The 72,089-nt window shown below is 42.3% G+C and overlaps 1 pseudogene; it reads left to right on the forward strand.

Moving 5' to 3' along the window:
* The first annotated feature begins 5,072 nt into the window (after positions 1-5,072).
* On the forward strand, positions 5,073-46,909 carry LOC141171644 (uncharacterized; annotated as a pseudogene).
* Positions 46,910-72,089: the final 25,180 nt, after the last annotated feature.

Genomic DNA, 72,089 nt, shown 5'->3' on the forward strand with positions numbered 1-72,089 from the left:
GGGGCTTCGCCCTGTTTTTGTGTCCAGCCAGGTACAACTAGGCAGCTGGGGGCTGGAATCCGCAGCGCAGGGAGGCCCAAGCTTTCTGGGCCACCCCCGCTGCAAATTGCAGTCCGCAGCCACCCCGGAAAATGGCGCGTTCATAGAAGCGCCATCTTCTGGCGCTGTACCCAACTCATCCAGGGCCCTGATGCGGTGGCTCACTGGGTAATAAAGGGGTTAGGGCCAGCTTGGCATTATCAGCTGGCCCTAAGCCCGAAATTCATGGGGTCACGCCAATATTAGACATGACCACCATGAATTTCTAGTAAAGTATTTAAAAAAAACACAACACCCAGAAAAAAGTCCTTTAATTGAAATAAACACACAATTCTTTATTGTTCTAAATTAAACCATACTTACCATCACGCCCATTCCAGCTGAAGCCAACGATCTCCTGAAATAAAAGAAAAATAATAAAGCAACATCATCCTTACCTTTCCATGGTTCCCATGACAGCTTCAGCTCTGCTACATCGAGATGACAGGCTGGACCGCAGCAGAACGCTGCCATCCAGCCTGTCATCCCGCAGACACTGAGAAGCGCAGGCTTGCTTGCGCTCCACAGTGTCTCTCTGTGAGGGCATCCAGATGAGCCGAGTTAATGTCCAATGAACTCGGCTCACCTCATGCACGTCACTGACAGCGTGGGAAAATTCTCCTGCACTCAGCGCTTCAGCGTGGGAGAATTCTCACACTGAAGCGCTGAGTGCAGGAGAATTCTCCCACGCTGTCAGTGACGTGCAGGAGGTGAGCTGAGTTCATTGGACATGAGCTCACCTTATGCACGTCACTGACAGCGTGGGAAAATTCTCCTGCACTCAGCGCTTCAGCGGGAGAATTCTCACGCTGAAGCGCTGAGTGCAGGAGAATTCTCCCACGCTGTCAGTGACGTGCATAAGGTGAGCTCATGTCCAATGAACTCAGCTCACCTCATGCACGTCACTGACAGCGTGGGAGAATTCTCCTGCACTCACCGCTTCAGCTTGAGAATTTTCCCACGCTGTCAGTGACGTGCATGAGGTGAGCCGAGTTCATTGGACATGAACTCGGCTCATCTGGATGTCGTCACAGAGAGACGCTGAGCAGCGCAAGCAAGCCTGCGCTTCTCAGTGTCTGCGGGATGAGAGGCTGGATGGCAGCGTTCTGCTGCGGTCCAGCCTGTCATCTCGATGTAGCAGAGCTGAAGCTGTCGTGGGAACCATGGAAAGGTAAGGATGAGGTTGCTTTATTATTTTTCTTTTATTGCAGGAGATCGTTGGCTTTAGCTGGAATGGGCGTGACGGTAAGTATGGTTTAATTTAGAACAATAAAGGATTGTGTCTTTATTTCAATTAAAGGACTTTATTCTGGGTGTTTGTGTTTTTTTTAACTTTGACTATGGGGTTAGTAATGGGGGTGTCTTATAGACGCCTCTCCATTACTAACCTGGGCTTGATATCAGCTGGCATTATAAGCTGACATCAACCCCAACCCTATTACCCCCTGCCACCGCACCAGGGCAGCGTGGAAGAGCGAGGCTAAGTGCCAGAATTGGCGCATCCTATGAATGCGCCATTTCTGGGGCGGCTGACGGCTGGTGTTTCTAGCCTGGGAGGGGGCCAATATTCATGGCTCCCTTCCTGGGCTATTAATATCAGCCCCCAGCTGTCTGCCTAGCCTTTGCTAGCTATTAAATTAGGGGGGACCCCACGTCATTTCTTTTGGGGGGTCCCCCATTTTAATAGCTAGTAAAGGCTATGTATTCAGCTGGGGGCTGATATTAGTAGCCTGGGAAGCTCCGTGGGTATTACCCCCTTCCCAGGCTTCAAACATCTGCCCCAGCCGTCTGCTTAACCTCCGCTAGAGCCTAAAATTAAGGGGAACCCCACGCCAATTTTTTTAATAATAAATCCTTTATTTTAATACTAAATGACAAGTACAGTAACCAACACTATCACTGTACTTCATATATATGTGACTGACATGTTTCTATCTATCTAATCTATGTGTGAAGCTCTATTCTGTCTGTTATAAATTGTCGGGTACCGCTGCTGAATTGCCGGCCGGCTTTTTTAAAGAGACGGTGCATGAAAACACTATTATTTTTTTTGATAAATCCTTTACGCTAAATGACAAGTACAGTAAGCAACACTGTCACTGTACTTCGTATATATGTGGCTGACATGTTTCTATCTATCTAATCTATGTATGATGCTCTATTCTGTCTGTTATAAATTGTCGGGTACCGCTGCTGAATTGCCGGCCGGCTTTTTTAAAGAGACGGTGCATGAAAACACTATTATTTTTTTAAATAAATCCTTTACACTAAATGACAAGTACAGTAATCAACACTGTCACTGCACTTCTTATATATGTGACTGACATGTTTCTATCTATCTAATCTATGTGTGAAGCTCTATTCTGTCTGTTATAAATTGTCGGGTACCGCTGCTGAATTGCCGGCCGGCTTTTTTAAAGAGACGGTGCATGAAAACACTATTATTTTTTTTGATAAATCCTTTACGCTAAATGACAAGTACAGTAAGCAGCACTTTCACTGTACTTCGTATATATGTGGCTGACATGTTTATATCTATCTAATCTATGTGTGAAGCTCTATTCTTTCGGTTCTAAATTGTCGGGTACAGGTGTATGCCGCTGCTGAATTGCCGGCTTTTCATGTTTCACTGTTGGCACTGTTCCCATCGATTTGGGCAATCACTGTAATGCCACAACCACCATGGCTGTGGCATTACAGTGAGTGGCAGACAATCCCTGCATGATTGGTGCTCTAAATAGCGCCAGACATGCAGGACACGCTTTTGGTGCACGAACAGTTATCGAACATAACCTCGAACAGCCGAATTTTTTGCAAATCGTTCGGGTTCGTCGAACAACTCGAACACCGCCCAAAACAGCTCGAATTTGAGATTGGCGAACAGTTCGAGTAGAACACCGCTCATCTCTAGTTGGCACCAAAGATCTCGATCTTGGTCTCATCAGACCATAGAACCTTGAACCAGTCTGTCTCAGAGTCCTCCAAGTGATCATGAGCAAACTGTAGACGAGCCTTGACATGACGCTTTGAAAGTAAAGGTACCATACAGGCTCGTCTGGAACGGAGACCATTGCGGTGGAGTACGTTACTTATGGTATTGACTGAAACCAATGTCCCCACTGCCATGAGATCTTCCCAGAGCTCCTTCCTTGTTGTCCTTGGGTTAGCCTTGACTCTTCGGACAAGCCTGGCCTCGGCACGGGAGGACACTTTCAAAGGCTGTCCAGGCCGTGGAAGGCTAACAGTAGTTCCATAAGCCTTCCACTTACGTATGATGCTCCCAACAGTGGAGACAGGTAGGCCCAACTCCTTGGAAAGGGTTTTGTACCCCTTGCCAGCCTTGTGACCCTCCACGATCTCGTCTCTGATGGCCTTGGAATGCTCCTTTGTCTTTCCCATGTTGACCATGTCTGAGTGCTGTTCACAAGTTTGGGGAGGGTCTTAAATAGTCAGAAAAGGCTGGCAAAAGAGATCTTTAATCCACACATGTGAAGCTCATTATTCTTGGTGCCTGAACTACTTCTTAATACTTTAGGGGGATCAAACAGAATTCTTGTGGTTTGAGGGGTTGAATAATAAATGACACTCTGAATTAACTTTTAACGTTTTAAAAAAAAAAAAAAAAAATTTGCTGCAGTGCATTTCCCACTTCCAGGCTGATCTACAGTACAAATGTCACAATGCCAAGTTAATTCCGCATGTGTCAACCAGCTAAATCTGCAGGGGGTTGAATACTACTTCTAGGCACTGTATATATTGCTGTCCTTGCTAATGGTATCAGCATATAGTGGTAGAATATGACCTTGCAACAATAATACTGTGGCGTGGCTCCAGCTTCCAACCCGGACGCGCGCACGTTTCGCTATCTGCTTCTTCGGGAGAAATCTCTATTGGATCGTCATTCCATAAATATTTATTATGATGACAGTGGCAATTATGATGGACTTTTTTTGCTCCTTGAAGAACAGTAGCCTAGGTTATCATGAAAAATATTGCCTGGTATCGGGAGGGGCGTGGACTGAGAGAGTGCTGGAGAATGGTCCCACTCTGCTAAAGTTCTGCTGTTACCAAGCCTGGAATGCCTTCATCAAGCTACAAAAGAAGACCTGGACCTGCCATATTGTACCTAAGACCTTCAAGACCCTCCCTAGATCCATTTGGGAAAATCTAGACTCATTTGGATATTCCTGGACATAAATATGCTGTTCAACAGGAAGAAGGAAAACACGCCTGTTTCACGGCCATGCTCCCTGCTGAAATCAATTATCTCAGTGAGTACTTTCTACAAATCCTTCTTTTATGTCTCCTATTTTGATCCCCATTAATACATATAGTGACAACTCTGACACAAATTTAATGTAGAAGAAACCTGTTAATCTTTCTCCATCAGAAAAATACTTGCTAGACCTCCTTGCATCCTCCATTCAACAACTGAACATAAATATGATCAATGGATTCCAAAGCCTAAATACAACACTGAATGATATTAATCAGAAAATCGATGACACAAATAAAAAAGTAAAATCCATATCTGAGAAACAATCCGCTTTGGAAAAGGATATTTTTTTGCTTGAAAGTGAAGTTAAAACATTAAAATTAAAACTTACAGATTTTGAGGACCACAACAGGTGGAACAATCTAAAATTTAGGGGAATACCTGAAAATGTTTTCCCATCAGAAATGGCTCCTTATATTAAGGATTTAATACATAAAACACTGCCATCAGCTCCTAATGAAGAATTGACTATAGACAGAGCCCAAAGGCTACCAAAACCTAGTTTTCTGTCAAGAGATACTCCAAGAGAAGCAATTGACAGAATACATTACTTCTAGACTAAGGACCACCTTCTAGAGTACCTAAGGAAAAATAAAAATCTACCTCCTCCTTACAAGGCAATTAAAATATTTCCTGACTTCTCAAAAGACACCCTAAATGCTAGGAAGTCTTTTGCTGGCATAACTAGCATCTTAAGAGTGAATAACATTTTGTATAAATGGGGTTTTCCTGCAAGACTCACAGTCTTCTTCAATGGAAAATCCGAACTTATTCAAGACCCAGAAGAAGATCTCTGAGAATGGTCATAATCCAGAACAATGAAGAAAAGAAGACCCCTCGGAGTAAATTCATTTGAAGGTCTAACCATAAGTGGATACATAATAGTTTTATTATGCAAATTAACATAATTTCTTGTTCTCCAAGTTCTATTTTATTTTTTTCCTACAATGTCTTAATTCCAGGATTTAGTGCAGAGCTTGCCGAACTTTTACTCTCCTCATTTTTCAGGATGACATACTTGGGAACTCAAGATATTCAGTTGCTGACTTCTTTCCCAGGTCATCTGAGGGAACTCAAATTCAGATTTTTTTTGGTTTGTATTTTGTTTTGTTTCATGACTGTACTTGTTTTCAGAACTTTGTGCTATTTAACTTTTCCTTTCACAGGTCTATATATCTACATACTGGAAAATTCAATGTATGCATATTCATGGCTTACTATCACTGCAACTACTTCATTGAAAATGGAGTTTAAATTTTTATCTTTGAATGTTAAAGGGCTAAATAGCCCACTTAAGAGGTATTCTGCCTGGAGGGAAGTCAAAAGCTCCAAATATGACATTGTGGCATTTCAAGAAACCAAATTCTCTCAGAGCAACCCACCTCATTTCTCCCATAAGGACTTATCCACATATGTTTAGATCCTTTTCAGAGAAGAAAAAAGCTGGTGTCATCACAGCTATAAGTAACTGTTTCCTTTCAATTAGTAGAGGAAATCCCTGACAATAATGGCCGATACCACATCCTGATTTGACAATTGACACAATAACTTATACTTTAGTACATGTACATGCACCTAACAGAGGCCAAATATCTTTTTTAAATAAACTAATGAAAAAAATACAGAAATATCAGAAAGGAATCCTAATTATTTTAGGTGATTTTAATATAATCCACAATCAAAATATGGATACTTCGACTTCACAAAGATACAAGATGTTCACTTTAAAAAATTGGTTAATTAAATAGCAGTTACAGTTAGGTCCATATATATTTGGACAAAGACAACATTTTTCTAATTTTGGTTCTAGACATTACCACAATGAATTTTAAACAAAACAATTCAAATGCAGTTGAAGTTCAGACTTTCAGCTTTCATTTGAGGGTATCCACATTAAAATTGGATGAAGGGTTTAGGAGTTTCAGCTCCTTAACATGTGCCACCCTGTTTTTAAAGGGACCAAAAGTAATTGGACAGATTAAATAATTGCAAATAAAATTCATTTCTAGTACTTGGTTGAAAACCCTTTGTTGGCAATGACGGCCTGAAGTCTTGAACTCATGGATAGAGATGAGCAGTATTCGACTAGAACTGTTCGCCAATCTCAAATTTGAGCTGTTTTGGGCGGTGTTCAAGTCGTTCGACGAACGCGAACGATTTGCAAAAAATTCGGCTGTTCGAGGTTATGTTCGATAACTGTTCGTGCACCAAAAGCGTGTCCTGCATGTCTGGCGCTATTTAGAGCACCAATCATGCAGGGATTGTCTGCCACTCACTGTAATGCCACAGCCATGGTGGTTGTGGCATTACAGTGGTTGCCCAAATCGATGGGAACAGTGCTCACAGTGAAACATGAAAAGCCGGCAATTCAGCAGCGGCATACACCGGTACCCGACAATTTAGAACCGAAAGAATAGAGTATCACACATAGATTAGATAGATGGAAATATGTCAGTCACATATATAAGAAGTACAGTGACAGTGTTGGTTACTGTACTTGTCCTTTAGTGTTAAAGGATTTATTAAAAAAAATATTAGTGTTTTCATGCATCGTCTCTTTAAAAAAGCCGGCCGGCAATTCAGCATCGGTACCCGACAATTTATAACAGAAAGAATAGAACATCACACATAGATTAGATAGATAGAAACATGTCAGTCACATATATAAGAAGTACAGTGATAGTGTTGATTACTGTACTTGTCATTTAGTGTTAAAATAAAGGATTTATTAAAAAAAAAATTGACGTAGGGTTCCCCGTAATTTTAGTCTCTAGTGAAGGTTAAGCAGACGGCTGGGGCAGATGTATGAAGCCTGGGAAGGGGGTAATACCCACGGAGCTTCCCAGGCTACTAATATCAGCCCCCAGCTGAATACCTAGCCTTTACTAGCTATTAAAATGACGTGGGGTCCCCCCTATTTTAATAGCTAGCAAAGGCTAGGCAGACAGCTGGGGGCTGATATTAATAGCCCAGGAAGGGTGACATAAATATTGGCCCCCTCCCAGGCAAGAAACACCAGCCGTCAGCCGCCCCAGAAATGGCGCATCCATAGGATGCACCAATTCTGGCACTTAGCCTCGCTCTTCCCACTGCCCTGTAGCGGTGGCAGTAGGGTAATAGGGCTGGGGTTGATGTCAGCTTATAATGCCAGCTGACATCAAGCCCAGGTTAGTAATGGAGAGGCGTCTATAAGACACCCCCATTTCTAACCCCATAGTCAAAGTTAAAAAAACCCCACAAACACCCAGAATAAAGTCCTTTAATTGAAATAAAGGCACAATTCTTTATTGTTCTAAATTAAACCATACTTACCATCACACCCATTCCAGCTGAAGCCAACGATCTCCTGCAATAAAAGTAAAATAATAAAGCAACCTTATCACTGAGCAGCTGTAAATACTCGGAGCTCGGCCCGATCATACTCGGCGAAAGGGTAATAGAACATACTCGCTCAACACTATTAATCACTACTATTCACATAAAATGACTAAGCTCATGGCTAGTAAAGTTAAGAAAAAACGTATAAAATCAAGAGCCGTTTCCATTAACAAAGATGGAGTCAACTACGTACACCCACGAGATATAGTGGAACAATTTTTTACATTTTATTCTTCTCTATACAATCTGAAAGAAGATAAAGAAACTACCCAACCAAATATTAAAGGAATAAATCAATTCCTTTCAAAAGTTAAACGCCCACATTTAAACTCAGAACAAATTAAATTATTCAATTCCCCTTTCTCTACTAATGAAACTGATATTGCCATCAAGAAATTGCAGCAAAATAAATCCCCTGGACCTGATGGAATACCCAACGAATATTATAAATTATTTAGACATCATCTCTCTAACCCCCTAACTTCTATATTTAATCAAGCCACCAAAGATGGCCTATTCCCAAAGGAATCCCTAATAGCCACCATTGTTGTTATAACCATACCAAATAGTAATTCTGAGGAGATGTCGAACTACAGGCTGATATCTCTTCTAAACACAGACATAAAAATATACGCTAAACTAATATCTGAAATATTAATTAATATCACGCCCATACTAATTCATTCTGATCAAGTAGGGTTCATTAAGGGAAAATAATCCTCAGATGCCACAAGAAGAGTTTAAAATTTACTTACATTTGTGGAAAAACAAAAAAACCCTTCCATACTACTATCTTTAGATGCCAAAAAGGCATTTGATCGCATCAACTGGGATTTCATGATCGCCACTTTATTTGGAAATTTGGATTTCAAGGACAAATTCTTCAATCTATTACTGCCCTTTATTCGTGCTCTTTAGCAAAGATCCAAGTTAACAATTTACTGGTATACGTCAAGGATGTCCATTACCTCCACTCATATTTGATCTCATAATGGAACCCCTTTGCTGAAATTATCAGAACCAACGACCTCATAAAGGGAATCCCACTTAATTTTAGACAACATAAAATGAGCTTATTTGCAGATGACACGTTAATTTCAGTTACTGACCCTATCAACTCACTAAGAGCCATTACCCAAAATATCAAAGAATTTTTTGCGGTCTCCTATTATAAAATAAATGCCAAAAAAATCTAATATTTTACGTTTTTTCTTAGATTTTCAATTAAAAAAAATAATGGAAACGGAGTTTTCCTATTCACGGGAAAAATCCCATATTCTCTATTTAGGAATCAAAATCACTAACCCTTTATTTAAAATCCTAGGTGAGAAATTAAACAAATTTCAAAAGCAAATCCAAATAAGCTTTAACAACTTTGACAAATCTAACACTTCGTGGCTGGATAGTATAAATGATTATACTACCTAAATTACACTATATTATCAGAACAATTCCGATTCAAGTCCCACAAATATGGATTAAATCCCTTCATAAACAATTGTCAAATTTTATATGGCAAAAAAAGGCACCAAGAATTGAAAAATTGTTACTAACCAAAAATAAAAGAAAAGGGGGAATAGCCCTACCAAATATCCGGGCTTATTCTGAAGCTAATATTATTATTCAAAGGAGAAAATGGTTTATAGATAAGAGGAAAACCAGCTGGACAGAAATGGAAAAAGTACACAACGGAAATTATCCTCTAGATATACTTATCATTTCACATTTATTAGATCATTCCCTTCCGTTACCAGATAACATACTATTAAAATCCACTATTATATTCTGGAGGAAATTATACAGTATTACAAAAAATACAAAAGTAGCTACACATTGGAAAAACTTCCCTTACCTCTATTTCATGCTGCCCTTCCTAATTGTCCTATCGATAAATTTGGAATCTTAAACTGCTGTGCTCTATTTACCGGCCCAAAAAATGAATCAATTATAAACTTTCTCTCCCTAATAACATTTCATAATCTTCCAGAAGAGGAATTCGACAATTTTCTTGAGCTTAGGAAATATATTAGAAAGGAACTCTCCATACCTATACTTCTCCCGAGAGCTATTATTTCCATGTTGGAAAATCTCACAAATGATAATATCTGGAGCACAAGGAATATTTAAGCTTTTTTTTAATTCTGATGTACATTTTGAAAAATCAAAACCTATGATGAAATGGGAAAAAGATTTGAACTCAAATTTCACCCCAGAATTGTGAAAGAAAGCAATTGAAATAACATATAACTCTAATGTAAACGCTAATTTGCATGAAAACTACTTTAAAATTTTGTCTCGCTGTTTTTTTACACCAGCCAGACTAAAGAAAGCTTTCGCGGACTATTCTGATTCATGTTGGAGAAACTGCGGACAAAAAGCCAACTTATTTCATATTTTTTGGACATGCCCTAAAGTTGTGTTATTATGGAAAGAGATCTTTAAATTGTTGAATAAAATCAACAATTCTGCGGTTAAAGTTTCACCACAATTAGCCCTTTTATCTCTTGACTCAAATACACTCCCACAGAAGATAAAACATATTTCCATTCATATAAAGCTACTAATTGCATCTAAATGGGAGTCAGTAAATATTCCTACTATCACAGAAATTATAGATAAAATGTTTATTCACAATTCTTTTGAACATTCCTATGCTTTAAGAAACAACTCTCTTAAGAAATACTATTCTATATGGTCTTCCTGCAACTCATACTTTTCCCTGAATAAGAATAACTTTCCAAACAAATAATATCTTCTTTTAGCCATAAAGTATATAGATCATTTATTATTTTAATATAATTAAACTGAAATCCTTTGATGCCATAACAATGATTATACTGTTGATGATCTATTGTGTTTTCACCTTCCTTTACCTATTTTCCTCATTTATCCTTCCCTTTTGTTTTCCTTTTTCCCATTGCATTCATTTCTCCCTTTCCTTCCTTTCTCGCCTGCATCCTTTCCCTGGTTCTTCTTCCAAGTTGTAAGTTTTGTTGTTAGAATGAAATAACTGTTGTAATACTACTATACAGTCTTTATCATACTTTATTTCCCCTTTTCCTTGTTTTGTAAAAAAAAAAACAAAAGCCCTTAATAAAAAGAGTATTATTGAAAATATTTTCTGGTATCTAATTTTGATTAAATTATTGGCAGTTTTATTACTTAATCAAATTTATTACAGTAAATATTATTATATTTGTATGTTTAATTATTTCAATTTTATTATTAATCATCGACTAGCATTATTTTTGCAAGTTATATTATATAGGCATAGTCACATTATGTATTTCACTTTAATGATAGAAGATGCATCGGAGCATATCATAAGATGTTAGTACAGTCACATGACTATTTATTGTTCACTTAGTTGCATTTCTTATGTTGGATGCTTTTGCATATAGACACGGTCACCTGTTGTTTTATATATATTTTATTTCTTATTTTTGGCAGGTGACCATATCATACAAGCACAGTTGTTTTCATTGATCCATGATCTTATAGCCTTCATTCTAGCATGGGCACTGTCATTATTAATTCACTAATTTATGCACTGGCAACTTAATTTTTATACCTGCACATATATTTTAATTTATTCCAAATTTGATATTTTGCCTCCCTTGTATTTAACATGCCTTTAGGGCTTTCATAGTATAATAATACCCATTCTTCCATTCTGTGGATGTGCGCATGCGTGGGCCGCCGCCTCATCGAGCCCTGCATGCCTTGGTCTTAGAGTGCGGCTCACGCCTCATCTCCGCTTGGTGGGCGGAGTGAATGCGTCATCCAGCACATGACCGCAGGTCTGAGGACTCTATACTAATGTGCCGAACCTGACCTGCGCATGCGCTGCTGATCCATCTAGATAGCGTCATCCGGACCCTTCCCCTCTCTCTCTTTGATTGGTGCCTTGTGCTATTTAAACTTACACGCCCCCTACCTTGACATACCTCCCAAAGAAGCTAGGCGAAATGTGCGCTTCGGGGCAGGAAGCAGGAGCCTCCATATCACATCTTGTGTGTGCTACACAAAACAGGTGATTATTTGACACTAATTCGGTCTCCTTTTCCCTGTTGCTATATAATGTGCTAGTAACGTAGAAAGTGATAGTTTATATTGATAAGGTTGTATGCCATATCTGATTTAATGCTATGGTCTGCATGCAATAAAGCACTTTACTGATATCTATTTTATATGCTGCCACTAGTGATGAGCGAGTATGTTCTGTTAACCCTTTCGCCGAGTATGCTCGGGCGAGTACCGAGTATTTACAGCTGCTCGGTGATATGTTTGAATCATTCCTGTGTGCATGATTTGCAACTGTTTGACAGCTTTAATACATGTGAGGAATGTCTGCTTCTTACACATTCTTCACATGTATTTTCCATTTCTTGCAGGATGCAGCCAGGCCCTATAGTGTTGGTTGGTAGTATAGCGGCGTCTCTCTTGTAAGATGCACGTATCCTGGGCAGCCCGCTTGATTAAAAATTATGGGGGTCATTAATAGGCTGTAAGCCTTTATCATGGGGGTCTGCTGCATCCTGCTAGTGCATTGGTAATCTGACCTGGTGTTGGTAAGGCGGGTTTATTTTCTGTGATGTTTTTTGAATTCATGTCCTTTTCTGTGAGCTCTATTTAATCTGTAGGTTAATAACATTTTGAAACTGCCCGGCGCCTGCACTTAGACCCCTGCTGCCAGGGGGAAATTAACTTTATTCCTCCAGGTAAGATTTCGGTTTCAGTCATGTGGACGGCATCAACATGGGTTCAAGCATCGATCTGTGTGTGAAGAGCGGCAGCTGTAGCAGTGCCCCTAACACTGACTGACAGCTGGCCCTAATGCTGAGCTGCTATCAATTAGTGTCAAGGGTGTGGCTATAGTCACCACTCTACATACACAGAGCAATGACTGAACCCGCCCTGGCACCACCCCATGACTGAAAATGAAACACTATTGGGAGGAATATAATTAATTTCCTCCTGGCAGCGGGGGTCTAAGTGAAGGCAGGTTCAAAACGCTATTAACCTGCAGATGTGGGTTTAATATGTAGGTTAATAGCATTTTGAACCTGCCCGGTGCCTGCACTTAGACTCCTGCTGCCAGGAGTAATTGAACTTTATTCCTCCAGGTAAGACTCTGGTTTCAGTCATGTGGGCGGCATCAAAATGGGTTCAGTCATTGATCTGTGTGAAGAGTGGCAGCTGTAGTAGTGCCTCCAGCACTGACTGACAGCTGGCCCTAATGCTGAACTGCTGTCTGTCAATTAATGTGTGGGGTGTGGCTACAGTCACCACTCTCTATACACAGAGCAGTGACTGAACCCACCCTAGTGCCACCCCCATCACTGAAAATGAAATACTATCGAGAGGAATATAATTAATTTCCTCCTGGCAGCGAGGGTCTAAGTGCAGGCAGGTTCAAAACGCTATTAACCTGCAGATGTGGGTTTAATCAGTAGGTTAATAGCATTTTGAACCTGCTTGGTGCCTGCACTTAGACCCCTGCTGCCGGGAGGAATTGAACTTTATTCCTCCAGATAAGATTCTGGTTTCAGTCATGTGGGCGGCATCGAAACAGGTTCAGTCATCGATGTGTGTGTGAAGAGCATCAGCTGTAGAAGTGCCTCCAGCACTGACTGACAGCTGGCCCTAATGCTGAACTGCTGTTAATTAATGTGTGGTGTGTGGCTACAGTCACCACTCTCTATACACAGAGCAGTGACTGAACCCACCCTTGTGCCACCCCCATGACTGAAAATGAAATGCTATCGGGAGGAATATAATTTATTTCCTCCTGGCAGTGGGGTCTAAGTGCAGGCAGCTTCAAAATGCTATTAACCTGCAGATGTGGGTTTAATCTGTAGGTTAATAGCATTTTGAACCTGCCCGGCGCCTGCACTTAGACTCCTGCTGAGGGAGGAATTGAACTTTATTCCTCAAGGTAAGATTCCTGTTTCAGTCATGTCGGCGGCATCAAAATGGGTTCAGCCATTGATCTGTGTGAAGAGTGGCAGCTGTAGTAGTGCCTCCAGTGGCCCTAATGCTGAGCTGCTGTAAATTAATGTGAGGGGTGCTGGTACAGCCACTACTCTGTATACACGCTGCAGTGACTAAACCGACACCGGCGCCACCTCCATGACTGAAACTCTACCAGGAGGAATATAATTAATTTCCTCCTGTCAGCGGGGTTCTAAGTGCAGGCGCCAGGCAGGTTCGAAATGCTATTAACCTGCAGATTAACCCCATTAATTTCATTAAACAGGGTCAATTTAAAAGCTGAAAGGTGCAACATTTTTAACAAACCCTAATTGTAAACATTATTTTTGCTCCTGAATAGATGCATGTATTAAAACAAATATTCTAGAGCTTACAAAATCCAGTTGTTATCAGGCAAAAAAACAAATGTTGTTTGAAACACAAGCCATATTCATAAGAATAAAAAGAAAAAAAATTAACAAACTAAAAACGAGTCACTTATCATGACAGAAAGCCTTTAACAGTTAATAATTTAAGTCAACATGTAATAAAGGAAGCAATGTTGGGAATGACTAATGCCTAAGTTTTGTTGGCTATGATTAGGAAAATGATAACTCTACTGACAATTAAAAAATTTGTGCTTTCATTTTAATTATTTATTCTGATTATTTCCATATAATATCACTGGATTGCCTTCTTTTTTTCAGTCTTTTCTGATCAATGCATGTCATGCATGTCCCCCAACTCTACAACATGTCAGGAGTCTAAGATTGCTTGCCTTGGAGGTGAATGTATGACCGCCTCCCAATATGATAGCATTTGTGAGTAGAAGTTAATTCTTCCTTTTGCCAACCATTCAGTATCACCATCTCACCTCTTACTCTGTGATGTCTTTTAACTTATTTTGCAGTCGAAACCATTTTTAAGTCAATATTTAAAGGCTGTGCCAATAAAACTTTGTGTGGAAGTAAGGGCTCTGGAATGGTGGGGAATTTGAAATTTCAAACTTACGTGCGTTGCTGAACTGGACACTTATGCAACAATCAAACTTATGAACGTAAGTGTCACAATGGTAATAATTGTAATGATGACCAAAACTTCAATCTTATGTACACTAACTGTTCTGCAACTAAACATCTCAAAATTAGTTTCAGGCAAATTTGATTCAGTCCAAATAATTTTGCCTAAATTGAAAGTGCCTCAATTGCTTCTCATATGCTTTAAAACAGTAGAAAGAAGTCTTTTTGTCAATACCTTCCATTGTCATTTTTGCCTGTGAGTGGTGCTATCGCTGACAGCTCACTGGGCATCACATTACCCAGGCTGCAGCCTGGTCTGACATAGGCTGATGTCACGTCAAGTTCTGGGAACCCAGAGGTGTGATCCAATGATGCGCGCCCTCCGGATTGGCTAAGAAATGGGGGGGGGGTTTACCGCACGTCACATCCTGGCATCCAGAGCACACTTTCTGCCAATAAATGCAGAGGAGAGAGGGAAAGTGTGCGCTTTATGCTGGGCTGTGATGTGCGGTGAAACCTTGCCCACAGCCCAGTCAATCAGGAGGGCGCACATCATTTGGTTACACCTCTGGGTTCCACTTGATTTGACATCAGCAATTGTCAGACCAGGCTGCAGCCAGGGTCATTTGATGTCCAGTGAGCAGTCAGCGATAGTGCTGCTCACAAGCAAAAATGACAATGGAAGGCTGTCCACTCCCGTCTTCAGTTCTTCTGACCACATGCGGGAGCGTTACTAGCTACAGTTGTATGGAACGTAGTGATGTTACATCAGACTGGGCAGAGTTTTTTTTAAATTAAACTCATGAAGCCATGTGGAGAATGACACTCATCCATGACGTCAATAATGTGCAGCCCTCCATATGTGACTATATTAGCCAATTACTGATGCCAACACTGGAAAAACCAAAGACCAGAGCGGAAGACCATAGAACTCTGTTGTGGCAATGTAAAGAGTATGGTGAGAGCCTAGGATAAGTGAGTATAATAGGATTTAATATTTTAATTTCTTTGTCAAGTTTCAAAACAATTAAGAACATTGGTGGCCAGCTCGATTCAAGCAAATTGAATCCCCAAATTTTTGGATTTGCCAAAACGTGATATCTATCTACTGGAATTACATCAAGTGTTTTATTGACCATAAGTCATCTTTATTTTGAAAATTTCTTTTACCCCTTTCACAACATGAGCCGTACATGTACAGAGAAAGTCGGAAGAGAGTGTATGGAGTGGGCTCAGAGGGTGAATTTGCCCCATTTTCAGCAGGTAATGGCTGTGTGTTAAAGCCAAGACCCGCCTTTGACAATGACTGGAGGAGTGAAGCACTGTCCATGACTGTTAACCTTTTAAATGCCACTGTCAAACTTTGACAGCTGCATTTAAAACAGCATGGGGTCGCATCATTCCATGCGGCCTATGACATGATTGCATATTACCTATGGGCTCCTATGACAAAAGGGGTCTGTTGAAGATCCCTCTCTTTTTCATTACAGAGCTCTTTTGAAACCCAGCCTGTAGTACTAGTGTATATAGCACAAGCGATCAGATGATTGCAGGACGATTAAGAAAAGTTAAAAGTAAAAAATGAAGTTTTAAAAATTATGAAAAAAAGCCCTTAAAAGATCAAATCTTTTCCCACATTAAGAATAATGATAATAAAAAATACACATATTTGGTATTTCCACTTTTAAAAGAGTCCAATCTACCAAAAAATAAAAACTGTTAATGGGATTGGTAAATAATGTAAATGAAAATAATTGAAGAACGTCTAAATTACATTTTTTTGGTAGCTGTTAGTGATGAGCGAGCGTGCTCGCTACTGCTCGGTACTCAAGATACTCACTGCTCGAGATGCTCGGCGAGTATTTCCGGGATGTTCAGGTAGGAGCTCGGGTCCCCGCCCAGCATGTTTGGCGTTCTTTAGATAGCCAATGAACATGCTGGGATTGCTGCCATGCACTGTAATGCCGCAGCCATGTTGGTTGTGGCATTACAGTGATTGGCTGGCAGCATAGTGTCATAGGGTCTATATAAGACCTGGTGACCCTATGCTCGTCACAGACTGACAGACAGAGTAGGGAGAGGTGCTGCTGTGTGAGGGACAGAATTGGCGGTGAAATAGTTAGATATAGGTGCTCCAGGAGAATATATATCCATCTGAACTAACAGTCCTTCTGAGGACTAATCCAGCTGCATATATTCAGTGGTGATTGCAGGAGTTAGTCAGGCAGAGATTGTGAAAACTAAAGAGCACAATAGTGTCCATTGCTCGTTCTGTCTGCTTCTGCTGCTGCTGCTGCCAGTGACAGATAGCCATTGGATTAGATATCATGTCTTTTTATTTTTTTCTCTTATTCCTGATTATTTTCTTAAAAAGGCAATACAGTCCAACATTTTACTGCTCCATCACATATAACTGCAGTACAAATACAGCCATTTGTAGCGACCATGGAAAACATTGTCCTCCATTTATAATGGGCAAGGTGCATGGCAATGGACGGGGAAATGGGAGTGATGGTGATGGTGTATGCAGACGCCGAGGCCATAGGCAAGTTGAAATTGTGCCACAACAAACACCCACATCATGTTGCCCTACCTTTCTGTCACAATTACTAGGGGAATGCAGCACACCACTATTGAACTCAGAGCAGTGTAGAAAGGTTGTTGGTTGGGTAGCAGATAATGATTCCAGTCACTTTGCCACCACCACCACCCTGTTTTACACATGGTCAAGTCTCAGCAGCTGTGAGTCTGGACCGCATATTCCTCCCTCTGATCCTCCTTCCTCCCACCATGCCGAGTGCCTGAAGACAACTGATCCCACACTTGGACACTCCAAAGAGCTGTTCACTTTTCCATTTATAGATTAATCTGGCCTCACGCCAGGCCAGCTTCAAGCGGGGCAAGAGGAGATCACATGTAGCGATGCCCAAATATTTGAGCAGCCACAGTCCCACGAAGGCGACTATGAAGTCACTGACCCAACCTGGAAAGGTGACATGCAGAGCGAGGACAGCAGCACACAGGGGGGGGGTGTAGCACCACAACAGGCAGGAACAAGCAGTGAGGAGGCCAAACACACAAGTCAGGCAACTGTTCCCCATACAACTGTTAAGTCTTCGTGAGTCTGGTTGTTTTTAAAGAGTGTGCAGATAACCCTAAAAAAGCCATTTGCACCATCAACCTGGCCAGTATCAGCAGGGGTAGCAAAACTAGCAGCCTGACCACTACCAGCATGCTCAAGCACATGATAGCAAACCACCTGACTTTGTGGGCCAAACACCAGGGTCCAGAAACAGTGTCTGCGGGTGACACTACTTCTTGTTACATTGCTGTGCATGCACACCAATCCCCTGTCCATGGCGCATGCGAAGATGCCTCCCGACTTGCACCTGTCATTGCAGCTCGCAACTACCACCATCAGCAACCACATCCACGTCCTTGTCCTCCTAAATTTTGAGAGCCATTGCAGTCACTGCATATATAGTAATGCTATAGCAGAACCGCTCCTTTATAATAGGAACAATTTGTTACTGATGCCCATCTCTATGTGTCTTTAAATTGGTATTGGGATGCATCCAAAATTCAGGCAGCCGTTGCCGTCACTGCATACGCAATAACTGTATATCAGAATCGCTCCTTTCTAATGCAAACATGTTGTTACGCAGGCCCACCTCTATATGTCTTTAAATTGGTATTGGGGATTTTCCTACATTTAGGCAGCTATTGCAGTCACTGCATACGCAGTAACTGTATCGCAGAACCACTCCTTTATAATGGGAACACTTTGTTACTGATGAACACCTCTATGTGTCTTTAAATTGATATTGGCTTTTCCTTGATTTAGGCAGCTGTAGCAGTCACTGCATACGCAATATCTGTGTAGCAGAACCGCTCCTTTATAAATGGAACATTTTGTTACTGAGGCTTTCCTCTTCAAATTGGTATTGGGGTATTTCTCAAATTTAGACAGCCATTGTAGTCACTGCATACGCAATAACTGTATAGCAAAACCGTTCCTTTATAATGGGAACATTTTGTTACTGAGGCCCACCTCTATGTGTCTTTAAATTCGTATTGGGTTTTTTCCTAAATTTAGGCAGCCGTTGCAGTCACTGCATATGCAATAACTGTGTAGCAGAACTGCTCCTTTATAATGAGAACATTTTGTTACTAAGGCCCTCCACTATGTGTCTTCAAATTAATATTGGGTTATTTCTAGTGTTGAGCGAGCATGCTCGATGTTATGTTCTGCTACCAGAGCTAAGGAAAGAGAGGAGATCTGTCCCTACGATAGAACTCAGCTTTATCCCTACGATGTAATAGGGGACCTGATCCTGCGATCAGACCTGCTAAAGTCCTAAGCTAGTCTGTACGGAGACCTATAGATGTGGGGAAGGAATCCCTACAAGTACTAAGGACTGGGAGGAAAATGGGACACCTCCTAACAGAAATAGTAGCAGACAGACAAACAAACAAAATATATAGAACACTGAGGTCCGTAGACCAAGCAAACTAACAGAGTTAGATACAGAGCACAGGCTAGCTAGAAAGTAGTTATACAATGAAGTCCAGCAAAGCCAGAAGGGCGGAGCAGGATTAAATAGGCCAACAAGGTCATGTGACCAGCAAAGGAAAAAACCTAAGAGCAAGGTTCTAACAGTACCCCCCCTTCTAAGAGGATCCTCCGGATCCCCTAGGACCAGGCTTATCAGGAAATCTCCTGTGAAACGCTCTGATAAGTCTGGACGCGGAAACATCATCTGACCTCACCCAAGAGTTATCCTCGGGTCCGAAACCTTTCCAGGCCACAAGATACTGCAAACTACCTCTATACCGTCTAGAGTTAAGGATGTGAGAAATTTCATATTCCCCGTCCTCCACCACCGGAGGAACAGAGGCAGAGGCGTCACCATCCGACACAACAGCTTTTTTTAACAGAGAGACATGAAATACCGGATTAATTCTCCAGGAGGTAGGAACCTCCAACCTAACAGCAGATTGGTTGACAACCTGAAGCACCTTAAAGGACCCTACAAACTTGGGACCCAATTTCTTAGAAGGAATCCTCAACCGCAGATTCCTAGAGGACAACCAAACCATGTCACCAACAGCGAACAAAACCTCCTGTCGTTTCCTATCAAAGTAGTCTTTAGATTTTCTGTTGGCCTCCTGAAGATTACCACGCACATCCGTCCAAACTCTCTCCAAATCACCGGAAAAATTCTCCTCCTCAGGCACGGCAGATCCCAACTTGGAGAACGACCCAAACGACGGATGTCTCCCAGAACAACAAAAAAAAGGCGAACAACCAGCAGAAGAAGATGTATGATTGTTCAGAGCAAATTCAGCAAGTGGCAGAAACTCAGACCACCCCTCTTGATTGTCTGCCACAAAACAACGCAAGAACTGCTCAACATCCTGGTTTTTCCTTTCTGTCTGGCCATTAGATTCAGGATGATATCCGGACGAGAACGATAAATGAACTCCCAACCTGTCACAAAAGGCACGCCAAAAACGAGCCACGAACTGAGGACCCCTATCAGAAACAATGTCAGTAGGAACGCCATGAAGTCTGACAATTTCCTTGACAAAGGCCTTAGCGAGAGTTTTAGCGCAGGGCAGTTTAACGAAGGGAACCAAGCGACACATCTTGCTAAAACGGTCCACGACCACCCAGATGACAGTAAAACCCTCAGAGGGGGGAAGGTCAGTTATAAAGTCCATAGCCAAATGTGTCCAAGGAGCACTGGGAACCTCCAAAGGACAAAGCAACCCCGCAGCAGCAGTATGTGAGGACTTAGATCTAGCACATATAGTACATTGACGCACCCACTTAATGACTTCCTTCTGCCATCCAGGCCACCAAAAACTGCGACCCACCAGTCTCTTGGTCTCAGAGATTCCGGGATGACCTGCCAACCGAGATTCGTGACACTCAACAAACAAATCTCTCCTAAAGGTCCCAGGCACAAACAACCTCCCATGAGGAGTGTTAGATGGGGCATTCTCCAGTGCTTTAAGAATCTCATCTTCCAAAACGGAGTCCAAAGCAGCTATCACAACACCTTCTTGTAAAATGTTCTCCTCTTTCTCAGCGCCGACTATGGGAGAAAAACTGCGAGACAAGGCATCCGCCTTAACATTCTTAGTACCAGGGATGTAAGTAACGGAGAAATTAAACCGCGAGAAAAACAGTGCCCACCTAGCCTGACGGGCATTCAGGCGCTTGGCAGCATCAAGATATATCAGATTTTTATGATCCGTAAGAACCTGAACGGGAAATTCTGCACCTTCCAAGAAGTGGCGCCAGTGTTCAAATGCGAGTTTAATAGCCAATAATTCCCGATTACCAATATCGTAATTCAGTTCAGTCTCCGAAAATTTTTTTGAAAAAAAAGGCACAGGGATGTAATCCATCCCCGTTATCCTGAGACAATACTGCGCCAACCCCCACAGAGGAAGCATCAACCTCAACCAAAAACGGCTTAGTCGCATCAGGCTGCATAAGGATGGGAGCAGAGGTGAACCTCTCCTTGAGATACACAAAAGCTTCAATAGCCTCAGAAGACCACTGAACCGCATCAGCACCTTTCCTGGTGAGATCGGTCAGAGGTTTGACAATACTAGAAAATTTTTTATGAATTTTCTGTAATAATTGGCGAAACCTAAAAACCTCTGTATCGATTTCAAACCAATAGGCCTAGGCCATTCCTGTACAGCTTGAACTTTAACCGGGTCCATCTCAAAACCTTCGCTGGAGATAATGTAACCCAAAAAACTAATTCTCTGTACAGCGAACTCACATTTCTCCAGCTTAGCAAAAAGCGAATTGTCCATTAACAACTGTAATACCTCACGTACGCTCCGCCAATGAGACTCCAGATCCGGCGAATAAATCAAAATGTCATCCAAATACACAACCACATTTTTGCCGATCAAAGGTCTAAGGATGTCATTAATAAGATTCTGAAAAAATGCAGGAGCATTAGTAAGACCAAAAGGCATAACCAGATTCTCAAAATGACCCACAGGAGTGTTAAAAGCAGTCTTCCATTCGTCACCCTCCTTCATGCGCAACAGATTGTATGCCCCCTTAAGGTCAATTTTAGAGAACCACTTGGCCCCCATTAACTGGTTAAATAAATCAGGAATCAATGGCAGTGGGTAAGGATTGCGTACAGTAATTTTGTTAATCTCACGAAAATCCAGACAAGGACGTAAACCGCCGTCCTTTTTTTTTACAAAAAAAAAATCCAACCGCCACAGGAGACTTAGAAGGCCTAATGTGACTGGCGGCCAAACTTGTCTGTATGTATTCCTCCAAAGCCTTCCTCTCAGGAATAGTAAGGTTAAATAAACGACTTTTAGGAAGCGTCGCTCCAGGGACAAATTCAATAGAACAATCATAGTCTCTATGGGGAGGCAAAACCTGCGATTCCTTCTCAGAAAAAACTCTCCAAAAATCCTGAATAGGAACAGGCAATTCTCCCCTATCCAAAGCTGCAATACGCCCGTTACAACACTTGTCATAACATTTATGGCTCCAGGATTTAATTTCACTGGTAGACCAATCCAGTACAGGATTGTGAAATTTTAACCAGGGCAATCCCAATATTACTGGAGAAGGCAAGTTATTCAAAACTACCAAATCCAATTTCTCATGGTGAACACCATTAATAGTGAGAGGAAATTCACAGACCTTGAGAGTAATATTCTTCAAAGGGGAACCATCCACAGAAACCACAGCAATGGGGGACGATAAACGTTCGGGTTTTAAATTGAGTCTTTCCAAGAATCCCCCATCAATTACATTCAGAGTAGACCCACAATCGACAAACACCCGAAATTCCATTAATTTTTCCTGAGCAATCGTGGAAGCAGCTAAAAATACACCCTTGGAATTTAAACAGGCAATACGGGCATGACTGACCATTTTTTTTTCTTTCTTCATACGAAGCTCACAGCCTTTAATCAAATGACCAGATTTTCCGCAATAGAAACACAAGCCTTCAAAAAATCTACGGTCTTTTTCTTGAGAGCGAGGTGCCACCGATCCAATCTCCATCAGTTCACCACTGTTAGTACACACATTCTCATAACCAGAAACTGACATAGCAGAGGATTTGCTCTCATTAACCCTTGCACGCAGTCTCCTATCCACCCGTATAGCTAATTGCATAGCCTGTTGCAAATCTTCAGGTGTAGGATAAGCAATTAGCAGGTCTATAACCCTTTCATTGAGCCCAGCAAGAAATAGACTTTTCAGAGCAGAATCGTTCCACCCTGTTTGAGTAGACCATCGACGGAAATGAGTACAATATTTTTCCACATTACCTGATCCCTGTCTCAAACGTCTTAACTCAGTCTCAGCTGATGCGACACCGTCAGGATCATCATATAATAGCCCCAAAGCAGAAAAAAAACTATCCACTGATCTGAAGCATGTATCACTAGGTTGCAAAGAAAAGGCCCACTCCTGAGGCTCTTTGCGCAAAAGTGACATTATGAACCCTATGCGCTGGGATTCATCCCCAGAGGACTTGGGTCTCAAACGAAAATACAATAAGCAAGCATTTTTAAATGAAAAAAATTCTCGGTGTTCACCAAAAAATAAATCCAGCAAACATACCTTAGGCTCCAAGAAATGTGCTCCAGGACAGTTACTCACGTGCTGACGGAGCTCGGCCACCTCCAGAGAGAGTCCCTGCAGGCGATGAGCCAAATCCTGAACCGACACCATGATGGAACAGAAAAATCTTTCCTTAGAGAATTTGCAGGCTGGACTTACTGTTATGTTCTGCTACCAGAGCTAAGGAAAGAGAGGAGATCTGTCCCTATGATAGAACTCAGCTTTATCCCTACGATGTAACAGGGGACCTGATCCTGCGATCAGACCTGCTAAAGTCCTAAGCTAGTCTGTACGGAGACCTATAGATGTGGGGAAGGAATCCCTACAAGTACTAAGGACTGGGAGGAAAATGGGACACCTCCTAACAGAAATAGTAGCAGACAGACAAACAAACAAAATGTATAGAACACTGAGGTCCGTAGACCAAGCAAACTAACAGAGTTAGATACAGAGCACAGGCTAGCTAGAAAGTAGTTATACAATGAAGTCCAGCAAAGCCAGAAGGGCGGAGCAGGATTAAATAGGCCAACAAGGTCATGTGACCAGCAAAGGAAAAAACCTAAGAGCAAGGTTCTAACACTCGACACTGCTCGGTACTTGCCCGAGCATCTCGCTACTCGGGATGTTCGACGAGCACCGAGCATTTCCGGGTTACTTGGGCGGGAGCTCGGGTCTCCGCCCTGCACATTTGGCGCTCTTTACAGAGCCAATGAACATGCAGCGATTGCCAGCCAGTAACTGTAATGCCGCAGCCATGTTGTTTGTGGGCATTACAATGATTGGCTGGCCACACAGCATCACCTCGAGCATTTAAAACCGGGCGCCGCCATCTTGGACACAGTCGCTCCGGATCAGACAGTGTAGGGTCAGTGCTGCAGAGCTAGGGAGAGGTTAATACTGCAAAATAGTTAGTGTAGGGACTCTAAAGCCTGCCAAATAAAACAAACAGTCCTCCTCAGGACTAATATCCATCCCAGATATCAGGCAGGCAGGCTGTATAAGAGACGCAGTGGTTATACCAACAAACACTGCATTACAGTCCTGTGTGCTCCTGCTGGTCAAATTGCTAGACTTATCCCCCTGTCTCAGGGGCCAAGAAAAATCCTTTTTTTTCATCTAAATCCTGTATTTTTTTTTCTCAGTCAGACTGTACAAATACGCATCTTATTAACCTTTTGGTATCCCCCCCCCCCAACAAAAAAAAAATTGAGTGTGTCTGTGACTGTTCAGACATGAATATCTGTTTAAAATATTCTCGTGTAGGCCAGATAACTAGAAGTTTGGTTTTCCAGTTCCACGGTTCAAATCTCTGTATTATGCAACTTTTGGCCTTTTTTACCTAAAAAAAACAGTAATAGTGTCTCCCTGACTATTCAGACACAAACATATATGTTTAAAATATTCTGGTGTAGGCCAGATAACTAGAAGTTTGGTTTTGCAGTTGCACAGTTCAAATCTCTGTATTATCCAGCTTTTGGCCTTTTTTACATAAAAAACAGTAATAGTGTCTCCCTGACTGTTCAGACACAAATATATCTGTTTAAAATATTTTGGTGTAGGCCAGATAACTAGAAGTTTGGTTTTGCAGTTCCACGGTCCAAATCTCAGTATTATCCAGCTTTTGGCTATTTTAACATAAAAAAAACAGTAATAGTGTCTCCCTGACTGTTCGGACACAAATATATCTGTTTAAAAGATTCTGGTGAAGGGCAGATAACTAGAAGTTTGGTTTTGCAGTTCCACAGTTCAAATCTCTATATTATGCAGCTTTTGGCCTTTTTTGCATAAAAAACAGTAATAGTGTCTCCCTGACTGTTCAGACACAAATATATCTGTTTAAAATATTCTGGTGTAGGTCAGATAACTAGAAGTTTGGTTTTGCAGTTACACGGTTCAAATCTCTGTATTATCCAGCTTTTGGCCTCTTTTACATAAAAAAAAAACAGTAATAGTGTCTCGCTGACTGTTCAGACACAAATATATCTGTTTAAAAGATTCTGGTGTGGGCCAGAGAAATAGAACTGTGGTTTTCCTCTTCCATGGTTCTAATCTCCTTTTTATTACCGTTTTTCCATTGATAGTGCGAGTGTGAGCTATTTTACTTCATTTACAATGGGCAAGGCGCGAGGCAAGGGAGGTGGAACTAGTGATGGTGCGTGTAGAGGACGGGGCCGTGGCCAAGGTGAAAATGTGCCACAACCAACAGCCACATCTTCTTGCTCCCACTTCTTGACCGAATTACTAGGGAAGCACACTACAGCACCAGTATTGCGAACTGATCAGTGTGAACAGGTTATTAATTGGATAGCAGTTAATACTTCCAGTTACTTGGGCACCACCACCTCCGGTCAGTCTTCCACATGGTCAAGATTTAGTAGCCGTGAGTCTCGACCGCATACTCCTCCTCACCCTGATGCTCCTTCCTCCCACCATGCCGAGTGTCGTCAGACAGCAATTGATCCCACACTTGGACACTCTGAAGAGCTGTTCACTGTTCCATTTCCATATTTGTGCCCTTCGCCTGCTCCGCTTGTAATGGTGAAAGAGGAGAACCCATGTAGCAATGCCCAAGTAATTGAACAGCCACGGCCAGAGGAAGTCGACGCTGGCAATTTGTCACAAGAGGTGGACATTGACGAGACACAATTGCCACGAAGTGAGGAGGAGGATCGTGGTGCGCAAGTGGAAGAGGAGGAAGTGGTGGATGATCTAGTAACTGACCCAACATGGCAGGAGGACATGCAGAGAGAGGCCAGCAGCACACAGGGGGAGGGAGGCAGAGCACCCCAACAGGCAGGAAGAAGCAGTGTGGTGGCCGCACACAGAAGGCGGGCAACAGTTCCCCGTAACACCAACAAGAGGGACGTTGCCAGTACAACCGGTAGGTCTTCCAGAGTCTTGAATTTTTTTAAAGACTCTGCTGATAACCCTAAAAAGGCCATTTTTACCACCTGCCATGCCAACATCAGCAGGGGTGACAAAACGACCAGCCTGACCACCACCAGCATGATCAGGCACGTGTCAGCAAAGCACCCGACTTTGTGGGGCCAACCCCAGGGTCCACGACAAGTCTCAGCGGTTGTCACCATTGCTTCTTCCGCTGTTGTGCGTGTAAGAGAACCACTGTTGTGCGTGCAAGGCAATCCCCTGTCCATACTGCATGCAAAGATGCCCCCTCTTCTCAATCTTCACTTGTTATGGCAGTTTCTCAAGAAACAGCATCAACGTCCATGCCCACGTTCCACCACAGCGTTCAATTGTCCCTATCCCAGAGCTTTGAACGAAAGCGCAAATTTAGAGCCAACGCCCCACAGGCCACAGTCCTAAATTCGCACATTTCACAACTGCTTGCATTGGTGGAGACGGAATCCTTTCGCAACCTTATGGCGTTGGCCATCCCTCGGTACTCGATCCCCAGCCGACACCAATTTGCCCGATGTGCCATCCTCGCACTACACAAGCACGTGTCCCAAAACATCTGCCGCGCCCTCAACAACGCAGTTACTGGGAGAGTCCACTTGACAACGGACACATAGACAAATGCTTGTGGCCAGGGACGGTACATCTCTCTGACGGCACACTGGGTAAACATAGTGGAAGCCGGGACCCAGTCGGACCTTGGGATGGAACACATCCTCCCCACACCGAGGATTGCAGGCCCTAAGTCAGTCAGAGTTGCCCCCACAGTGTACAGCTCCTACGCATGATCCTCCTCCTCATGTTCAGCCTCCATCACAGATATCACCACATCAGTTACAAGCTGGAAGAACTGCTGTACTGCCTCAGCCAAGTGACAACAGGCTGCTCTGAAACTCATAAGCTTAGGTGATAAACCTCACACTGCTTGTGAGTTGTGGACAGTAGAGATGAGCGTTGCTCTACTCGAACTGTTCGCCAATCTCAAATTCGAGCTGTTTTGGGCGGTGTTCGAGCCGTTCGGCGAACACGAACAATTTGAGAAAAATTCGGCTGTTCGAGGTTATGTTCGATTACTGTTCGTGCACCAAAATCATAACTGGATTTTTTCTCAGTAATGATGAAAATTAATGTTAATACGCAGTTTGAGTGTACAGCGGGGTGGGGGGAGGGGCAGGGGATGGATCTCTGCAGGAACAATGAAGATCTCCATTTTTTTTTCCTCTTTCCCGCATTTAAAGTGGGGAGGTGCAATCTGTCAGCCTATCAGCAGCGCACACACGGAGCGAAGTGCTTTTTTTCACACAAGCAAGGGCATGTGTCATTGGCAGTGTATGTCACATGTCCTTGCCCTATAAGACCAAGCCATTTTCCCCGTCGCCACCATTTTCTCACTGCTGCAGCTGCGTGTTAGACGGCAGCGCTGTTGCTGTGTGCGCTATACCTTGTTAATTTCAAGCCAATTTTCGCACAAATCTACAGATAGCTTGGGAGTAGGGAATAGTTGTGATTGCAGTCCTTTTCAGGACTAGGTTACAGCATTTCCTATCAGTTTTTGCCAGGCAGGTCTGTGCCAGTGCTGTGCAAGTTTTTTTCACAGCATTTGGCTGAATCTAGCAAAGCTAATCCTTTTTGGCCTATTGCAGAGTGTGTTAGTCAGTGGAGTAGCCTATCTGTGTTGCAAGATATACCACCTGTGTATAGAATACCAATTTTTTTACTGCACCTAGTGAAGTAAAATCTTTTGGGCATAGCATCATTCTATTAGTCCATCTATACTGACCTCCATCAGGTTGCAAACTGAATATAATTTTTTTCTGCATCTAGCTCTGAAAAAATATTGGGCTTCTAGCTGTGTGTGGGACTTGTTGTATTAGTCCATGTATACTGACCTCCATCAGGTTGCAAACTGCATATATTTTTTTCTGCATCTACCTCTGAAAAAATATTGGGCTTCTAGCTGTGTGTGGGACTTGTTCTATTAATCCATCTATACAGACCTCCATCAGGTTGCAAACTGAATATATTTTTTTCTGCATCTACCTCTGAAAAAATATTGGGCTTCTAGCTGTGTGTGGGACTTGTTGTATTAGTCCATCTATACTGACCTCCATCAGGTTGCAAATTGAATATAATTTTTTTCTGCATCTAGCTCTGAAAAAATATTGGGCTTCTAGCTGTGTGTGGGACTTGTTGTATTAGTCCATCTATACTGACCTCCATCAGGTTGCAAACTGCATATATTTTTTTCTTCATCTACCTCTGAAAAAATATTGGGCTTCTAGCTGTGTGTGGGACTTGTTCTATTAATCCATCTATACAGACCTCCATCAGGTTGCAAACTGAATATATTTTTTTCTGCATCTACCTCTGAAAAAATATTGGGCTTCTAGCTGTGTGTGGGACTTGTTGTATTAGTCCATCTATACTGACCTCCATCAGGTTGCAAACTGAATATATTTTTTTCTGCATCTACCTCTGAAAAATATTGGGCTTCTAGCTGTGTGTGGGACTTGTTGTATTAGTCCATCTATATAGACCTCCATCAGGTTGCAAACTGAATATATTTTTTTCTGCATCTACCTCTGAAAAAATATTGGGCTTCTAGCTGTGTGTGGGACTTGTTGTATTAGTCCATCTATACTGACCTCCATCAGGTTGCAAACTGAATATATTTTTTTCTGCATCTACCTCTGAAAAAATATTGGGCTTCTAGCTGTGTGTGGGACTTGTTCTATTAATCCATCTATACAGACCTCCATCAGGTTGCAAACTGAATATATTTTTTTCTGCATCTACTTCTGAAAAAATATTGGGCTTCTAGCTGTGTGTGGGACTTGTTGTATTAGTCCATCTATACTGACCTCCATCAGGTTGCAAATTAAAAATAATTTTTATCTGCATCTACCTCTGAAAAAATATTTGGCCTTCTAGCAGTGTGTGGGACATTCTCTATTAGTCCATCTATACTGACCTCCATCAGGTTGCAAATTAAAAATAATTTTTATCTGCATCTAGCTCTGAAAAAATATTTGGCCTTCTAGCAGTGTGTGGGACTTTCTCTATTAGTCCATCTCTACTGACCTCCAACAGGTTGCAAATTGAATATAATTTTTTTCTGCATCTAACCCAGCCAATAGTTTTGGCCTAATACCACAGTTTGGCCACTCAGCTCTGCTCGGTTCCCATCCATTGTTTTTTTGTGCAAACAACTCCAGAGTTGTTAATTAGTTAACCACCAAAATGAGTGGAAAAAGGCCTGCTGCTGGTGGAAAGGGGAATAGGCATGTTGGGAAGGGGAAAAAAGGTTGTGTCCGTGGGGTAGGTGTTAAAGCAACAGTAACATCTGCAGAAGAAAGACCATCTTCCAGCCAAACTAAAATGTCTACTTCTTTTAGCGGACAATGTGATAAGATCCCTTTCTTACGGCCACGCCAATCGCTACAAATTCCAGATGAGGCACAAAAACAGCAGGTGCTTCAATGGATATCAAGTGCTCCTTTAAGTGGGCTCTCCTCCACATCAACTTCAACATCACAAATACTCCAGTCCTCAAAGGTGTCACCCCAATCGCACTTGCTTCCTCACAGCTCCCAAATCTCCAGCTGCCCGTCTGAGTATGAGGTAGAACAGATGGTTGAGTCTGCAGAGCTGTTTACTCATACTATAGCCTGGGAATCAGAGGTCGACTCCAGCGCTTCTGTGAATCCAGACGAGGAAATGATCTGCACTGATGCCCAGAATCTTTATGAGTCGGATCCAGGACCAGACGCAGAAGGTTCTGACCATAATGTAGACCCTCATTCCCAAACTGTAACTCCTGTTGGTGGAGACAATGAGGAAGACGATGATAAGACTCAAATACCTGATTGGAGCGACAACTTTAGTTTTTTGTCAGGGCAGGAACAGGTTGGCTCTGAGGACGACGGGTGTGATAACGCACAGGGTGATGATGATGAGGTTGGAGATCCCACTTACTGTCAACCCACAGTCAGCCAAGAGATGAGGTCAGCAGAGGAGGTGGAGGAAGATGCTAGTGACGACGAGGTCAGGTTGCGCCTTCCTGGACAGAGACGTAGTACTGGAAGCACGTCAACAACTGCATCCTCAAACACAACTCTGCCTCTCACCACAAGTCGTGGTGGCTCTTCAGGTCGCATGGGTGCTAAGCCTTGCATAGCCTGGGCATTTTTTCAGATCGATAAAGATGACCCAACTCGTGTTATCTGTAACATTTGTCAGCAAAAGCTAAGTAGAGGCCAAAAAATACATAGTTTGAGTACTTCATGCATGAACCGGCACATGGACATGAAGCATAAGTTGCAGTGGGAAGCTCAGTGTGCTACAATGCGGCCTAGCCGGCCGGGCCAACCACCGTCTGCCATATCTTGTGCATCCGCGGCCTCTTCATCCTCTGTGACTGGGGGGACAGCAGTCACACCTGTTTTGGGGCGCAGACCTGCCACCTCTTTACCCGCAACAGCCAGCGTGATTGGCAGGTCATCATTTTCTTTGGAGGTGGTAACACCAGCTGGTGTTGAGCGCTGTCCGACATCGAGAGCACCACCTTTGGATCAAGGCAACCTAACATGTCCGCCTGCATCTTCCTCACAGACCGGCAGTTTGCCGGGGACACCCTTATCAACCCCGTCTAAGCACAATAGCCAGCCCTCGGTCCCTCAGATGTGGACAAGTAAAAGACCATTTCCTCCTAGCCATGAGAAAGCTAAGAGGTTGAATTTCACCATCTGCAAGTTCTTGGCTACAGAAATGCTGCCTTTCCGCCTGGTGGACACAGAGGATTTTCGAGACCTTATGTCCGTCGCAGTGCCCCAGTACCAGATGCCCAGTCGGCACTACTTCTCAAAGAAAGGTGTGCCTGCGCTCCACCAGCATGTCGCACACAACATCACCGCTTCTTTGAGAAACTCTGTGTGTGACAGGGTGCATTTCACCACAGACACTTGGACGAGTAGGCATGGACAGGGGCGTTACATGTCGCTGACTGGGCACTGGGTAACTATGGTGACAGCAGGACAAGGGGCTGCTGTCCAATTCTTGATGTCCCCACGAGTTGTGCGTCAGTCCTCTTTATGTCAAAGTTCCTCCACTGCTTCTGCCTCCTCAACCTCCTCTCGGTCTTCCACCTGCACCCAAAGCCTGTCTGGTCATGCCACAAGCTTTCTAACTGCGCAGAAGGGATCCTGCACACCTCCTTACTATGCTGGCAGTAGGGCTCAACGTCATCAGACATTGAAATGTCTGGGAAATGTGAGTCACACAGCTGAGGAGTTGTGGTCAGCTCTGGAGAACCAATTTCATGAATGGTTGTCTCCACTGGACCTGAAACCAATGCTGCAAACCTGGGTGCGGCCCTTCGCCGGGGCAATGTCACACACGTGCCTTGTATGGCTCACGTGTTGAACCTGGTTGTCCAGCAATTTTTAGCCCACTATCCCAGACTAGATGGCCTTCTGCAGAGGGCACGGTCGCTGTGTGCTCACTTTCGCCGTTCGCATCCCGCAGCTCAGCGACTTACATCTCTACAGAAGTCGTTGGGCCTGCCACTTCACCGGCTAAAATGCGATGTGCCTACCCGGTGGAATTCAACTCTGCACATGTTGCAGCGACTGTGGCAGCACCGACAAGCCCTGGTGCAATACGTTCTGACGTATAGCCTGGGCCAACGAGATCCAGAGGTGGGGCAAATCACGCTGGAGGAGTGGTCTCAGATCAGGGACCTATGCACCCTTCTGCACAGTTTTGAAATGGCGACGAAGATGTTTAGTGCTGACGATGCCATTATCAGCATGACTATTCCGGTGATTTACATGCTGGAGCACATGTTAAACAGAATGCGGAGTCAGGTGGTGGCACAAGAGGAGGTGGAGGAAGTAGAGGAGGAGGAGTTGTATGCGGAAGGGCTAACATCTGCAAGGTCCAGACGGTCGGCAGCACCAAGGCGGCAGGCATGTGAGGGTGGGGGAGATGGTTTTACCAGGGTGCATGGTAGCAGCCAAACTAGTGAGGAAGGTGCAGGAGCCCAGGAAGAAGTGGAGGACGAACTGATGGAAGACTCATCAGATGAGGGAGACCTTGATCACATTTCTGTTGTGCGAGGTTGGGGGGAGAGGACAGAGGAAGGAAGCATGATTGTTACCTCGCCACCAACACAACAGGGACTTGGTGCTCCTGGATGCGCAACACACATGAGTGCCTTCTTGCTGCACTACCTGCAACATGACCCTCGAATTGTGAGAATTAGAAATAATCCTGACTACTGGGTTGCCACACTGTTAGATCCCCGGTACAAAAGTAAATTTGCAGAAATTATTCCTGCCATAGAAAGGGATGCACGCATGCAGGAGTATCAGCAGAGACTGTTGCAGAATCTTCCATGTGCCTTTCCACAAAATACCAGTGGTGCACGTAGTGAATCTCACAGTTCCAACTTGCCAACCGTGGGACCGTCAAGTGTTCAGCACTCAAACCGTAACAGAACCACAGTATCTGCTGGTAACATCAATTTTGCGGAATCATTTCACCACTTTTTTAGCCCATCCTTTGCAAGGCCACAGGAGACAAGAAGTCTGCCACATAGTCAACGCCTAGAGACGATGGTACAGGAGTATCTCCAAGTAAACATTGAAGCCACGACTGTGTCACTGGACCCTTGCTCTTTTTGGGCTTCCAATCTGGATAAATGGCCGGAGCTAGCCACTTACGCCTTGGAGATCTTGTCATGCCCCGCAGCCAGCGTTCTGTCTGAACGTGTGTTCAGCGCTGCTGGTGGTGTGCTGACAGATAAGCGCACGCGGCTCTCCACTGATAATGTAGACAGACTCACGTTCATAAAGATGAACAAATCATGGATCCGAAACGACTTTTCTACCCCTGTGTCATCCTGGGGAGAGTAAAAGCTTGATGATTGGTTAAAATCACCCTACCAACCGTTTTAAGCTTTCAAATTACTAATCATGTTTATCTGTATCTTGGCTGGAAAATAATTTGGGCTTTGTAGCAGTGTGCAGCACTGATTCTATTAGGCCATCTATAATAAGCTCCACCAGATTTAAAATTACTAATCATGTTTATCTGTATCTTGACTGGAAAATAATTTGGGCTTTGCAGCAGTGTGCAGCACTGATCCTATTAGGCCATCTATACTAAAGCTTCACCAGATTTAAAATTAATAATAATTTTTAGCTGCATCTAGCCCGGAAAATAATTTTGGTGCTCCGAGATGCGCAAGACACATAAGTGCCTTCTTGCTGCACTACCTGCAGCATGACCCTCATATTGTCAGAATTCGAAGTAATCATGACTACTGGGTTGCCACACTCTTAGATCCCCCAAACTTTTCGATCAACCTTTTCATTTTAATAAAGACCAAAAAAATGGTCATTTTTGAAATTATAAGCATTAGCAGGTTGTTAGAAACTGAAATCAAACAGTTTTCAACTCAAAACTTTATTCTAGGTGATGTTACATTTTCACATAGGACCCCTTGTTCGAAAGGAGCTTCTGAACTCTCTCGTTCATTGAATTTATCAGGTTTTGGATGGTTTCTGCTTCAATTGTTTTGCATGAGGACAGAATACCCTCCCAGAGCTGTTGCTTAGATGTGAACTGCCTCCCGCCATCATAGACACTCCTTTTAATGATGCTCCAAAGGTTCTGAATGGGGTAGAGGTCAGGGGAGCATGGGGGTCACACCATAAGTTTGTCCCCTTTTATGCCCATATCAGCCAGAGATGCAGATGTTTTATGTGCAGCATGAGATGGTGCATTATCATGCAGAAAAATGATCTTGCTGTGAAATACACGGTTCTTCTTCTTGAACCATGGCAGGAAGTGCTGTTTGAGAAAATCCACATACATTATGGAGTTCATCTTTAGCGCCTTCAGGGATCCTAAAGGGGCCGACAATCTCTCTCCCCATGATTCCAGCCCAAAACATTACTCCACCTCCTCCTTGTTGGCGCTGTAGCCGTGTTTACGTGGGGTGTCCATCAACCAGCCATCCTCCACTCCATCCATCTGGACCATCGAGCGCTGCACGGCACTCATCCGTGAACAAAACAGTTTTGAAATCAGTCTTCATGTAATGTTTGGCCCACTGGAGCCGTTTCTGCTTGTGTGAAGTGGATAGAGGAGGTCGACAGGATGGCGTATGCACAGCTGCAAACCTCTGAAGGACCCTGCATCTTGTTGTTCGGGGGACGTTGGAGGCACAAGCAGCTTCAAAAACTTGTCTGCTGCTATGACAAGGCTTTTTTGCCGCTGCTCTTTCAACCTGACGTAATTGCCTGTAGGAAAGAGTCCTCAATTTGCCCTTATCAGCACGCACACGTGTGTACTGTGAATCAGCTACATACTTCTTGATTGCCAAGACACTTCATCCTGATCATCGCACAATGTTGATTGTAGTCATGCCTTGACCTAAACACTTCACAATTTGTTGCTTCTCAGCAGCCGACACATCCTTTTTCTTTCCCATTTTGGCAGAAAATGTAGGCTGCTTAATAATGTGAGACAGCCTTCTTAAGTAGTCTTGCCTTTCATTGGACACACCTGCCAAACTAATTAGCACAGGTGTCTGCAATTGCTTACAGTGATATAAAGAGCCCTGACACACATCACCATCAATGAGTTTAACTGACAAACAAACAAATTCTTCCCTTATCACTCCTAAACACTTTTTGCATAATAATTTGGAACACAGTGTACATGTGCTTTTCCACAAAACACCAGTGGTTCACGTAGTGAATCTTACAGTTCTAACTTGCCAACCGTGGTCTGTATGGAGTTGTTCAATAAAGGGCCCAAAATTAAGATAACATAGATGGGAGAGGTCTCTATGAATAGGAATTCCTAAGTATTTGATACCCTGTGAGGGCCAGGCAAAGGGAAGGTTGGACTGGATGGAATCCTATATGGATTTGGGGAGGGAGACATCGAGGGCCTCAGACTTCGCTGCATTGATTTTAAAATTTGACCATGTAACAAAGTGATCTATTTCAGCCATAACAGCATGGATGGATATATGTGATTGAGTGATATATACTAGGACATCATCAGCAAATAGAGAGCACTTGTACTCGGTGCCTCCCACCTCAATCCACCTAATATTGGGGTTATGGCGAATTGATGAGAGCAGGTGCTCCGTCACTAGGATGTATAAGAGAGGGGACAGAGAACATCCCTGCCTTGTCCCATTGGTGATTGTGAAAGGTGATGAAAATGTTCTGACGCACCCCCTGGGCCTTGGGACACCCGGAGCCGGACCCTTTTTGGTGGATGCTGGTGGTTGTAGTCTCCGTGGCGGCAACCCGGTTCTGTGGCTCAGGGCGGTCAAACCAGTGGCGGAACTATTTATGTGGTTTTGATGTTTAAATGTCCGACTACGCCACCCGTGGATTGCGGTCAGAGTGAACCGCCGCTCCAGGGCAGACCGCTGAGGCTGGTGTTGTGGGTGCAGCAGAGCGTAGCATAACTCCCCATGGGAGGAGTATAGCCTCAGGGCAGTGTATGGGGAGGATGGGGGTGATGGTGCAGGGCAGCAGCAGTAATGACACGGAGTCAGTGATGCAGTCCAGGGCCTTTACTCACAGATCTTATTATCCAGACCACGTCTGCAGGTAACGGCTGCCCACGTCGTACTGTGCTCACCAGGTGAGGGGCTCAGACAACTCCCAGATAACTTTGGAGCACTTCACAGGACCCCCTTTGTGTGTCCTTTGTCTGGCCTTTCTTACCAACCCTTCTGTCCGGCTGCCTCGGGCCTCCTCTTGGTAAACTTGGCGCCAGTTTCCCTGACCCTATGTGGTGCCTTCCTAGCGGGTGTAGCGAGGGGCTGCGCCACATAAAATGTCACAGCCTCCTGTTTCTAGCTGAGGGTCGTTTCCTGCCTCCACTAGTTTCGGGGACCGGTCTCCCCCTTTGGCCTGACCCCTCCACGCAGTTGGATTCGGTCGTGCGGTGGCGACTCGCCCGTCCGCACCCCTGAGATCCCTTCGTTCCTCGTTCCTGGAGCCTTCTCCGCTCCTCTTCCTTCCTTCTCCCTCTTCCAGGCCTGGGCCTCTGTTACTAGGCCCGCCTCCGGAGCAGAGCTCATGCAGAGCCCCTGCTCCCTGCCACTTCTGCTCAGACTTCTCTGCACTGAACTAAGATGGTGCCCACCTTTTATACTCCCTTCTCAATGCACCCAGGAACTGCTTCCTCCCTGCTCCTGCACTACAGGGTTCCCCTTCCTCAGTGTTCCCTCCCCCCACTCCAGCCAGGGACAGGGACTGTCGTGCCCATCTCAGGGGCATATTGGTCGCCCTGCCCCACGGCAATGTGGTGTAATGCATGCAGGTGTCGGGTCCTGATCCACACTACCTCCTTACCTGAGAGTGAGATATCACACCTCTGGGAGAGGTGCAATACCTCTGTAGCAACCGAGCCCTCAGGGTGCTACAGTTCCATTTATCTTCAGCCTAGGTGACGTATTGCGATACAGGGCCGTGATTTTGGCTATAAAAGGGTCCCCTAGACCCCTACCCCAAGCTTTTTAAGAGAATCATATATGGCATGCCAGGAGACTCTATGGAATGCTTTCTCAGCATCCAACGAGAGTATCTAATTACAAATTTTTAACTGCATCTAGCCCAGGAAATACTTTGTGCCTAGTAGCAGGGTCTGCTAGTCAGCGGATTATCCCGGCTGTTAAGCAAGCTACTTCATTTTTTCAAAGGAAATGCTTCGGGACCACGGGATACTCAGTGAAGAGCATCAGGAGGCACCCCAAGGCATAGGGGCTCGGACTGGCAGTAGGATGCCTTGCGGTGGACAGCCGAGCTCGATCCTTATAAAAGCTTTTTAACTGCAGCAGCTTTAGTGGACCCTACTGGAGCTGGAATTACGCGGCTGCTGGCATGAGACTTGCCCTCCAATAGATCCTTGTAAATGGATTTAAAGTGTATTTATTCAAATTAGAGAGACAATTTAAATTAAAAAGCTTAGAGCTGCCTCCACCACAGGGGGGCTCGCTCGACCCACCAGCGGACAGGCACCAGTATTGGGAGAGGGGGGCTGGCCGTCAGGGTTCACCGCGGCTCTGGCACAAACCCGGCGACACGAGGTGGCACGGGCAGGAGCGGACTGAACGTGTCGGCTTCTCACTTTTTGGATTTTAGAAGGGCATGACATGCCTATATCTGTATCTCCCCCTCCTTTTACTCCTCCACCTCTTTTCTTTTCGCATGACTATATGTACTTGTCACTTTTCCATGTGTTAGTTGTGTCTTCTGAGCAGTTTGTCAGCTTTTGGACACCTTTGAAGGTGTTTTCTATGTGTTTCTATGTGTTTTTGTTTGCCTGCCATTGGTTTTAACGGTGTTCGAAGGTGTTCGTCGAACAGTTCGACGAACAGTTCGGCGAACACACGGGTGTTCGACGAACCGAACCGAACTCGAACACTACGGGGGTGGCTCAACACTAGTGGACAGCTGTGAAAGAGCAGGCAGATCTGTGGCTGAGACTGCTGAACCTACATCCAGGCATGGTCATGTGTGACAATGGCCGTAACCTGGTGGCGGCTCTGAGGGGAGGCGAGATCACACACGTACCATGCCTGGCTCATGTGCTTAACCTCGTGAATCAGCGGTTTCTTAAATCGTACCCCGAGTTGCCAGATCTGCTCGTCAAATACGCCACCTGTCAGCTCATTTTCGGAAGTCGGCTACAGCTGCCGCCGCCCTTGCTGTGCTGCAGCAGCGTTTGCAGCTTCCAGCACACCGACTGGTGTGTGATGTCCCCACACGTTGGAACTCTACCCTCCACATGTTCCAAACGTTTTGTGAGCAGAATAGAGCAGTTGTGGAGTACCACCTGCAACAAGGCTGTCGATATTCAGGTCCGACTCCACACATAAGACTTCAGGAGTGGACCTGGATGTCTGACATATGTACCATTCTGACAAACTTTGAGGAGTCCACCAAGATGGTGAGTGGCAATGACGCCATCATTAGCGTCAGCATCCCACTTGTCTGACTTTTGCAACGCTCTCTGCAGAGAATTAAAGAGGAGGCATTGCAGCCAGAGTATGATGAGATGGATCAAGAAGCCGTAATTGGCGAAAACACACCGCCCAGCCTCATCTGATCCCAACATGCATTGGGGGACAATGAGGGAGAGGAGGAGGAAGAGGAAGAACAGGAGCTTGTATCATGCGCTGTAGACGGTAGTACCTGTACAACTGTCATACCGTCAGTTCAGAGTGGGTGGCCTGAGGACAGGGGGGAGGAGGAGCATGGTCAGTCGTCATCTTGGTGAGGACATGGAAGTCTTGCCCGTTACTAGTCTGGCACGCATGGCTGACTTTATGTTACGCTGCCTTAACCGTGACCCTCGCATTGTCAAAATGTTGGGTGACCATCATTAGTGGTTGGTGACACTTTTAGACCCCAGCTACAAGGAGAACTTTCACTCTCTTATTCCTGAGGTGGAGAGGTCTAAAACAATGTGGCAGTACCAGAAGGCTCTTGCTGCAGATCTGTTAAAAAAAAACTGTTAAAAAAATTCCCATCTGAACATGCTAGTGGCTGATGTCACAGTTCATTGACCAACCAAGGCGTACAGGCGAGAAAGACACAACTCCAATCCAGCAGAGGCAGGGGAACACTGTCAACATTCTGGGACAGTTTTCTGAGACCCGCCCAGCTCACAGGCCCGGAGGCGCGGTGTACTCTCACAAGGAGTGTAAAGTTTCAAAAGATGGTGAGGGAGTACCTTGCCGACCGTACCAGAGTCCTCCGTGATTCCTCTGTGCCTTTTAATTATTGAGTATCCAAGCTGGACACTTGGAATGAACTCGCTCTGTACGCCTTGGAGGTCCTGGCCTGCCCTGCCGCTAGCGTGTTATCGGAGCGTGTTTTTAGTGCCGCTGGGGGAATTATAACTGATAAGCGCACTCGCCTGTCAACTGACAATGCTGACAAGCTGACCCTTATCAAAATGAGCAAGGGCTGGATTGGGCCAGACTTCTCATCACCACCAAATGACAGCAGAGAAACATAAAGTCATATCCACTGTGTTATTTCGGGAGGTGTATTCCCATGCACCGCTTCACACCCACACATGGGTATACGCTTCCTCATTTCGGCTGTATTTTGCTCTTCTCATCCTCAGCCTCCACCATCACTATACCACCAGGGTGACCGTGGACTATGTTGCCAGCATTGCAAGTTCCTCCATCCAAATTTTTGACAGCTTTTGCTTGGAAGGCATAGGCAAAGACTATGGGAGACCCACTCCCCAATAATGGGAATAATGTTTTGAATATGCTGTACTGCATGGCTCTTGTAAGGGACATGAAAATCATCTTGTTAAGCTACTCTGAACTCCACGTCTCATCCAAAGGGCATTAAAACCATCTTGGTAAACCACTCTGACCTCCACGTCTCTTCCAAGGGGCATTAAAACCGTCTTGTTAAGTTACTGTGACCTCCACTTCTCTTCCAAGAGGCATTAAAACCGTCTTGTTAAACCACTCTGACCTCCACGTCTCTTCCAAGGGGCATTAAATCCGTCTTGTTAATTTATTGTGACCTCCACGTCTCTTCCAAGGAGCATTAAAACCATCTTTTTAAACCACTCTGACCTCCACGTCTCTTCCAAGGGGAATAAAAACCGTCTTGATAAGTTACTGTGACCTCCACCACTCTTCCAAGGGGCATTGGTATTGTCTTTTTATTCCACTGTGACCTCCACGTCTTTTCCAAGGGGCATTTAAACCGTCTTGTTCAGCTTCTGCGACCTCCACCACTCTTCCAAGGGGCATTAATATTGTCTTTTTATTCCACTGCGACCTCCACCACTCTTCCAAGGGTATTAAAACTGTCTTGTTAAGCTACTGCGACCTCCACCGCTCTTCCAAGGGGCATTGATACTGTATTTTTATTCCACTCCGACCTCCACCACTCCTCCAAGGGACATTAAAACCGTCTTGTTAATTTACTGTGACCTCCACGTCTCTTCCAAGGGGCATTAAAACCGTCTTGTTAAGTTACTGTGACCTCCACCACTCTTCCAAGGGGCATTGATATTGTCTTTTTATTCCACTGCGACTTCCACCACTCTTCCAAGGGGCATTGAAACAGTCTTATTAAGCTACTGCAACCTCCACCGCTCTTTTAAGGGGCATTAAAACCATCTTGTTAAGCAACTGCGACCTCCACCACTCTTCCAAGGGGCATTGATATTGTATTTTTATTCCACTGCGACCTCCACCACTCTTCCAAGGGGCATTAAAACCATCTTGTTAATTTATTGTGACCTCCACGTCTCTTCCAAGGGGCATTAAAACCGTCTTGATAAGTTACTGTGACCTCCACGTCTCTTCCAAGGGGCATTAAAACCATCTTGTTAAACCACTCTGACCTCCACGTCTCTTCCAATGGGCATTAAATCCATCTTGTTAAGTTACTGCAACCTCCACCACTCTTCCAAGGGCATTGATATTGTCTTTTTATTCTACTGTGACCTCCACGTCTCTTTTTTAAGGGGCATTGATATTGTCTTTTTATTCCACTGCAACCTCCACCACTCTTCCAAAGGGCATTAAAACCATCTTGTTCAGTTACTGTGACCTCCACGTCTCTTCCAAGGGGCATTAAAACCATCTTGTTAAACCACTCTGACCTCCATGTCTCTTCCAAGGGGCATTAAAACCGTCTTGTTAAGTTACTGTGACCTCCACATCTCTTCCAAGGGGCATTAAAACCATCTTGTTAAGCTATTGTGACCTCCACGTCTCTTCCCAGGGGCATTAAAACCATCTTGTTAAGCTGCTGAGACCTCCACCACTCTTCCAAGGGGCATTAAAACCATCTTGTTAAGCTACTGCGACCTCCACCACTCTTCCAAGTGGCATTGATATTGTCCTTATATTCCACTGTGACCTCCACCACTCTTCCAAGGGGCATTAAAACCATCTTGTTAAGCTACTGCGACCTCCACGTCTCTTCCAAGGGGCATTAAAACCGTCTTGTTAAGCTACTGCGACCTCCACGTCTCTTCCAAGGGGCATTAAAACAGTCTTGTTAAACCTCTGCGACCTCCACCAGTCTTCCAAGGGGCATTGATATTGTCTTTTTATTCCACTGTTACCTCGACGTCTCTTCCAAGGGGCATTTAAACTGTCTTGTTAAACCTCTGCGACCTCCACCACTCTTCCAAGGGGCATTGATATTGTCTTTTTATTCCACTGCAACCTCCACCACTCTTCCAAGGGGCATTAAAACCATCTTGTTAAGCTGCTGCGACCTCCACCACTCTTCCAAGGGGCATTAAAACCGTCTTGTTAAGCTACTGTGATCTACACGTCTCTTCCAAGGGGCATTGATATTGTCTTTTTATTCCACTGCGACCTCCACCACTCTTCAAAGGGGCATTAAAACCGTCTTGTTAAACCACTCTGAACTCCACAGCTCTTCCAAGGGGCATTGAAATGTTGTTTTTAATTAACTCTAAACTGAAAGACTCTTCCAACGGGCATTGCATTTCCTCCTAATTTTAGTCAGCTTTTGCTTTTCAATGCATAGGCGAACACTAAGGGAGACCCACTCCCCAATAATGGGTAGAAGGTTTTTAATACTCTGTAATCCACGTCTGTTTCAAGGGGCATTGCAGTGCCTCATAATTTTTGGAAAGCCTTCCATTCACTGCTTAGGCCAACAGTGTACAGGCGAACCAGTTGCTATAAATGGAAAAAATGGTTTAGTTAAGGCCCTCTGACCTCCATGTCACTTCCAAGGGGCATTGGAGTGCCTCGAAACTTTTGGTAGGCATTGCACTCACTGTATGCCATATAACTGTGTAGCCGAACCGCTCCTTTTGGTACAGAAACATATCCTACAAGACATGTGAGGTTGACTGGCCTGATATTGATGTGAATGGTCCCTGTTCCTCCTGCTCTTTCTACTTTGCCACCACCTCATCCATCATTCATCACCTGAAGCTTTGTTTTAACGGGAGTCATAGAACTGGGATAGTAGCAGGAAAGCATCCAGCAATCCTCGGAGGAGGTAGGATATGCGCCAAAACGCTGACCACCTCAGGCCTAGTCGCTACTACATACATGCGCTTGCATTCCAAGGAACAGAAAGCTAAGGAGATGGATGGTCTCATGATCATGAATAATTTACTTGTTGTGTAGGAGGCCGACCACTGCTGCAGTCTACCTTCTGAACTTTGTGTTGAAGCCTGATTGACCCAGGACCCGCAATCCTCTATGTTAGGAGGACGTGTTGCATCCTGGTGTCCAGCTGTGTCCCGGCTTCCACAATATTAACCCAGTGTCAAGGCGTCAGTGAGATGGACCATCCCTGGCCACATTCACTTGTCCACATGTTTGTGGTTAGGCTGTCCTTCAAATAGGGGCGGCTGGGGACCATTGATGGACACCCGGCTGTCCCCATGCGGCTGGGGACCAAGCGTGGACACCCGGCCGCCGGGTGGCTGGGGAATGAGTATGGTTACCAGGCCGCCGATGCAGCCATGACGTGGTGGCCAGATTCCGCCTCCACATGCCTACAAGGCCCAATTTCAAGGGCAAGCAAGCTAGCAGTATGGTATTGCAGCATGGGGGTGGGTGGGTGGCAGGATGCACACTTACGCTTGCATTCCAAGAAAGCAAAGCAGATGCTAACTTCTATCATCGTCATCATGCTCCTCACCTTGGCACTCTCAACTCCCCTGATTGAGAAGCCAGGGCCCACCGGAGGAGTCTGGTTGTCTGGTGGGCTCGGCCAATGCTGCCCTAAAGCAGGCCAGGCTAAGAAAAGTGTGGGGAAGGTTACCGGGACAAATAGGGGCGGCTGGGGACCGTTTATGGACACCTAGCCACCCCCTGCCGGCTGTGGACCAAGCGTGGACACCCGGCTGCTGGGCAGCTGGGGACTGAGTATGGATACCAGGTCGCCGACGCAGCCATGACGTGGAGGCCAGATTTAGCCTCCACATGCCTAAAAGGCCTAATTTCAAGTGCAATCAAAGTATGGTATTGCAGCCTGGGGGTGGGTGGGTGGCAGGCTTCATACTTGCGCTTGCATTGCAAGGAATGGAGGCGGTACAATTGAACACTGCCCTGGGACAAGGACTTGCACGGGGATAGTTGCAAGTCTGCATCTTCTGATGCGGCAAGGGTCATTTCTGATGGGCACACTTTTAGGCAGTGACCTGGGAGTCAGAGAAGCTTCCAGGGGTCTTCCCCATGCTGTTCCCATGTCTTTTCAGCACTGTATGCATGTGTCACACAGCACATGGCCAGATAAGGTTGTAAAATGTTAAAATGACTTTTCCCAGTGAATGCATTTGTCACGGTTGAAAGCAATACAAAAGTGCAAAAACACATAAAAAATGCTACTTGTGAACATAGCCCAAGGTGTGGAGGAATATTTTTGTTTTTGGTTTTTTATTTTACATTATACACAAGTTTTTACCCTGGAAAGGATGTTCCTTAACATATTTCACAGGAAAACAGTTTCTGTTTTGTTTTTGAACGTTTTATTGTGAGCCTGTAAAAGTGGCTTAATACCTCTGACCACGTTGTTGACAGCAGTGACCTGGGGGTCAGAAATGCTTCCTGGAGTGATCCTCATGCTGTCCCCATGTAATTTGAGCACTGCCACTATCGTTTTGGGCTCTTTTTAGGCTTTCTACAGACTGCCGGGGGTGCCGCCGCAAAAATGCTCGGGTCTCCCATAGATTAACATTGGGCTCGTTGCTCGGGTCGAGCACCCGAGTCTCACGGTGAGCTCGTCCCGAGTGTCGAGCACCCAAGCATTTTAGAGCTCGCTCAACACTATTTATTTCCCAAATTTAGGCAGTCGTTGCAGTCACTACATACGCAATAACTGTATAGCAGAACCACTCCTTTATAATGAGAACATTTTGTTACTGAAGCCATCTACTATGTGTTTTCAAATTGGTATTGGGGTATTTCCTAAAATTAGGTATCCTTTATAGTCACTGCATATGCAATAATTGTATAGCAGAACCGTTCCTTTATAATGGGAAAATTTTGTCACTGAGGCCCTCCTCTATGTGTCTTTAAATTCGTATTGGGGTTTTTCCTAAATTTAGGCAGCCATTGCAGTCACTACATATGCAATAACTGTATAGCAGAACCGCTCCTATATAATGGGAACATTTTGTTACTGAGGCCCTCCACTATGTATCTTCAAATTGGTATTGGGGTATTTCCCAAATTTAGGCAGCCGCTGTAGTCACTGCATATGCAATAATTGTATAGCAGAACTGCTCATTTATAGTGGGAACATTTTGTTACTGAGGCCCTCTTCTATGTGTCTTTAAATTGGTATTGGGGTATTTCCCAAATTTAGGCAGCTCTCCAGTCACTGCATGGGCATTACGACTATAGGAGACCCGCTCCTTTATAATTGGAACATATTTTTTTACTGAGGCCCTCCTCTATGTTTTTTCAAAAGGGTATTGGGGTGCATCCAAATTTTTGGCAGCCCTTGCAGTCACTGCATACCCAATAACAGTATATGAGACTCAATCTTTAATAATGGGAATAACAAAGCATTGCCTGCAGATGGCCCTCTAACAATAGTGAGGGCCAACAGCTGGCCCTTTAAAAATAGTAAGGGCCACCTGATGACTTACAAAAATAGTGTTTTTTGACTTTCAGAGTTCCTCCTTCATAAATGAAACATGATGTGTCTGATCATGTCTCACACACCACATGGGAAAATAAGGTAGTAAAATGTTAAAATGACATTTACATGTAGATGTATTTTTCACCCTTGAAAGCAATGCAAAAGTGCAAAAACTTATCAAAAACGCTACGTGTGAACATAGCCCAAAGTGTGGAGGATCGTTTTTGTCTTTGGTTATTTATTTCGCCTTACATACAAGTCATTACCCTGGAAAGGATGTTCCTTAACATTTTTCCCAGGAGAATCCATTTTGGCTTAGTTTTTGTATGTTTTATTGTGAGTCCGTAAAAGTGGTGTAATACTCTGACAATATTGTTCACAGCAGTGACCTGGGAGTCAGAGATGCTTCCAGGGCTCTTCCCCATGCTGTTCCCATGTAATTTCAGCATTGTTCCCATCGATTTGGGCAATTTTCGTGCCCCCTGCAGGCCTCCAGGGGGGGTCACCGGAAAAATGTCCGAGTTACCTATAGACTTACATTGGGCAGGTTGCTTGGGTCGAGCACACGAGCATTACGATTTTCTCGACCCGAGCACCTGAGCACCAGAGCATTTTACTGTTCAGTCATCACTACTATAAAACTCAAAAGGTTCTCAAAAAATTGGCTGGATTACATTTCTCACTCATTTCAGCACTGTTCCCATCAATTTGGACAGTTTTTAGGCCCCCTGCAGATCTCCAGGGGTAGGGTCCACCGGAGAAATGCTTGAGTCATCCAATAGACTTACATTGGGCTCGTTGCTCGGGTCGAGCCCTCGAGTATTCCAATTTGCTCATCTCGAGCAACGAGTACCAGAGCATTTTAGTGCTCGCTTATCACTAGTAGCTGTAATACCACATAAAATGCTGTAACAAGAAATCAAAAGGTCATATCTATTCCAAAATGGTATTAATAAAACATTGTCTCACCCTGCAAGAAATAAGCCATCATACAGATAAACCTATAAATGAAAACGTTACGGGTCTTGGAAAATGGTGAAACAACCCACCAAAAAATCAGATTTTTCACAACTAAAATAATAAAAAAAATGGACATGTTTGGTATCACTGTAATTGTACCAATGGGCAGAATCATATTGCAAGGTAATTTTTGCAACAAACTGTACACCGTACAAACAATTCCCTAAAAACAATGTCAGAATTGCCTTTTTTCACAATTTCTCCCCACTTGGAATTTGTTTTCTGCTTTCCAGCACACTATGTGGTAAAATGAATTATGCCATTCAAACATAAAACTTTTCCCCCCAAAAAAACAAGTCCTCATATGTCTATATGGATAGAAAAATCTGAAAGTTATGGCTCTGGGTGGCTCTGGGAAGACATTGTTGAAAAAAATTGAAAATGCAAAAATGTAAATTGACAGCATTGTGAAGGGGTTAAAACAACAATTGTAATTATTTTTCCAGTTCATGATGATGTTTTAACACCCACTGGTGTAAAATGCCCATTTGCCATCTGTACGGGCACATTGGAGGAATGTAAAAGTGACCGGGAGATGGACTGCACTGGATCCATGGACCATTGTGCGGATTATAGGGCAATATTGAAGACTCCAGGTGAGCACATTTTTTTTAAGTTGTATAAATATTTTGCAGCCAAATGTTCTTTTTTTATAGTACATTAAATTAAATATTTTACCGTTTTGTGTATACAGCTCCTGTACAAATCTGTTTATTTGGAACTTTTTAGGTTGCAATAATATATTATAGAAATGTAGAATATGTGGATACAGTTTCTTGTCTAACTATGATTGTTTTTTGTGTCCCCAGATAGTAACGTTGAGAAATATTCTGCCAAAGGTTGTGCTAATGCTGACTGCTGCCGTTACAACTTTGACAGCTTCATTGGGTTCGAAGAGAAACACAGGGAGTACCTCACGTGCGAAGTGCCACAGAATAATATAGGCAACTAAAAAAAATGAATTCATGAATTCCAGTTATCTTCTTCTGATTTGTCTTAATTACAAATAATCTCAAAGGATGCAATGTATAAAACCTTCCATTGGGCATACAACTTATTTCTTGGCTTTTCAGTTGGGAGCTGGGGCTTATTTCTGTGTAGTAACCTCAAAAGAATAGCAATGTTGTCATACTGAGAGTTGTAGTATCCCATAAGTCATAAATTGTAGACCATTCATCTAGTTGACAACCTATAAACACAAATCTCTAGAATCTTAAGAATTAAATTAACGTGTTCATCGGAAACCTTTAATAAATATTCCTTAACAATATGTCATCTCCTTTTGTTGTTATTACACAAGCACAGTAGACACAGGTACAATGGATTCCTGCTCTCCTGCCTGTTTACAAACTGCAGCAGTATGAAGGACATTATACAGCAAAACTGAGCAGTGTAGCTGGGAATCTAACTCTGTGGTGAGATAAAATACTTGATACAAAATAATTAATGACTGACATATCCCTCTTCAGTTCTAATGCTCTTGCTCTGATCTGTATTAATTACAAATAATCTAGAAAGTTACAATGTATAACACCTTCTATTGGGACATACAAATTACTTCTTGGCTTTTCAGTTGGGAGCTGTGGCTTATTTCGGTGCAATAACATCAAAACATAGCAATGTTGTTGTTATGCTGGGAGTTCTAGTATCCCAACAGCCATAAATTGAAGACTGACTAACTTAAAAATTCCCATACACATTACACACAGGCATGATGAATTCCTCCTCTTCCCCTCTTATCTAGCACGCTTACAAAGAGCAGCAGTATGGAGGATGCTGTATTATACAGCAACACTGAGCTGTGTAGCTGTGACTCTAACTTTGTGGTGAGATAAATCACTTAATACAAATCAGCACTATTAAGAATGTAATATAACTGTACTGAGCAGGGTAGCTGTGATTCCAGGATTAAGTTGAAATCTGCCTAATCCTCCCTCTGTCTGTTCTCTAATTTATCTCTTTTCTCCAACTCTCCAACCACTCCATAGACTTTAATAGGCAGCTTTAGTCTGATCCCCCAGTGAGCTACCAATCCATAAAGACAGAGTTTATCAGTATTTCCAAGTGAATGTTGATTTCTTAAAATAGAAAGAGGAAACTATCTGTCTTAAGTGGAGAAAGAAGCAAATTTGTCTTATATACCTCTTATCTGCAATTATATTAGATACCATTGAAAGGTTATCTCTCATCAAAAAAAATGTGAAGGGGTGGGAATTAAACACATAACCCCAGTGTTGCAAAGCTACTGTGAAAACCATTGAACCACTGAGCTATCTCAAAGGTGTTATTGTAATAAGAGGTAACACCTCTAGTATAAATCAGTATTATACTATTATCAGTAGATGATGGACACAGCTCAACTCAGTCAGACAATAATAATAAGGCGTAAAAATTATAAACTTTTCTTTTTACTATATTTTATTAACCTTTATAAATGGGAGAATATAGGCCAATACTTTCCTTAACACTGACATCATTTAGGAATTTAGGAAATGTGAACAGATGACAGGCTACTCATGTTCCATTTTTATAATTCACTCCAATTGAATGTGGAAGGGATTGTGTAAGGTGCAGTGATGGGAGAGCACTAAAATGCTCGTGTACTCGTTGCTTGGGTCGAACACATTGGAATACAAGGGTGCTCAACCCGAGCAATGAGCCTAATGTAACTCTCTGGGAAACTCGAGCATTTTTCAGGCGGCACCCCCCATTCGGCCTATAAATTGCCCAAATCAATGGGAACTGTGCTCAAATGACATGGGAACAGCATGAGGAAGACCCCTTAAAGCATTTCTGACTCCCAGGTCACTGCTGTGAACAATGTTGTCAGAGGGTATTACTCCACTTTCACGGACTTACAATAAAACATACAAAAACGAAACCAAAATGGATTTTCCTGGGAAATATGTTAAGGAACATCCTTTTCAGGGTAATGACTTGCATATAAGGCAAAATAAATAACCAAAAACAAAAATACTCCTCCACATCTTGGGCTATGTTCACACGTAGCGTCTTTGATGTGTTTTTGCACTTTTGCATTGCTTTCAACGGTGAAAAATACATCTACATGTAAATGTCATTTTAACATTTTTATTCCTTATCTTCTCATGTGGTGTGTGACACATCATCAGACACATCCTGTTTCATTTGTGAAGGAGGGACTCTGAAAGTCACAAAGCCTATTTTTATAGGTCCATCAGACGGCCTTTACTATTCTTAAAGGGCCAACAGTTGGCCCTCACTATTCTTAGAGAGCCATCAGCCGGCTATGCTATGTTGTTCCCATTACTAAAATGTGGGTCTTCTATACTGTAATTGCGTAAGCAGTGAGTGGCAGGGCTGCCCAAAATTTGGATGCACCCTAAACCCCTTTCAAATTTGCATGCACCACAATACCCCTTTGAAGAGACGTATAGGAGGGCCTCCTGAAAACAATGTTCCCATTTTTAGGAAGTGGGCCTCCCATATTGTTTGCCAATGCAGTGAATGCAAGGGATGCCAAAAATTTGGACCTACTCCAATACCCCTTGGAAGAGAAGAAGAGGAGGGCCTCCTGAAAAAAATGTTCCCATTATTAGGAAGTGGGTCTCCCATTGTGTTTGCTTATGCAGTGAATGCAAGGGTTGCCAAAAATTTGGAGGCACTTCAAAACCCCTTGGAAGAGACATGGAGGTCAGAGGGCCTCCTGAAAGCAATATTCCCATTATTAGGAAATGAGTCTCCCATAGTGTTGGCCTCTGCAGTGAATTCAAAGTCTGCCAAAAATTGGGAGGCACTCCAATGCCCCTTAGAAGAGACGTAGAGGGCCTCATGAAAAAATGTTCCCATTATTAGGAAGTGGGTCTCCCATAGTGTTGGCCTATGTAGTGATTTCAAAGTCTGCCAAAAGTTGGGAGGCACTCCAATGCCCCTTGGAAGAGACGTAGAGGGCCTCATGAAAATTTTTTCCCATTATTAGGAAGTGGATCTCCCATAGTGTTGGCCTATGCAGTGAATGCAAGGGCAGCCAAAAATTGGGAGGCACTCCAATGCCCCTTGGAAAAGATGTGGAGGAGGGCCTCATAAAAAAATGTTCTCATTAGAAAGGAGCAGGTCTCCTATACTTGTAATGCCCATGCACTAAGTGTATGGGCTGACAAACATTTACCCCTGGTGGATATACATGAACATCATGAACATACTGTATACATTTTTTTTTATGGGCATCATAAACACCATTTAAAAAAATTATGTGGGTGTTGCATCACGGACCACGGTCACCCTGGTGATATGGTGGTGGAGCATGAGGATGAGGAGAAGGAGGAGGTTAAGAGCAAATAGCCAAAATCAGGAAGCGTATACCCATGTGTGGGTGTGAAAAGGTGCATGGGAATACACCTCCCAAAAAAGCCACTGGATTTGAGTTTATATTACGCTGCTATCATTCGGTGGTGTTGAGAAGTCTGGCCCAATCCAGCCCTTGTTCATTTTTATAAGAGTCAGCCTGTCAATATTTTCAGTTGACAGGAGGATGCGCTTATTAGTTATAATTCCATCAAAGATACTAAAAGCTCGTTGTCATAAAACGCTGGTGGCAGGTCAGGCCAGGACCTCCAATGCGTACAGTGCTGGCCAAAAGTATTGGCACTCCTGCAATTCTGTCAGATAATACTCAGTTTCTTCCTGAAAATGATTGCAATCACAAAATCTTTGGTATTATTCTCTTCATTTAATTTGTCTTCAATGAAAAAAACACAAAAAGAATTGTCCTAAAGCCAAATTGGATATAATTCCACACCAAACCTTAAAAAGGGGGTGGACAAAAGTATTGGCACCCTTTGAAAAATCATGTGATGCTTCTCTAATTCGTGTAATTAACAGCACCTGTAACTTACCTGTGGCACCTAACAGGTATTGGCAATAACTAAATCACACTTGCAGCCAGTTAACATGGATTAAAGTTGACTCAACCTCTGTCCTGTGTCCTTGTGTGTACCACATTGAGCATGGAGAAAAGAAAGAAGACCAAAGAACTGTGTGAGGACTTGAGAAACCAAATTGTGAGGAAGCATGAGCAATCTCAAGGCTACAAGTCCATCTCCAAAGACCTGAATGTTCCTGTGTCTTCCGTGCACAGTGTCATCAAGAAGTTTAAAGCCCATGGCACTGTGGCTAACCTCCCTAGATGTGGACGGAAAAGAAAAATTGACGAGAGATTTCAACGCAAGATTTTGCAGATGGTGGATAAAGAGCCTCGACTAACATCCAAACAAGTTCAAGCTGCCCTGCAGTCCGAGGGTACAACAGTGTCAACCCGTACTATCCGTCGGTGTCTGAATGAAAAGGGACTGTATGGTAGGATACCCAGGAAGACCAGACTTCTTACACCGAGACATAAAAAGGCCAGGCTGGAGTTTGCCAAAACTTACCTGAGAAAGCCTAAAATGTTTTGGAAGAATATTCTCTGGTCAGATGAGACAAAAGTAGAGCTTTTTGGGAAAAAGCATCAACATACAGTGTACAGGAAAAAAAGAGGCATTCAAAGAAAAGAACATGGTCCCTACAGTCAAACATGGCGGAGGTTCCCTGATGTTTTGGGGTTGCTTTGCTGCCTTTGGCACTGGACTGCTTGACCATGTGCATGGCATTATGAAGTCTGAAGACTACCAACAAATTTTGCAGCATAACGTAGGGCCCAGTGTGAGAAAGCTGGGTCTCCCTCAGAGGTTATGGGTCTTCCAGCAGGACAATGACCCAAAACACACTTTCAAAAGCACTATAAAATGGTTTTAGAGAAAGCACTGGAGACTTCTAAGGTGGCCAGCAATTAGTCCAGACCTGAATCCCATAGAACACCTGTAGAGAGATCTCAAAATGGCAGTTTGGAGAAGGCACCCTTCAAATATCAGGGACCTGGAGCAGTTTGCCAAAGAAGAATGGTCTACAATTCCAGCAGAGCATTGTAAGAAACTCATTGATGGTTACCGGAAGCGGTTGTTCGCAGTTATTTTGGCTAAAGGTTGTGCAACCAAGTATTAGGCTGAGGGTGCCAATACCTTTGTCTGGCCCTTTTTTGGAGTTTTGTGTGAAATGATCAATGATTTGATTTTTGCTTCATTCTCTTTTGTGTTTTTTCCTTTCAAGAAAATTAAATGAAGAGAATAATACCAAAGAATTTGTGATTGCAATCATTTTCAGGAAGAAACTGAGTATTATCTGACAGAATTGCAGGGGTGCCAATACTTTTGGCCAGCACTGTATATAGCCAATTCATTCCAGTGTCCAGCTTGGAAACCCAATACTTATAAGGCACAGAGGAATCACGGAGAACGTTAGTACAGTCGGCAAGGTACTCCCTCTGCATCTTCCCAAACTTTGTACTCCTTGTGAGAGTACCCCGCGCCTCAGGGTCTGTGTGATGGGAGGGGCTGAGAAAGCTCTCCCAGAACTTTGACAGTGTTCCCCTGCATCTGCTGGATTGGAGTTGTCTCTCTCTCGCCTGTACTCCTTGGTTGTCCAATGAACTGTGACCTCTGCCGCCAGCGTTTTCAGATGGGAATTTTTTTAATAGTTCCGCAACAAGGGCCTTCTGGTACTGCCCATTTTTGTAGACCTTTCTGCCTCAGGAATAAGAGATAGAAAGTTCTCCTTGTAGCGTGGGTCTAGAAGTGTCACCAACCAGTAACAAGGACGTGCTTCCTGATGGTGCTAGTTGAGAGTGTGCAACGACAGTTGCAGGGCAGGGGGCATCTTTACATGTACTATGGACAGAGGATTGGCTTGCACACATAACAGCAGAAGCAGTGGTGTCACCCGCAGACACTGTTCCTGGACTCTGGGGTTCGGCCCACAAAGTCGGGTGCTTTGCTGCCATGTGCCTGATCATGCTGTTGGTGGTCAGGCTGGAAGTTTTGCAAGCCCTGCTGATGCTGGCCTGGCTGGTGGTGCAATTGGCCTTTTTGGGGTTATCGGCAAAGTCATTAAAAAACAACCAGACTCGGGAAGACCTAACAGTTGTACTGGCAACTTCCATTGTGTTGGTGTTATGGGGAACTGTTGCCCGCCTTCTGTCTGTGGCCATCACACTGCTTCTTCCTGCCTGTTGGGGTGCTCTGCCTCCCTACTCCTGTGTACTGCTGTCCTCGTTCTGCATGTCCTCCTGCCAGGTTGGGTCATTTACTATATCATCCACCACCTCGTCTTCCACTTCCGCACCCTGGTCCTTCTCCTGACTTTCTGGCAATTTTGTCTCATCATCATCCACATCTTGTGAGACTTTCCCACCGTCGCCTTCGTATTACTGTGGCTGCTCAAATATTTGGGCATTGCTACATGCGATCTCCTCTTGCCCTGCTTCAAGTTGACCGGACGAGAGGCTCGAATCTATGAAAGGAAAAGTGAACAGCTCTTCGGAGTGTCCAAGTGTGAGATCAGTTGTCTTTGGGCACTCGGCATGGTGGGAGAAAGGAGGATCAGGGTGAGGAATATGCGGTCCAGACTCATGGCTACTGAGACTTGACCATGTGGAAGACAGGAGGGTGGTGGTGGCAAAGTGACTAGAAGCATTATCCACTATCCAACCAACAACCTTTTGACACTGCTCTGGGTTCAATAGTGGTGTGCTGCGGTCCCCTAGTAATTGGGACAGGAAGGCAGAAAGGTCGGGCGAGAAGATGTGGGTTTTTGTTGTGGCACAATTTCAGCTTGCCCATGGCCTCGGCCTCTGCACGCACCATCACCAACACGTCCAGTTCCCCGTCCCTTGCCACGTGCCTTGCCCATTTTAAATGGAGGACAATATCTTCCACGCTCACTACAAATGGCTGAATTTGGCGCAAACTTATATGTGATCCGTGTGACGGAGAAAACAGAGTTTTAAATACCTGGCCTGTAGGTAACTATTTTTAACAGCAACCTTGTGTCAATAACTTCGCTGACACACTGCAACAACATTTAAATGGATGCCAGAAATGTCAAAATTTCCTTTTCAATAGTTTTATTAACATTTTATAACAAATTAAGAGTAGAGGATAAGGGTAGGGAATAGGGGTAAGCTTGGGGGAAAAGGAAGGAAGAAATTACTAGCATATTATAACATATTAAGAGGAGGGGTAGGGAAAATGGGTAGAGGAAGTTTTGGGGAAAGGAATAGGAGTGAATAGGGAAGGGGGAAGGAGTAAGGGGAAGGAGAACTCAGATTTGAATAGAGATTTATAAACATTAGAAATGCATTACTACAACAATTAAATTAAGATGATAATCAAATTTGTGGTTATATACTAATCAATCTCATTAAGAACCCACTTATATAGTATGGTTATATGGAAAAATAGAATTGAGCATCAATCAAGAATTTTTTCGGGCCAAGGTGTCCATTTTTTGAAATACTTATTGAGGTTGTTGTTGGAAGTTGCAAATTTATATTTGTATGATTTGTGTTGGGTCAGTTTTTCTTTAATGTCTGAAAATTAGGTGCTTCTGATTTTTTCCAGTAGGATGTGATAGTGTTTTTAACCACTAGCGAAGTATGGATTAAGATGGATCTAATTGGGGGTGGAGTGTCTTCTAAGCCAATAGAAAGTAGGGCTAATTGAGCGGTGAGTGAAATTTTGTCATCCGTTAATTTTTTGATGGACTTTGATGTTTGTGCCCATAGGGCCAGAATTTTGGGACAACTCCAGAAGATGTGTATGAGATGTCCATGGAGTCCACAATTCTTCCAACAAAGTGGAGAGTGGTTTTGATTTATGTAAGAGAGTCTGGATGGGGTGAAGTACTATCTATAAATTAATTTGAAGTAAGACTCATGGAGAGACATAGATATGTTGGAGTTGTATGTATGCGTTAGAGCATTTTCCCATATTTCTGGGTGAAAAGTTACTTTTAAGTCGGATTCCCATCTAGACATACTAGTATATTTTATTAGAGTAGTATCATTATTGAACCAGTTGTAGATATAATTACAACTCCAAAATATATTTTGGCTGGTATTGCATAAAAGTTTGGCAGTTGCTTCTGAAATAAGGGGTTTGTTAGATAAGAAGTTTTGAATTTGTTTTTTAAAAATAATATAATGTATAAAGTCATTTGTTGAAAGGTTAAATTAATTTTTTAAAATTGCAAATGGGTAGATTTTTTTTCCATCAGAGATATCTTTTATTTTATTTAGGCCACACACTGACCATGAGGAAGGAATTGGGTAGTTGTATAATGAAAATATAAAGGGAAGTGGGAGGTTTTTGAGGATGTTGAGTTTAATTGTACCTTTATTTTGCTTGGCTATTTTTTTCCATGCACATATTGAAGCGTTAAAAATGGGGTGGTTGGGGGTAATAGTATGTTTTTTGAATAAGCAATTGAATAATAATTCGCGATGGTGTTTATTGTTATTTAAGCTGGTTTTTAGGTCTAGCCAAGCTGGTAAATTATCCTGGTTAAGCCAATAGATGCTTTATTTTATTAAGTTAGTAAGGTAATAGGCAGTAATGTTTCGGAGTCCAAGACCACCGTGTGTTTTGCTTTTGTAAAGGTTTTTAGTGGCTACCCTGGCCTTTTTATCGTTCCATATAAAAGAGTTGATTATAGATTGTAGGTTTGTTAAGTAGGGAGTGAAAATTTTTAAGGGAAAGGTTCTGAAGATGTATAATATCTTAGGGAGAATAACATTTTTTACTGTGAGAGATTTTCCCAGCCAAGAAAGATATTTATCTCTATAGGTATGGCAGTCTTTGGTAATAGTTTTGGTTAGAGAATCTAAGTTTGAGGAGAGTAGTGAATTGATGTTTCTAGTTATGGTTATGCCAAAGTATGTAAATTCTTTATTTGCCCAACCTATGGATGAGATGTCTTTGATTTTGTTAATTAGTTCGTTGTTTAAATTTTATTAAGGTAGAATTTAAAAAGTCCCAATTTAATCTATCAAAAGCTTTTTCAGCATCTTGGGTTAATTATAGTTGATTGGAGATTTGATTAATTTATTGCTTTAATGATGTCAATGGTTCTTCTGGTGCCATCGGTGGGTTGTCTACCTTTTATAAAACCAATTTGATCATTATTTATTATTTTGGGAAGGATACAATTTAGTCTGTTAGCCAGGATTTTTGAGTGAAATCTTAATGTCAGTGTTGATTAGGGAAATGTACCTATAGTTATTTACTTTATTTAAATCTCCTTTTGGTTTGGGAATGAGGATAATTGTGGTCTCTAACATTTCTTTGGGCAAGGTACCTTTGGATGATGCTAAATTATACATTTGGGATAGGTGTGGGGATAATATTTCATTAAAGGTTTTATAATAATCATTGGTGAAGCCATCCGGGCCTGGGGATTTAAAGGATTTTAGGTGGTGGGTGACATCTTCTATTTCTTTACTTGTAAATGGGACAGTTAGTGATTCTAAATCTGAGGGGCTAAGTTTGGGTAGATTTAAGGATGATAGAAATGAATATATGGAATTTTTGTCTGATTTGAAAGCAAGGGATTGTAAATTAATGTTATATAAGTTATGATAAAATTTGGCAAAGGTGTCAGCAATGTCCTTGGAATATGTTTGGGGAATTCCGTCCTGGGAAATTAACCTATCGATTCTATTGTGGAGTCTGTGTTGTTTTGTTCGATTTGTCATATATTTAATTGGTTTATTTAAGGATGCGTACATTTTATATTTGGATGCTTTGATTACATCATAGGATGAAAAAAAATTCTATTTTTAAATCTTGTCGCAATTTGAGAATTTCTAAATGGATTGAGGTAGAGGGGGAAGGGAGATTACATTGTATGGATTGTTTTTCTTTTAATTTGGGTTTGTATCCTTGAAATTTTATCTCTCTTGGCTCTTTTTTGTCTAGATGAAATTTGTATCATGATGCCTCTAATTACTGCTTTGTGAGCGTTCCATTTAATAAATAGGTCTATTGTTGAAGAATTATTTTCCTCAAAATAATGTTTTATAGCAGATTCAATATCTCTTTTGTTCTTTGGGTTGTTAATTAAAGTAGTATTACATTTCCATAGGAAGCTATTTTTCATTGGAAGGCCCAGGATAACTTCGGCAACTACCAGAGCGTGGTCAGAGATGGTTTTATTTTTTATAGTTATTTTTGTAAATCTGGGAAGGGTAAAAATATCCGTTATAAATAGATCTATACATGATACGGAATTATGGGTGTCCGAAAAGTCGGATCGCTTGCTAAAATCATTAACAAACTTCTTACACTTCTCAATTTTAATTTTTGACCACTCTTCTTTTGCAAACTGTACCAGGTGTCTCATATTTGAAGGGTGCCTCCTCCCAATAGCAATTGTAAGATTTCTACACAGGTGATCAATGGGATTTATATCTGGACTCATTGCATGTCAAGTCAGAACTCTCCAACGCTTTGCTTCCATCCATTTCTGGGTGCTTCTTGAAGTATTTTTGGGGTCATTGTCCTCTTTGAAAACCCATGACCTAGGATGCAAACTCAGCTTTCTGACACTGGGCACTACATTGCAACCTAAAATCCTTTGGTAATCTTCAGATTTCATGATGCCTTGCACACAGTCAAGGCATTCAGTGCCAGAGGCAGCAAAACAACACCAAAAGATATTTGAACCTCCTCCATATTTGACTGTAAGTACAGTGTTCTTTTCTTTGTAGGCATCATTCTGTTTTCAATAATCAGTAGAATAATGTGCTTTACCAAAAAGCTCTATCTTGATCTCATCTGTTCACAAGACACTTTCCCAAAAGAATTTTGGCTTAGTCATGTACATTTTGGCAAACTGCTGTCTAGCTTTCTCATATCTCTGTGTCAGCAGTGGGGTCCTCCTGGGTCTCCGGTCATAGAGTTTAATTTCATTCAAATGTCGATGGATAGTTTACATTGACACTGATGCACCTTGAGCCTGCAGGACAGCTTAAATTTCTTTGAAACTTGATTGGAGCTGCTTATCCACCATCCAGACTATCCTGCGCTGCAAAGTTTCATCAAGTTTTGTCTGCCATCCACTATCCAGGGAGATTAGCTACAGTGCCATGGGAAAGGGAATTGTGCACCTTGGGAAAGGGAACATCAAGATCTCTGGAGATGAACTTGTAACCTTGAGATTGTTGATATTTTTCAACAATTTTGTTTCTCAAAACAATTCTCTTCTCCTCTTTCTGTTCTCCATGCTTAGTGTGGCACACACAAACACACAATGCAAAAATTGAGTCAACGTCTACCCTTTTTTCTGGTTTCAGGTATGAATTTCATATTGCCTATGTAATGCTATTGCCAGTGCCCCCTGCATGGTTCCTTTTCCTCCTCTATGCAGGGATGCCGGCATACACACCGCCCCGGTAGCACAGCGTGGTTGCCCGCATGAGCCCTACTTATGTCCTAGTTCTAAGTCCTGGCAGTGCGCCTGGTGCATGCGCTGTCCTGTACTTAAAGGGCCAGTGCATGCACCTGCAAGATGGCTCCCTGGGAGGCACCTTGTATAAAAGGCACCCTCCCCGGTAGGGAGGTCTGAAGCATAGAATCATTAGGTAGTGTGGTGGTCTACTAGTGAGTTGTAAGGTCCCCTGGGTCCTGATGTGGCCAGTGTCCTGAACCAGAACCCCTTGTCCTGTTGTGGCCTGTGTCCTGAACCTGAATTCCCTAGATCTTGTGCAGCCAATCCTAAAGCCATAGATCCTGGTCCTTGCGTGGCCAGTCCTGAACACGTAATCCATGGTCCCAGTGTATGAACCTTGTCCCCTGGTCCGTGTGTGGCCAGTACCTGAATCTATATCTGAAACCAATGTTTCTATATCTGAGACCCATGTTTCTGATCCAGATCATCGTGGAACAGTATGGATTATGGCCGATATGTGAGTATTATGGTGGTTTATTATTTTTTCTTTATTACAGGTGACAAGGGCATTGGGGATTAGGTGTTAGGTGAGTATTATGGTGTTTTTCTATTTTGGATTTTTTACAGGGGACAAGGGCTCCAGGGATTAGTCATTAAGGTGAGTGTAACTGTATTTTTTATTTATCAATTTTAACTTTCTTTTTTTTGTCTTTACTTGGAGCACAGGCAACGGCTGATGACTACTCCCATCAGTGGCTCCTGCGCTCACTGTTATTAGCGACAGCAGGTGCAGGCTGATGAGAGTAGTACTCTCTCCTAAGCTGACGTATGTGACCAGCAGTAAGCTTTTCACCGCTGGTCACAGTAACACCTGCGGACTCATGCTGTCATCTGACAGGATGAGCCTGCAGCGCTCTAATCAGCGGTAACCATATTTTGGACAGTTTTCTTATCCCATTGTTAAGTTAAATATATATTATAGAAAATCAATTAGTGTCTTTTAATAGATTATTTAATCAGTGTGAATCAATATAGCGATGATGGAATAATCAAATGTGTATATGCATATGGATTATGTTAAGAGTTAATGAATATATAACTAACAGCTTCTGTTCTAATTTGTAGACACGAACAACTAAATGATTTCCTGGGAATGACGTATGCATGTGCACGGCTGATAACAGAGAGATTCATGTCGCGTTGGCAAAGATTGCGCAGAGAGGCGAACTCACCCCCTCCATCGGAATTCCTAAGGTGTTACTCAAACCAAGAGATACATAGATGGACAAATTACAGCGTGCCGAGTTATCAGAAAAGAGCAATAAATTTTACTAATCCCACTTAGAAGGAGCATGCTAATTAATCCCATGTCTACGTAATAAAGTATGCCATTTGTGTGGTTCAGTCTCTGAGTGAAGTTTATCAACCAGATTAGCAGATTTGGTTAATTAGCTTCTCTGCATGCACTCGGACATCTTTAATTTGGAGGAGAGCAGTTACCTAGTGTATCTTAAATTGGTGAAACCTTCACACCATCAATTGAAAGGATGTTTGGGGATGATGACATCATTTTTCAAGATGATAATGCATCCTGCCATAGAGCAAAAATGTTTCTTGAAAGAAGACACATAAGGTCAATGTCATGGCCTGCAAATAGTCGAGATCTCAATCTAATTGAAAATCTTTGGTGGAAGTTGAAGAAAATGGTCCATGACAAGGCTCCAACCTGCAAAGCTGATCTGGCAACAGCAATCATAGAAAATTGGAACCAGATTGATGAAGAGTACTGTTTGCTACTCATTAAGTCAATGCCTCAGAGACTGCAAGCTGTTATTAAAGCCAGAGGTGGTGCAACAAAATACTAGTGATGTATTGGAGTGTTCTTTTGTGTGTTTGTTTTTCATGATTCCATAATTTTTCCCTCAGAATTGAGTGATTCCATAATTTTTTCTCTCTGCTTGGTCTGAAAAAAATTACCCTTACTGAGTACCACATTTTATATCTTGATTTCTTTTAGTGTTTCTTAAAGCCCTAAAGTTGCCATTTGATATAACTTTAGTTTTGTGCCATGTCTGTGATCTGCTTTTTTTCAACAACATTAAACAACTGAATGAGCATCCTCCGAGCCCGGTGATTCCATAATTTTTGCCAGGGGTTGTATTATACCAAAAAAATCCACATGCATATGTTTTGAAATGAACCACAGTTTTCAACTGTTTATACATTTTTTTCCTATAAGAAAAGTGGATGCCACGCAGTTGGTATAAATGGACCCCCAGACTGAACATTGATGAAAATTGTCTTCAGCTTTTTCAGCTTAGGGTCTCCTCCAAAATGACCCTTGTGCATCAGTTTACAAGCCTGCAAGGAACGACCTTTGTGCACCTAGTTTACAAGCCTGGAAGAACTGCTTCATGATCAAGATGACGAAGACATGAGAGCTATACCTATCATTATTTTTAATGGCACCATTTTAGGTTACATATAAGTTTCTGCATAGCACTGATGAGATTCAAATGCCCCGAAACATGTGTCTGCAAATGGAATATCTTATTTGGCTTCACATCCTAAGTCATGTGGCTCGTTAAAAGGATATTGAATTTTAGGACGGCTACATCCATTAGGAGCAGCCATAGTTAAAGTCCTATTTCTATTTGAAGAGCGCATGTATAATATGTTGATAATTTTTGATTTTTTTCTTTAAAAGGACAAAAACAGCAATTCTACATTTTTCAGTTTTTTAGGTTTCCATTTTACAGAATTCAGTATGCCATATACCTGGCATGTTAACGCCATTTTTCTGGTCAATGTGATTATGGTGATTTCAAAATATAGTTTTTAATGTTTGCTAGAATAAAAGCACATAATTTAGTCAGTCAAAACTTTAACATTTTCATTTGTTTTTGTGGATGTAGCAGCATGAGGGCTTTATTTTTGTGGGATGTTTTCATGTTTTAATTGGTACCATTTTGGGGTGCATACTTATTATTCTTTATTATTATTTTTTGGGATACAAATGAAAGAAGGATTTTATTATACAGTTTTCATTTGTTTTACTTTTTAACATATTAGTAAAAATATTTTCAAATGATTGCACAATCAGTATGTGTGTATGTGTTAAGTTTCACCTAGTCGTGACCATAGTTTGCCCCAACTATTTATTTTTATCTTTATTTCCATGCAGGGACTTTCTCAGAGATCCAACTCCTTATGAACTATAAATTAATTGGATTAATATAGAAAATGAACATTGTGTTCAATGTTGGAAATTTACTTTAGGCGACTGAAAGAGAAACAAACAATAAGAAGCTTGTGCACACCAATAACATGGATCCAGCCAAAAATCCTTAGGGAAGGAAACACATAATTAAGCATTCTGTTTTTGACAAGAAAAAGTTTATAGATTTTCTGATGGATTCCTTGAGGTCATCACGTCATTGTGGTATTGTCCTAGAACCTCACCTGTATCTTTCAGAGAAGGGAATGTCCCACCAGGGATACTTGGAATGAGTCATGTGCCATTGTGTTATAGGAGTGATCTCATCCATTCCATTATTCAGTTGTTCTTTACCTTTCCTAAGAGTATTTATATGATCCCAGTGTACAGACAACAGGACGAGCAGAAGAGAATCTGAGAAGCCACCCAATCCTCCACAATGAAGAACCTGGTCACTTTCCTTGTCTTTATCTCTGCTCTTGTTTGCTCAGGTAAGACTGCTGTAGTTAATTCACAGCATACATTCATAAGCCACTGAGGAGTGTCTACAAGCTTTATTGACATATTCCCCAATGATTTTCAGCAGATTTATGGTAATATTAATTCAAATTATTTCAGGTCTTGCACTTTTTGGTAAAATTAAATAATTCTTTAGAAAATAAGACCTTAAGTAAATGTGCCCCCAAATCTTACATAGACTCCCCTCTAACACCTCCATTGATGTGTTCATATAGACAGAACTATTTCCTCTACAGTGATTGTTTCATGTGGACCCATCTCTTACACTACTGATGGAGGATTCACGGAGTCAATACTTACCGTAAAATATCAATTCCATTAACCGCCTAAACAATATGGACATATAAGGGGCATTTTTTTCCAATCTACAGCATATGCGGGCAGCCCAAGCTAAATAACATTGTACACTATTTGTCTTCAATAACCGGTGTTTTCCATGGTCTGTTGCTCGCTACAGAATGAATTATATAAAAATCTACCAGTAAATTCCTTCTGCCATAATAAAATAGAGATGAGTATTGCAAATCGTAAGTTACACTAAACTGATATAAGATCACATAAAAGTTCATCTCTTTCTTGATGTGGTCAAAAACTAACTAAGAAAAGCATAGTAAAAGACTATTAAAAGAGGTACAATCTCATATTCAGAATAAATTAGTGACATAAATATATCATTCTGCAGCCATCAATGTGCAGAGAATCAAATAGCCTTTTACATGAAAAAACACTATTAACCTGCAGAGATGGAGTTAATCTGCAGGTTAATAGTGTTTTGAACCTGTCCGGCGCCTGCACTTAGAGCAGCTGTCAGTCAGTGCAAGGGCATGGCTACAAACATCATTCTCTAGGCACAGAGTGGTGACTGAACACACGCTGGCGCCACCCCCATAGCTGAAACCAGAACCTACTGGGAAGAATAATGTTGATTTACTCCCGGCAGTGGGGGTCTAAGTGCAGGCAACGGGCAGGTTCAAAACACTTATTAACCCCATATTGGCAGGCTAATGTGTTATTTCATGTGACAGGTTCACTTTAAAAGCTGAAAAGTGCAACAAACCCCAATTTTTGCTCCTTAATAGATGCATGTATTAAAGCAAATCTTCTAGAGTTTACTGACCCCTGTTGTTATCAGGTCAAAATATAAATGGTGTTTGAAACACAAGGCATATTTCTAAGAATAAAAAAATAAAAGCTAACTAAAAATTAGTTACTTATCATGACTGAAAGCCTTTAAGAGTCAAGAATTTAAGTCAACGTGAAATCAAGGTAGCAATGTCGGCAATGATCAATGTCTTGTTGGCTATGATTAGGAAATTGATAACACTACTGACAATCAAAATATTCATCCTTTCATTTTAATTCCTTTTTAAGATTGTCCATATAATATCACTGGATTGCCTTCTTTTTTCCAGTCTTTTCCTATAAATGCATATCATGCATGTCCCCCAACTCTACAACATGTCAGAAGTCTGAGATTGCTTGCCTTGGAGGTCAATGTATGACCGTCTCCCAATACGCTGACATTTGTGAGTACAAGTCTAATCTTCCTTTTGCCAACCATTCAGTATCACCATCTCGCCTCTTACTCTGTGATGTCTTTTTACTTATTTTGCAGTCAAACCATTTGTAAGTCAATATATAAAGGCTGTGCCAATAAAAAATTGTGTGGAAGTAAGGGCTCAGGAATGGTGGAGAATAGGAAATTTCGAACTTACATGCGTTGCTGCACTGGACACTTATGCAACAATCAAACTTATGAACGCAAGTGACACAATGGTAATAATTATAATTGAATGATGACCAAAACTTCAATCTTATGTATATGAAGTGTTCTCCAACTAAACATCCCAAAATTTGTTTTAGGCAAATTTGATTCAGTTCGAATAATTTTTGTCTAAATTGAAAGAATTGCTTTTCTTATGTTTTAAGATGTCTACAGACCCTAAAACATAAAGAAGGAAAGAAGGGAAAAACAGTGAAAAATAATTAGCTCTAGTATAAACACCTCTCCCTGGCACTCAGCTGACTCCATATGACATCCCTTCTGCTCCAGCAGCTCCCCAGTTGTCCACTCCAAGTCTTCGGTTCTTCTTATGCTGACCAATGCTTAACCTCATGTGGAGGGTGACGCTCATCCATGGCATCAATCAAGTGCAGCACTCTTAATGTGACTGCGCTAACCAATTACCGATGCCAACACTGGAAGAACCAAAGACCAGAGAGGAGGATCGTAGAACTGTGTTGTGGCAATGTAGAGAGTTAGGTAAGAGCCTAAGATAAGTGAGTTATAATGGGATTTATTATTTTAACTTCTTGTCAAGTTTCAAAACAATCAAGAATGCTGGATTGAAGCAAATTGAATAGCCCAAAATTTTGGAATTTCGACAATGTGATGTCTATTTATTGGAATTACATCAACTGTTTTATTGACCTTAAAGTCATCGTTATTTTGAAATATTTGTTCATGTACAGCAAAAGTCAAAAGTGGGTATATGGAGCGGGCTCACATTGTGAAATCACACTATATCCAGCAGATAATGGCTGTGTGTTGCAGCCAGGACCTGCGTCTAACAATCGGTGGTGGAGCGGAGCATCGCCCGTGATTCTTAACCTTTTAAATGCCACTATCAAACTTTGACAGCGACATTTAACATGCACCAGCATGGGTTCGCATCATTCCATGCGCCCATTGACGGCCTTGCCAATGCGCTGCTATGACAGTAGGGGTTTAAAGACCTCCAAGCTTTTCATAGAGAGGACTTTTATCCAAGCCCGTAACAATACTGTGTATAGCACAAGCGATAATACGAACTGAAGGACTATTAAGAACAGTGAAAAGTAAGTAAATTTAAAAAATATATATATATATACTGTATATGAAATAAAAATAAAAAAAACATTAAATGTTCAAATCACCTCTCTTTTCCCCCATTAAAAATAATGATAATAGAAAAATACAGGTGTCATCGCTGAGTTTGTAAAAACCAGATACCGTATTTTTCAGTTTATAAGATGCACTTTTTTCCCCCCAGATTTGGGGGGGAATAGGAGTGCATCTTACAAAGCGAAATTACCTTACCGGCTGCGGTGGAGTGGTGTCGCGGGGTTGCTGCTGGCTGAGCCAGGAGATACTGGTGAGGCAGGAGATGCTGGCGAGGCAAGAGATGCTGGTGAGGCAGGAGAAGCTTCCATCCTCTCCTATGGAAGGTGCGGGGCTCTGGCTTCCAGAAAATGTTGGCAGGGCCTCTGCACCACCAAACACCTGGAGCAGAATGTGGCAGACAGCATGGGGCCCGCAGCCAACTCCTGCCTCCAAACACCCCATCCTGCCTCCGCAGCATCTCCTGCCTCAGCCAGCAGCAACCCTTGGACACTACTCTACCAATGCCGCCCCTCCCATGTAAGCTGATTATGACATGCACCGGTTTATTAACAAACATCTTTTTCCTATTTTCTCCCCAAAATTTGGGGTGCATCTTATAATCCTCAAAATACGGGAATTCAAACTCTAAAGATAGTTAACCCTATCGGTAAGCACTGTAAATGAAAGAAATCAAGAAATTAAAATAAACAATAAAAAACTTGTCTAATTTACCCAGCAAAAAAAGACATCACACAGCTCCGTCAACCGATAAATGAAAACATTACAGGTCTTGGAAAATGTTGGAACAAATTCCCAAAAAATCAGATTTTTTTTTCACAACTAAAATAATAAGAAACCTGGACATGTTTGGCATCACCATATTTGTACTGATGGGCAGAATCATATTGCAATGTAATTTTTACAACAATTTGTACACTGTAAAAACAATTCCCAAAAACAATGTCAGAATTGCCTTTTTTCACAATTTCTCCCCACTTGGAATTTGTTTCCTACTTTCCAGTAAACTATGTGGTAAAATGAATGGTGTGATTTAAACGTACAAATATTCCTTTAAAAAAACAAGTCCTCAAATTTCTATGTGGACAGAAAAATATAAACGTTATGGCTCTGGGAAGACGGAAAGGAAAAAACAAAAGTAAATTGGCAGCGTTGTGAAGGGGTTAAAAACAACAATTTTAATTATTTTTACAGTTCATGATGATGTTTTAACACCCAATGGTATAAAATGCCCATTTGCCATCTGTACAGGCACATTGGAGGAATGTAAAAGTGACCGGGAGATGGACTGCACTGGATCCATGGACCATTGTGCGGATTATAGGGCAATATTGCAGACTCCAGGTGAGCACATATTTTTTTAAAGTTGTATAAATAATTTGCAGCCAAATGTTCTTTTTATTATAGTACACTAAATTAAATATTTTACCGTTTTTTGTATGCAGCTCCTGTGTAAATGTGCTTATTTGGAACTTTTTAGGTCCCAATAATACAATATTATAGGAATGTAGAATATGTGGATGAGGCTTCTTGTCTAAAAATGATTGTTTTTTTTTGTGTCCACAGATGGTAACGCTGAGCAATATTCTGCCAAAGGTTGCGTTAATGCTGATTGCTGCCGTTACAACTTTGACAGCTTCATTGGGTTCGAAGAGAAACACAGGGAGTACCTCACGTGCGAAGTGACACAGAATAATACAGGCAGCAAAAAAAATGAATGACATATCCCTCTTCAATTCTGATTATCTTCTTATGATCTGTCTTAAATACAAATAATCTTGAAGGATATAATGTATAAAACCTTCCATTGGGCCATACAATTTATTTCTTGGCTTTTCAGTTGGGTGCTGGGGCTTATTTCTGTGTAGTAACCTTAAAAGAATAGCAATGTTGTCATACTGAGAGTTGTAGTATCCCATAAGTCATGAATTGTAGACCATTCATCTAGCTGAAAACCTAAAAACACAATTTTTTAGAATCTTAACATTTAAGTTAACATGTGATCATCTGAAACCTTTAACCCTCCGTCAGGGGTAACTGATCTGACAGGCGCAGCTCACTTAGTTTCATTTCTCTATTTTCAGTGGTTTGTCTGGGAAACACCCTCCTCCCAGTACCTTTCTAACTTTAAAGGCTGTGTGAAACCTGAGAAGCCATTTATTACATTCCTATTAAAGGTAACTGATCACTTTTAGAGCATTGAAATTTAAAAAAAAGGAAAATAGAGCCAATTTTCTAGCCTGTGCCTGACAGGCGCAATGCCCCTAAACTCGTTATGAAACATATTGCCCCTGACGGAGGGTTAATAAATATTCATTGACAATGTGTTGTTTCATTTAGATGTTATGACACATGCACTGTAGACACAGGCACAATGGATTCCTGCTTCACTGTCCCTAACCAGCAAGTTTCCAAATAGCAGCAGTATGGAGGACTTTATGCAGCAAAACTGTGCAGTGTAGCTGTGAATCTAACTCTGTGGTAGGATAAAATACTTACTACAAAAAAATTCATAAATTCATAACAGACATATCCCTCTTCAGTTCTATTGTTCTTCTTCTGATCTGTCTTAATTACAAATAATCTAGAAAGATACAATATCTAACACCTTCTTTTGGGAAATCCAAATTACTTCTTGGCTTTTCAGTTGGGAGCTGTGCCTTCTTTCTGTGCAAATACATCAATTCATTGCAGCGATGTTGTTGTTATTCTGGGAGTTCTAGTATCCCAGCAGCCATAAATTGTAGACTGACTAGCTGAAAAATTCCCATACACAGTACTCACAGGCATGATGAATTCCTGCACTCCCGCTCATATCTAGCACATGTTTACAAAGAGCAGCAGGATGGAGGATGCTATAGTATACAGAAACATTGAGCAGTGTTGATGTGAATCTAACTGTGGTGAGATACAAGACTACAAATCAGCAGTATTAAGAATGTAATATAGCTGTACTTAGCAGGGTAGCTGTGATTCCAGGATTAAGGTGAAATCACCGTAAGTCTCCCTCTGCCTGTTCTCTAATTTTTTCTCTTTTCTCCAACTCTCCCACCACTCTCTAAACTTTAATAGGCATCTGTAGTCTGATCCCGCAGTGAGCTGGCAATTCATTTTGCTTTGATAAAGACAGATTTTATCAGTATTTCCAACTGAATGTTGATTTCTTAAAACAGAGGGAGGAAACTGTCTGTCTTAAGCGGAGAAAGAGACATATTCCTCTTATACACACGTGGTCAAAAATGTTGGCACCCCTCGTTTAATGAAAGAAAAACCCACAATGGTCACAGAAATAACTTGAATCTGACAAAAGTAATAATAAATTAAAAATCTATGAAAATGAACAAATGAAAGTCAGACATTGCTTTTCTGCTTCCACAGAATTTAAAAAAAAATTTAACTCATGAAATAGGCCTGGACAGAAATGATGGTACTCTACTTAATATTTAGTTGAACAACCTTTTGAGGCAATCACTGCAATCAAACGATTCCTGTAACTGTCAATGAGACTTCTGCATCTCTCAACAGGTATTTTGGCCCATTCCTCATGAGCAAACTGCTCCAATTGTCTCATGTTTGAAGGTTGCCTTTTCCAGACAGCATGTTTCAGCTCTTTCCAAAGATGCTGAATAGGATTTAGGTCAAGGCTCATAGAAGGCCACTTCAGAATAGTCCAATGTTTTCCTCTTAGCCATTCTTGGATGTTTTTAGCTGTGTGCTTTGGGTCATTATCCTGTTGCAAGACCCATGACCTGCGACTGAGACCAAGGTTTCTGACACTGGGCAGCACAATTCCCTCTAGAATCCCTTGATAGTCTTGAGATTTCATTGTACCCTGTGTCAGATACAGCAAAGCAGTCCCAGAACATAACAGAGCCTCCTCCATGTTTCACAGTAGGGACAGTGTTCTTTTCTTGATCTGCTTCATTTTTCTATCTGTGAACATAGAGCTGATGTGCCTTGCCAAAAATTTCCATTTTTGTCTCATCTGTCCATAGGACATTCTCCCAGAAGCTTTGTGGCTTGTCAACATGCAGTTTGGCAAATTCCAGTCTGGATTTTTATGATTTTTTTTTCAACAATGGTGTTCTATTTAGTTGTCTCCCATGAAGTCCACTTTGGATCAAACAACAACGGATGGTATGATCTGACACTGATGTTCCTTGAGCTTGAAGTTCACCTTTAATCTCTTTAGAAGTTATACTGAGCTCTTTTCTTACCATTCGTATTATCAGTCTCTTTGATTTGTCATCAATTTTCCTCCTGCGGCCATGTCCAGGGAGGTTGGCTACAGTCCCATGGATCTTACATTTCTGAATAATATGTGCACCTGTAGTCACAGGAACATCAAGCTGCTTGGAGATGGTCTTATAACCTTTACCTTTAACATGCTTGTCTATAATTTCCTTTCTAATTTCCTGAGACAACTCTTTCCTTTGCTTCCTCTGATCCATTTTGAGCGTGGTACACACCTTGTCACCAAACAGCACAGTGAGTATCTGTAGCCCTATATACAGGCCCACTGACTGATTACAAGATTATAGACACCTGTGATGATAATTAGTGGACATAACTTGATTTAACATGTCCTGTTATCACATTATTTTCAGGGGTACCATAATTTCTGTCAAGGCCTATTTCATGAGTTTAATTTTTTAAAAATTCTGTGGAAGCAGGGTTGAAAAGCAATGACTGACTTTCATTTGTTCATTTTCATAGATTTTTAATTTATTATTACTTTTGTCAGATTCAAGTTATTTCTGTGACCATTGTGGGTTTTTCTTTCATTAAACGAGGGGTACCAACAGTTTTGACCACGTGTGTATATCTCTTATTTCCAGTTATATTAGTTACTGTATAATTTGCAAAGCTACTGTGCAAACCCTTGAACCACTGAGATGTCACAAAAGTGTTATTGTAATAAAAAATAACACCTCTGGCATAAATCAGTATCATACTATTATTAGTAGATGATGGACACAGCTTAACTCAGTCAGACAACAAAAACAAAGTATAAAAAATGATAACCTTTTCTTTTTAATTAATTGTATTATTTTTTTTATAAATGGGTGAAAATAAGCCAATTTATTACTTAACACATACATCACTTAGCAAATGACAGGTGACAGGTTACTCATGTTCCATTTTTATAATTCCCTCCAATTGGATGTGGATGAGATTGAAAGTAAAGTGTCAGTCTTTGCTGATTACACAAAGCTATGAAGGAAAATAAAAACTGAGGATGAAACTGTAATATTACAAAACGATCTGGATAAAACATATAAATGGGCAAACACCACAGACGGATTAATTGCATTCCTGCTACATTAAATGGAAAAATACCCAGGACTATGGAACAGAAGGAGGACTTGAATATATTTTCATTACAAGTAAGCTGAGCAGCAGTGCTCAATGTCAGTCAGCTGCTGCAAAAGCAAAACATATTTTAGGTTGTATAAATTTGAGATAAAACCCTGTGAGCCCAATGTATTATTACTCCTGTATTAATAATTCATAAGTTGACATCTAGAATATGGGATCCAGTTTTGGGATCTGGATTTTAAAAAGGATATTGGGAAGCCATAGTCAGTTCAAATGTGGCAACTAGATTATTACATGGAATGGAGGCCTCTTTGGGAGTGGTAATGTCATCTGATTCTTTTCATCCTTGTAGAGAATTGCTGTATATGCCCCAGATTCCAGAGGTCCCTAAGAGCTCAACTTATTAAATTCTGTTTTTCAGGCAACTAAAAGCATTTAATTTTGGCCCAACAAATATGGAGAGTAAGGTAGCATATCCAATTACAGTGGGTACAGAAAGTATTCAGACCCCTTTAAATTTTTCACTCTTTGTTTGGTAAATTTTAAAAAGTTAATTTTTTTTCTCATTAAAGTACATACACTCTGCACCCCATCTTGACTGAAAAACCCCCAGAAATGTAGACATTTTTGCAAATTTGTTAAAAAAGAAAAACTGAAATATCACATGGTCATAAGTATTCAGATTCTTTGCTCAGACTCTCATATTTAAGTCACATGCTGTTCATTTCCTTGTGATCCTCCTTGAGATGGTTATACTCCTTCATTGGAGTCCAGCTGTGTTTAATTAAACTGATAGGACTTGATTTGGAAAGGCACACATCTGTCTATATAAGACTTCACAGCTCACAGTGCATGTCAGACCAAATGAGAATCATGAGCTCAAAGGAACCGCCCAAGAAGCTCAGAGACAGAATTGTGGCAAGGCACAGATCTGGCCAAGGTTACAAAAGAATTTCTGCATTACTCAAGGTTCCTAAGAGCGCTGTAGCCTCCATAATCCTTAAATCAAAGAAGTTTGGGACCACCAGAAGTCTTCCTAGACCTGGCCGTCCAGCCAAACTGAGAAATCGTGGGAGAAGAGCCTTGGTGAGAGAGGTAAATACGATTACTGTGGCTGAGCTCCAGAGATGCAGTAGGGATATAGGAGAAAGTTCCACAAAGTCAACTATCACTGAAGCCCTACACCAGTCGGGCCTTTATGGCAGAGTGGCCCGACGGAAGCTTCTCCTCAGTGCAAGACATATGAATGCCCTCATAGAGTTTGCTCAAAAACAAAGGAAGGACTCCCAGACTATGAGAAATAAGATTCTCTGGTCTGATGAGACTAAGATAGAACTTTTTGATGAAAATTCTAAGCGGTATGTGTGGAGAAAACCAGGCACTTCTCATCACCTGCCCAATACAATCCCAACAGTGAAACATCGTGGTGGCAGCATCATGCTATGTTTTTTTTTTCAGCTGCATGGACAGGACGACTGCTTGCAATTGAAGAAAACAACCAGAACAGAGAAATCCTGGATGAAAACCTCTTCCAGAGTGCTCTGTACCTCAGACTTGGCCAAAGGTTCACCTTCCAGCAAGACAATGACCCTAATCACACAGCTAAAATAACAAAGCAGTGGCTTCAGAACAACTCTTTGACCATTCTTGACTGGCCCAGCCAGACCCCTGCCCTAAACACAATTGAGCATCTCTGGAGAGACCTGAAAATGGCTGTCCACCAACGTTCACCATCCAACCTGACAGAACTGGAGAGGATCTGCAAGGAAAAATGGCAGAGGATCCCCAAATCCAGGTGTGAAAAACTTGTTGCATCATTCCCAAAAAGACTCATGGCTGTACTAGCTCAAAAGGGTGCTTCTACTCAATACTGAGCAAAGGGTTTTTTTCAGTCAAGAT

This window comes from Phyllobates terribilis, unplaced genomic scaffold (assembly GCF_046119375.1).
Source record: "Phyllobates terribilis strain yellow unplaced genomic scaffold, ASM4611937v1 Scaffold_12__6_contigs__length_324123572, whole genome shotgun sequence".
Lineage (NCBI taxonomy): Eukaryota > Metazoa > Chordata > Amphibia > Anura > Dendrobatidae > Phyllobates > Phyllobates terribilis.